The sequence below is a fragment of the Musca autumnalis genome, unplaced genomic scaffold (genome assembly GCF_047663935.1).
Source record: "Musca autumnalis isolate F117 unplaced genomic scaffold, ASM4766393v1 scaffold_4, whole genome shotgun sequence".
Lineage (NCBI taxonomy): Eukaryota > Metazoa > Arthropoda > Insecta > Diptera > Muscidae > Musca > Musca autumnalis.
In genome coordinates, this window is record NW_027411977.1 from 217,768,031 (window position 1) to 217,840,119 (window position 72,089).

The window sequence follows — 72,089 nt, forward strand, 5'->3', positions numbered from 1 at the left end:
TGCGTAAAGGAATTCTTAAAACTATTTCCAAGGGAATGTGTGTTTGTATTGCAATATTGTTTTGGACAACTAGAGTTATTTTATTACAAACTGCTGCAATGTATCAACTCTGTTCCCTCTCCTCCCTTAAAAATGAGGCAGGCACACCTTGCCGGCAAACAATTCCGATACCACAGTTATCCACAACGCCAACACAAACAAAATATACGATATCCCAATTTTATATGTATTGGGCAGTTGATATGCCTGACCACCAATCTCTTCAATGTGGAAACCCAACGGAAATACCACCGCCGCCAAGCAGAACAATACCATTGCAGTAAATCCCACCCATCGTGCATAGGGTATAACATTACGATCCCATGTACTGGAGGCCAGCAAAATAACTGTTGTGGTAATACAAATGCAGCCAATAAAAATGCAAACCAAAGCAATAAGCCATTCTGGTTGTAGTTCTGGGGTGTAGCAAACCTGAGGACGATTATAGAGAGTCATACAAGTCCACATGAGGCCAAGACGTATGTCACCTGGAAAAGGAAGGAAAATGTAAATGTTTAAAATGTTTTGGCTTATATTTCCTTTACCGACCCACCTCAGAAAATTATGCACAGATAGTGCTTTTTATCCCGATTCCAATCAAGTATTGCTTTTGTTGCGGAAATGTATACTTCCCGAGATAAAGGCCTCCAAAGTTCCACAACGGCCCTAGTCTAAAATGTTGGCAAACCACGGCAGAAAATTATTAAAAAATTACCACAGATAGTACTTTTTATACCGAATCCAACGAAAATATTTAATTTAAAAGAAAATGTTCCAGTTCCCGAGATTTGCACCTGTCCATAGGAGAAAGTCTTAAATCCCGGCCGAAGGCCGGCTATTTAGAGAAAAATATCTAATTTAAAAGAACATTTTGTTCCCATTCCCGAGATTTGCACCTGTCCATAGGAGAAAGTCTTAAATCCCGGCCGAAGGCCGGCTATTTAGAGTAAAATATTTAATTTAAAAGAAAATTTTGTTCCCATTCCCGAGATTTGCACCTGTCCATAGGAGAAAGTCTTAAATCCCGGCCGAAGGCGGGCTATTTAGAGAAAAATATCTAATTTAAAAGAAAATTTTGTTCCCATTCCCGAGATTTGCACCTGTTCATAGGAGAAAGTCTTAAATCCCGTCCGAAGGCCGGCTATTTAGAGAAAAATAGGTTAGGGCCATCATTTGATGCCCATATCTCGGGAAGTATACATTTCAACAAAAGGAATACATCGTTGGATTCGGTGTAAAAAGCACTTGCTCTGTTCCAGAACCTGCAAGAAGCTACTATTTTTTACTACGATAACATTTTTTCCTTTATGTTATCGGAGAAAATAGTAAAAATTAGTAGATTCTTGCAGTACTGGAACAAACCAAATATCTCTGGTAATTTTTTCATAGTTTTCTGTGGTGGTATGCCAACATTTTATACTAGGGCCTTTGTGGAACTTTGGAGGCCCATATCTCGGGAAGTATACATTTCCGCAACAAAAGCAATATATGGTTGGAATCGGGATAAAAAGCACTATCTGTGGTCATTTTTTCTGCGGTGGGACGGTAAAGGAAAGGAGTTCTAATGTTTTTATAGGTGTTCTGGCATGTTGATGGGGGTCTTTTAGACGATGCCCGTCCAAATTTTTCACTTACCAGCCTCCTCAGTCACAATCCAATCAGGCATTGCTAAGCTAACTATGGCAAAAACATCGGCTGCCATGAATAACGTGGCACTAATTGTTGTTAATTTATCCATATCTCTTTTATTCTGCGAATGTAAAGATATTTTTCCAGGATTTTCTGATTTTCTCCGAAAATAAACAGGTATAAACAATCAGTCTCGAGTCATCATTTCCGGGTGATTAGCACAACTCTCGTGTCATCACTTGATAGTGATTATTTCACACTCGTGTCATCATTTCCAAGTGACTAGCTCACTTTGACAAAGACATAGACCGTGTTTAGACATTCAAACTGGAAAGAAAATTTTTCTTCTCAGTTTCTTTTAAAATTTCCTTGTTGTTTAGACACGGAAATCATGTTTGTGTCAATTTTATAATTTTTCTTATGTCCGTGTTTACACACACGGGAAAGTAAATTTAGTTTTTAGGCAATAGGGGGTAGGAAAGAGTATTGAGGAGCTCTTTCCTCTCCGCTCTCTCCCAAAAACTCAATTTACTTTCCCGAGAAATTTGTGTGTCTAAACACAGACATAGTCTTCGCACTCATTTTCACATTGCGTCGTTCAAAAACAAAAGCACTGTTCCAGAACTAAAAAGTTTTTACTATTTTTACCACTTTTACACATTTTGCGTTCCTGTACACAAAATTTATATGAAAATCGTTTACGACTTTTACAACTTTTACGACTTTTACCACTTTATAAAGTACGGGAACAGGCAAAAATCCAAAGAAAAATTGTAATGAAAAGTAAAAACGGACGTGTGTGATAAACAATTAATTATTAAAGGAACCCTTGAATTGCATTTTAATTTTGATATTTCCACATATTTCGAATTGTTTTTGCTTAAAAAAATAGTTTTCCTCCAAATGTTTTTTTTTTTTCAACTGTCTCCGCTGTTGTTTGTTTCTCGACAGAGAAAATAAAATGAAAGAAAATGCAAATACAAATCTGCTGCCAACTTCAGGTTGTATACGAAGAAAAACGAAACAAAACAGAATTTGCCAGTACAGTGGTGTGTGTACCCCCTCTTATTCCTCTCTACTCCCTCGCCCACAAACTCAATTTTCTTTCCCATCAACTTTCCCTGTATAAACAGGGACATAAATACAACTAAGGGGTAGTTTACACTATATGTAAATGTCATATGACATGAAATTTTCCATCGTTATATATTCGCATATTCCTTACGCCTTTTATTCTGTGCGTCCACACCAGCCAGAATGTAAAAAACGACGTCTCTACATTGCCTCCGTGGGTAAATATGGAATGTTTTTATTTCGTGTCATATGACATTGATAGATAGTGTAAACTACCTCTAAAAGACTAGACAAAATGCATGCAACAAAAAAATGTTTACGAAACTTTGTATAGAAACATTACCCTTAACAGGTTGCAGTTAATTCAAAATCGCAACCAAGGAGAAACATTTCATGTAATGGTATCAGAAACGAAATTTATGAATTCAAGTATCTATTCAAGAATAATTCTATGTCTATTGGATCAGTAAATTCGGTTAAATACGTAAAACAACAACCTCTAGCTTTGGTTCGAGAGTTCTCCTTTATTAATTCCACACGCAACATACAAATTGATGTTCCATTAGTTCGAACTTCTGCTTTTGAACACTCTTATGTTTGGTTTACATTCGGCGTCTTTTCGTGATTTCAAAGGCGTTTCGTGATTTCGCGCGGAATCATGCAAAATTTATCATGATTTCGCATACAAAAATGAAATCATCTCATTTCGTGATTTCAGCGAAATCAACATCGAAATCACAGTACACATGCTTTTGCCTAAAAAAGTACCAAAAGTTGCAACACTTTTCACGTATCACAATAAACAAGGTAGATGTGCGGATTGCTGAAACAACAAATTTTAGTATCAAAATTTGTAAACAACGTGAAAAAATATTAAATAACTTTGTTACAATGCAATTTTTTATTGTGTTCCCGTACTTTTTTAATGGTAATTTTAGAAAATAGATCTAATTGTAAAAAATTTCTCCCCCATACAAATTTCATAAAAAATACGGAAACGGAAAAATTACGGAAATTGCAAAAACTCCAGCAGAAATGTCAAAATCAACGTATCAGCCATGATACAATGATACAAGGTAAACCCAACCTTTACACATGCCAGTGACAGTTCGAAAAATTCAATACATACACAATATTTTACTACCACAATTACATTTTTTGAATTGTCGACTCCACTGGCACTAGATTTTTCATGCCAGCAAAATTTTGAGCTGGCTGCCAATGACATGTCGAAAATGAAAAAAGAGTTGCCGAGACTATTTTTTAATCCATGTACATTTTGTTTCTTTTAAGAATGCAAAGATTTAATGCACATTTTCAAAAAGGTTCTGAAACACAAATAATACATCTCGGTAACTGCAATATATTAGTGGTTTGTAAAGACATAATTTTGATGGTTTTCATGCAAATATAGGTTGATAAATAATTTCCCCTCTGGGATTATACAATATTGAAAAGGCGGCAATACCAGATTCAATATATTTATGACTGAAAACAATCTTTTTAAAACGAAATAAAATAAAAATAGTAAAATATGTTGTGAATTGTGTTTTAAATCTGAAATATAATGCAATTTTGTGTGTTATATGCGGCTTAAAATAATTTTGGAATTGAACTTGCACTGGCATGTGTAAACACACAAGAAAACTGCATGACAGTCGAACACTTTTTCGGCATTTTCGAGTATAATACATGTACTCAATTGGCACCAATTCACTGGCATGTGTAACGGAAGTGAAACTCACGCTCACAGCTCACAGAGTTGTATTCGTTTTGCCGTCCCTTCATTGACAAAATGACTTTGACAAGCTTTGTATGTATATGTGAAAACATACATATGTCAGGTTTATTTACGTTTCAAATCTGAAAACAATTTAATTTCAAATTTTTAAATTTAAAATTTTCAGACAATTTGGAGTCAATTTTGTCTTGTTTATCCACCCGTCTGAAGGATAAATCTCGAACGGATCTGCTGATGTAGTCCAAATATCGGTCTTCGTCATATTTGTTCAAATTTTAATCAATTTCGAGAGTGGGGGAGATTGTTAACTTCTTCCCCCATAAAAGTTCAAAGATTTTCGCTAAAGTGGTGCGTACGATAACTTACGACCGGATCAACAGATTTTGTCAAAAATTATTCCTAGCAGTATTTTTTCCAGACATCGATTAAGGATGAATTATATCAAGGCAGTCCTTCGAGTACCTCCAGACAAAGTTTCCTCTTAAGGGCTGTTCGAGAATAGTTTATAAATTCCTTGTGGTCCTGTTTGCAGTGATATGATGTGTTTCGTGATCAAGTCCATGCATATTTGTTCAAAGCTTAAAAAATGCTATAGCGAACAATATAAATGACTGGTGGTCACAAAAATTGAAAGAGTGGCTGACTTGACACTGATGCGCTTTTGAAACGCAGAATACACACAAAATGATCAACAGGTAGAAAACTTGGGTTGTTTTTCCAACGGTGTGCATTTAAAAGTACTTTTACAAAGCATGTGCAACAACTGAAACAATGCAGTTTTATGACGTTCCGGAAGTCATACGTTGGTCCAACACTAGCACATCGGAATAGTTCTCTCAAACATGGGCATGGTTCCTAACGACCCAAATCTCAAAAAACCCTATGGTGACAAACTAAAATGGCTGTATGGCACGATAACTGTTGAAATTGCTACCCAAATTAGATGCAGCGTTTATAATCATGACTATAATATCGTATTTTTCCCCCTGGGAAGTTTTTATTTTTTTAAAGACCAAACATTCATAGATGTCGGTTTCCTAGGAAATATATGCTGTAAACAGATAAGGCTGCATTTTTATATACATATTCTTAAATATTATAAAAAGTCATACATTTTGCAGCATTAAAATATATAAAATTCTAACAATGTTTATAATATTTCAAAAGTGTACATCTTCTTGGGGGGGCGGGGGGTGTTGGTCGGATTTCTTCTAGTTTCAAAGACCTCATGAACATTTTAGCGCGGTTGGCAGCAGCTTTACTGGCAACAACAGCAAAGTAGTTCTTAGCCAATTCAATTGACATTGGATGGAGACGACGACCACGGCCGAAGTACCAGGGGATTTCCTCAGATTTAAAAATGCTATACAAATCGGTGCTAGCAATCTTGGGATGAGGAAGGTTCTTCAAGGTGGGTGGAACCATATTTGGAAAAAAAACCTTCATCTTTGTGGTATATGATGAGGGGACCACGACGGCCGCGTATGGTACTTTGGTATTTTTTCACCTTTTGGATTTCAGTCCAGATCTTCAGTTGAGGCCACCATCAAGGTATGTGTTTCCAAAGCCAACTGATCAGACCACGACGAGTTTGCCAAGATTCCGTAGAGGTTTGGCAACCTATAACAAGGAACACACATTCCACATATGAATTTAAATCAATTCATCATCACTCCAACCCATTTACTTACCGGCTTGTTTGCTGCCAGCATATGCGCATTATGCTTGTTGTTGGTTGCCGAAACGCTGTTGGTATCAGCACAATCAATTGGTGGGATCGTTGACGACATCACGGCTGGCCAAATGTTGTTTTCCTCCATATGTTAATTGTTTTCCGAGTGTGTCCTGAGGACCGTGATACAGAAAAAAATTGTTTTTAGGGATTTTTCACAGAAATTCTTTTTGCACGCTTCTTACCATCTTTCTTGAGAATATTCCAACAAGAGAAGCACCAAAAACTTAATACGCATATGTATTCCCGAAATTGTGCCAAAGATTGTCGCATCATCCTTAATTTAAATTTATTTGCTCCAAGAAAAATTATATAAAATAATAAAATGTAAACAAACAGTAGTATGTTGTTATTGTTGTCATTGACATACAATAACAAAAACAACTTTCATTTCGTTTCGAATGCATGGTTGTATTTGGCAGCTCAAGGACGGGTTTTTCAAATGAGATTACCTTCTTATTCTGCCATGCGTATCAGCTATAATATAAGATACCAATGAACATATGAACATGCTTGCTGCTAGTTTCTAATAGGTTAAAATTGTATGGCAGAAAACAGGAGAAGAGGGTGTTATTCGGCGCTATTTTTGTTTAAAGAGAAGTGCAAATCTTGCTGGATTTCGGAGTACGGGAACGCATTTTTAGCACTAAACGGGAAAACTACTGCATGTACTAATATTTTGTAGGTTCTGAGCACAACTTTTATCTATCAAAAATTATTATTATGATGTCTCAACTATAAAATTATTATTTATTTATTTTTTTTTTTTTTTGTACTATACACAATTGATATGATATATAGATAATTTTACGATAATTTCTTAAATAAAGTTGTAAAGTTCTGTATTGTCGAATATTTTTGATGTTTAATTTAATTTACAACAACTTGTTTTGAAAATTCATGTTCAATCAGCTGCGCATATGCATCTACCTTGATCATTGTGATATGTTTGAAATCAACAAAAAATAAGTATAAACACCGGGGTGTATTTCAGGATTTCGTGAAATCCAATGGATTTTGGAGCGCAAGTGTAAACTTGGCATTATGCTTAGCTTACATTTGGCGTCGTTTCGTGATTTCGAAGGCGTTTCGTGATTTCGCGCGGAATCAATCAAAATTTTTCATGATTTCGCATACAAAAATGAAATCATCTCATTTCGTGATTTCAGCGAAATCAACATTGAAATCACAGTACACATGATATACAACCCTGTATTTGCATAACAAAGTAACAAAAGTTACAACACTTTTCACGTATCACAATAAATAAGGTAGATGGCCAATTGCTGCAACAAAAAATTTTACTGCCTGTTTCACTATGTCGAACGAAAATGAAAACGAAAGAAAAACAACTAAACTCGTGTATAATTTTTAAATTTTGTAGTTGTTTTAAAGCAAACACAAAGTCAATATTGCCATGAAAACCAAAGTTTAAGTGTTTTTCGTTCGTAATCATTTTCTTTCGACATAGTGAAACAGGCCCTTAGTATCAAAATTTGTAAACAATCTGACAAAATATTAAATTACTTTGTTACAATGCTATTTTTCATTGTGCTTCCGTACTTTTTTATTGGTAATGTTAGAAAAAAGAACGAATTGTCAAAAATTGCTTCCCCATAAAAATTTCTTAAAAAATGACGGAAATTGCAAAAACTACAGCATAAATGTCAAAATCAACGTATCAACTATCATATTAGATACCAATGAACATGCCTGCTTCTAGTTTCTACTAGGCCAAAATGTGTGACAGAAAACAGGAGAAGGGGGTGTTATTCGGCTCGATTTTTGTTTGAAGAGAAGTGGAAGTATTACTAGATTTCGGATTACGGGAACGCATTTTTAGCACTAAACGGGAAAACTACTGCAAGTACTAATATTGTGCAGGATCTGAGCACAACTTTTATCTATCAAAATTTATTATAACGATGTCTCAACGATAAAATCATTTTTTTTTATTTTATCATTGGTTAGTACTATACACAAATAATACGATATATAGATAATTTTACTATAATTTTCCAAAGAAAGTTGTAAAACTCTATATTGTCGTATATTTTTGATGATTAATTCAATTTGCAAAAACTTGATTTGAAAATTCATGTTTGATCAGCTGCGCATATGCGTCTACCTTGATCATTGTGATATGTTTGAAATCAACAAAAAATAAGTGTAAACACCGGGGTGTATTTCAGGATTTCGTGAAATCCAGTGGATTTTGGAGCACAAGTGTAAACTTGGCATTACCTAGTACGTGTTTATCGTGTATGGAACTGTTTTCCAAGATCACCAAGAAAGTTTTGCTATTCTTACTCCACCTATAAGAAGTTATTGAAATCAAATTTTAATGGTGAATTTTGAATACATAAGATTTACTCATTGCTATGGGATCATTTATTTATTTTTTATTTATAATTTTACAATATTCATATGGCTGGGGGGCCATCCTAATTATTGTTAGTTTTTTTTTTTTAAATCTGCCTATTCTATCATAGTTTAGCACTATATTAAGTTAATCTTCCAATACACGTATAATTGGCCTTAAATGGCTTCCTTTGTATTGAATGAAAGGCTCTGTTCCTTTACGTGCCTGAGGTTACCATTTCTTACCATTTTTAACCTGCAAAGCGTTCCTTTAGGCCATGTTTATATTATACACCTTTTGCAGGGTTAACCCTCTTAATGAGGATTTGTTTGACGTATACGCAAAGGAATTGACATTTGAAACCCAGTGGGTTTGTTAAATCCTGTTATATATAAACGTACTATTACTTTATAAAGAATACAATTTATATGATAGCAGTTTACCACATTTACCATTTTTTGCCACTGTTACCATTTTTAAAAGTAAAGGAACAGATCAAAAATAAATTGAAATTGAAAATGTATAAAAGAAAAAAATGTTATATCACCATATCTTAATATAACATTATGTTAAATTCAAATGCCATTCACTGAAGAATGATAGTAAAAAAAATGTCTTATCTTGTTGTATTTATAGCTCTGTTCCAGAACTAAAAAGTTTTTACAATTTTTACCACTTTTACACATTTTGCGTTCCCGTACACAAAATTTGTATGAAAATCGTTTACGACTTTTACAACTTTTACGACTTTTACCACTTTATAAAGTACGGGAACAGGCCATATGTCTTTGACTTTGAATAGTATTTGGTCTGTTCCGGAACTGCAAGAATCTACTAATTTTTACTATTTTTTCCGATAACATAAAGGAAAAAATGTTATCGTAGTAAAAAATAGCAGCTTCTTGCAGTTTCTGGAACAGAGCAATTGTCAACCTAGGTTTTAATTAACATCGTGCTCTGAATAAAAGACGATATATACGAATGATAACTTATAAAAGCCCTGTTCCTTTACGTGCAAGAATCTTCAAGTTTTGCCATTTTTTACTCGAAAAGCGTTCCTTTACTTTAGACACCATACAATTCATATGGGAGTAGTTTAAAACTTTCACTACTTTTGCCGGTTTTACTATTTTCAAAAGTAAAGGAACAGACCAAATATTGGTAATTATTTATTGGGGGAAGGGGTTGCAATTTGTCAAATAACTCTCGCAGCATTAATAACACACATTAAGAAAATAAACATTAAAGCTTTGTTCCTTTACGTGCAAGAATCTTCAACTTTTGCCACTTTTTACACGAAAAGCGTTCCTTTACTTCTGACACCATACAATTCATATGCGAGCAGTTTACAATTTTTACTACTTTTGCCGGTTTTACCATTTTCAAAAGTAAAGGAACAGACCATAAATTTGGCGTTGAAGTATGCTTTGGTGTTGCGAGCTAATCACGCTAAAATGATAGCACAAAAGTTTAAGCGGCCTCCAAATTTTACCCAGAGATGCCGCTAAATAAATACAAATAAAAACTACTGACTTCCCATGGCATGTGTAGGGGTGGATCATCGATAGTCTGTGTTTAGACACACAAATTTCTCGGGAAAGTAAATTGAGTTTTTTGGGAGAGAGCGGAGAGGAAAGAGCTCCTCAATACTCTTTCCTACCCCCTATTGCCTAAAAACTGAGTTTAATTTCCCGCAAAATTTGTGTGTCTAAACACGGACATAGCAAATTTTTGTTGGCAGTTGCCAAAATTATTTTGTATGTATGGCAACTTTCAACTGAAGTTGCGAATCTCAGTTGACGAAGCGGTTATTTTTCAGCAACCACCTATTTTCAGTTGCAGTCATGATGAAATAATAAGGTGGCGTAAAATGACCAGATCATGATGAAATAATAAGGTGGCGTAAAATGGCCAGTAGTGGGATTCTGTAACTCATTTTTGCTGTTATCGATAATTGTCGGTAAAATTAAAATGCTTATAATTTCGATAATTAACGAAAAGTTTCGGTAAGTTAAAGTATAGTACACATTGACAAGCAAAACTGACAGTCATCGAGGTCTATTTCGTGAATATCAAAGCCTAACTGAAAAATTTCTTTTGTAATCTCTAAATAATACCGTAAATATTGTATTTCAAACGTTTTTAGCTAAATAAAAGTTGTTATTTGCCGGAAAATTGTCCTAAAAGTACGTTGACTGTCAGTTTTGACTGTTAGTGTGTACTCCCCTTTACGATGAATAAAAAGTAGTCGCTAGCCTCTACCGACACAAACAGTGATGCCAACTTTTCTTTATGTTTTTTGTTATAATTTTGCGATTTAATTTTACCGATTTTTGTCGGTAACAGCAAAAATGAGTTACAGAATCCCACTACAGATGATTGGTTTCAATCTGTCAAATTTTTTGTTATTGTGAATAAATTGTATGAAAACGTAAACAAACGTTCTGACATATTGAAGAATTGTTGGCAAAAACAGAGTTGTATTTGTGCTACTTACGTGACCTGTTAAATAGATCTTGGACCAGATGATTGGTTTCAATCTGTCAAAATTTTTGTTATTGTGAATAAATTGTATGAAAACGTAAACAAACGTTTTGACATATTGAAGAATTTTTGGCAAAAACAGAGTTGTATTTGTGCTACTTACGTGACCTGTTAAATAGATCTTGGTTGCAGTGAATATTTTCGAAGAAACAAGAAGTAAAATAGAAAGGAAAATAAATATTTTCTTAACAATTGTTGATTCTTTGCATCATTAATTAATGATCAAAAATATGGTGAAAAAAAAGGAGAAAACAACAGTTTGAAATATTAATTGATAAATTGAGTGTAACTCCAATGTTTCATTGTTGAATAAAATTGATTTTTATTTTGCCTCCGTTAACTTCCCGTACATTTCTTCAAAAAATAATTCCACTAAACTTATCATTTTAAAATAGCTTTTCTGGCGAATTGTGCGTTTTGGATTGAATATAGTGTTCACAAGTTTGAAAAAACACTGGTCGTTAACACGTTTTTTGACCATCCAGTTGGGTTGGCTTTAATCATACAACATTTCATCTCAGTCGCGCTGGCAATTGACAACGCAACTCAAGTTTATTGGCAATGCGTAATCGACCCCTTACTATTGATGATTTGTTTCCGAAGAATGTCTTCTTCTACTGAAAAATCAGTATCGATGACTTCGTCTATAGAAAAATGTTACCATAGATGACTTCCAAAAAGACTTGTCCATTTGGTCTCCTTATAGCTGACTACTTATGTCAGTCTTCTCTGCGACAAAATTTAAAATATGTATTACGCAAAGCGATAGAAAAATGTTACCATAAATGACTTCCAAGAAGACTTCTCCATTTGGTCTCCTTATAGCTGACTACTTATGTCAGTCTTCTCTGCGACAAAATTTAAAATTTGTATTACGTAAAGCGATAGAAAATAATCGCCGATAAGAAGTTATTGGCGATGTAGCGGAGCGTTTTTCGTTTTGATTTGAATAAATGAGAAAAAATATCAGAACAAATTGTAAACAAAAGGAATATTTTTCTAAAATTATAAGCTCAGTGGAACAATTTTTTGATGACAGAGGAAATATACTTAACGTAGCTTTTATAAGAAGATATTTAAGAGGAAAATCTAATCCTTTAGAACTGCATCAGTGTTGTGAGTAGATGTTTTTTTTTATATAGTAGAGGCATTAAAAACACTTTAAAATAGCCGTAGGTGAACAGTCATGCAGCCACTTCTTAACTGTTTTTTTGCAGAAGCAAGTTTTCAAAGATCCCATGGCAATGACTTTTACCTCGGTATGGCTCAACCCACATTGTCAGTGGTATCAAGTGTTGCAGTCAATAGAGGAAAAATTGTGTAAACGTTGGTGTAGTTGCGGTATTCTTATTATTAGCTATTTTTCTCTTTATTATAGCTTTAAAATAAATCCACACTCCGCAACATCTTTCCTGTTTTGTTGTTATTTTTGCCATTATTTATTAAGAAACAACTTTACATTAATTCAAAGCCATCTGCCCAAAAAAAGATTGAATTAAATCATATTATATATTTATCTTTACACTACTCCAGCACAATAAAAAAGCTTAAAGCTATATGTAACACCAGAAAACGTCTATAATATTAAACAAATTCACTTAAAATAAATGAAAATGTTATTTAATGTTGGCGACATTTCCTGAGTATTTCAGCCATGTAAAACTTCTCTACAAAAGTGGTGTCTTAGACACGCCGTTCGGACTCGGCGATAAACTGTAGGTCCCATATCATTGAGCTAATATGAATCGGGGTGCACTCATTGATATGAGAGAAGTCTCCCTTGTCCCTTATGGGATGTTTGTGGAACAATTATATATATTATATATCCTTCACATCCCTCTGATAACAAATCCCCCTGTAACAAAAAAAGCAAATTCCAATTTCGGTTTTTTAACGTTGTACGTTTTGCACTTGTTGTTTTTTTGTTGTTGTTGTTCTTTATTGATAATGCCTATTTAAAATTATTATAATTTACTTGTTGTTATGTTTTATTTTTCAAATTAAAAAAAAAAAAAAACTTGAAATCAATATATTTTTGAGAAATAAATTACAATAAAGAGAGTTGATAGATGACGATCGATTTTATCGTTGATATCCGTTTTGGGAGTTTCATATACATATTTTCTTTGTAAAATAACTTAAGGCCTTTTCATTGTGTAGTAAAAGTAGATAAATGTTGGGAGCATGGTTTTAATGGAGATGTGTAAGGTGTTCGTTCCATTGAGAATTAGTTTGGGACTGTTATCCTAACGGCAGAAAGTAGGGGTGTGGGTGGAGTAAGAAATCTAGAAGTTAATGGGTTTGCCAAAGGCAGCGGCAACATTAGCTTCACGCAAAGCTTCGGCGCAGGTCTGCAAAGAAGAATGGAACAAAAAAGTTAACATTTAAAGACATTTGATTTATAACAATATTAACTTACAGGATGGGCATGACAGACACGGGCAACATCTTCGGCGGAGGCACCATATTCCATGGCCAAGACAGCTTCATTGATAAGTTCACCGGCAGACTAAAATGAAAATACATTATAATTAGATTGCTATAAAATCAACATTGATTCCATTTCTACTTACGGGACCAATGATGTGTGTGCCCAGCACACGATCTGTAGCCTTATCAGCCAAAACCTTAACAAAACCATCAGTTTCGTTGTTGGTCTTGGCACGAGAATTGGCCAAGAATGGGAATTTGCCTACTTTGTATTCAACGCCTTCTTGTTTCAAGGCTTCTTCGGATTTGCCAACCCACGCAACTTCGGGATGTGTATAGACAACAGATGGTACACAGTTGTAATCAATGTGTACATGGCCGCCCAACATACCCTCAACACAAATGATACCCTCATCTTCAGCTTTGTGGGCCAACATGGGACCATGAATGCAATCACCAATGGCATAAATGTTTGGTACGGTGGTTTGGAAATGATCATTGACAGGAATGCGTCCTCTATCGTCTTTAACAATGCCAACATTCTCCAAGCCCAAACCTTCGGTATATGGACGACGACCAACGGATACCAACAAGGCATCACATCTCAATTCTTCCTTTTCACCAGTCTTGGCATTTTCCACTTGGACTGTAACAATGTCACCATCGCGGGTAGCCGACAACACCTTGGTGCCGGTCTTGAACTTCAAACCTTGTTTGGCCAAAACCTTTTGGAAAGTTTTCGACACCTCACCATCAATACCAACACCACCAATGGTATCCATAAATTCAACGGCAGTAACCTCAGCACCCAAACGACACCACACTGAACCCAATTCCAAACCAATAACACCGGCGCCAATAACAATCATGTGTTCGGGAACTTGTTTCAAGGCCAAAGCACCGGTAGACGAAACAATGACTTCTTCATCAATTTCAATACCAGGGAATGGTGTAACTTCTGAACCGGTGGCAATCATAATGTTTTTAGTTTGTACAGTCTCTACGGAGCCATCATCTTTCTTAACCTGGACCTCGGTGGGAGAGGTAATGGTACCGAAACCAGTCAACTGGGTGACTTTGTTCTTCTTGAACAATTGAGCAATGCCACCGGTTAAAGCTTTTACTGCGTTGCTCTTTTGGGTCATCAATTTCTCCAAATCCAAAGAGACATTGCCGCAAACAATACCACGATTATCCAAATCGCCGGAATGGGCCATGTGATAGTAATGGGAGTTGTTAAGCAAAGCTTTGGAAGGAATGCAACCAACATTAAGGCAGGTACCACCCAAAGTGGGATTCTTTTCAACGCTGACAGTCTGTAAGTGAAAGGTAAGCAGATTAAGATCAGTCTGAATGGAGAGAGAGGAAATGACCGTTTGACTTACCTTCATACCCATTTGGGCAGCTTTAATGGCAGCAACATAACCACCAGGTCCAGAACCAATGACAACCAAATCGGCTTCATGTGTGGTGGAATAAAAACGGCCGTTCAAGGCACCCAAAATGGCGCCATTGGTGCGCAATGGGGTCTGAAAGAAGAAAAATAAATGGGATTGATTAGTAAAATACAGGACAAAATTATTTCCGAAAGTACATCCAAACGTTGCCAAGTGAAACTTTTTGTGTGTGGGAAAATCGAATATTGAACAAAAGTTGTGAAAAGCTTGGTACAATGGGTACCATTGTCAAAACAAAAACAACAAAAAATATATATCGTTGTAATCAGGGTCCCATGGGCTATCGACGGTAGACATGGCGCTCACTTTACGGAACTTAAAGGGTCAAAAAACGTGGATTTTTTAAATTAATTTCATTAGTTGACCTGAGTGAAATGTTAAATTAATTTTTTTAGTTGACTTGATGCCTCAAAACGTGGATTTTTTTAATGAATTTCTTTAGTTGAACTGTGGCCCCAAAACGTGGATTTTTTTAAATCAATTTCTTTAGTTGACCTGTGGCCCCAAAACGTGGATTTTTTTAAATGAATTTCTTTGGTTGACCTGTGGCCCCAAAACGTGGATTTTTTAAATGAATTTCTTTAGCTGACCTGTGGCCCCAAAACGTGGATTTTTTAAATGAATTTCTTTAGTTGACCTGTGGCCCCAAAACGTCAATTTTTTAAATGAATTTCTTTAGTTGACCTGTGGCCCCAAAACGTGGATTTTTAAAATGAATATCTTTAGTTGACCTGTGGCCCCAAAACGTGGATTTTTTAAATGAATTTCTTTAGTTGACCTGTGGCCCCAAAACGTGGATTTTTTAAATCAATTTCTTTAGTTGACCTGTGGCCCCAAAACGTGGATTTTTTAAATGAATTTCTTTAGTTGACCTGTGGCCCCAAAACGTGGATTTTTTAAATCAATTTCTTTAGTTGGCCGGTGGCCCCAAAACGTGGATTTTTTAAATCAATTTCTTTAGTTGAACTGTGGCCCCAAAACGTGGATTTTTAAATGAATTTCTTTAGTTGAACTGTGGCCCCAAAACGTGGATTTTTTAAATGAATTTTAGTTGAACTGTGGCCCCAAAACGTGGATTTTTTAAATGAATTTCTTTAGTTGAACTGTGGCCCCAAAACGTGGATTTTTTAAATGAATTTCTTTAGTTGAACTGTGGCCCCAAAACGTGGATTTTTTAAATGAATTTCTTTAGTTGAACTGTGGCCCCAAAACGTGGATTTTTTAAATGAATTTCTTTAGTTGAACTGTGGCCCCAAAACGTGGATTTTTTAAATGAATTTCTTTAGTTGAACTGTGGCCTCAAAACGTGGATTTTTTAAATGAATTTCTTTAGTTGAACTGTGGCCCCAAAACGTGGATTTTTTAAATGAATTTCTTTAGTTGAATTGTGGCCCCAAAACGTGGATTTTTTAAATGAATTTCTTTAGTTGAACTGTGGCCCCAAAACGTGGATTTTTTAAATGAATTTCTTTAGTTGAACTGTGGCCCCAAAACGTGGATTTTTTAAATGAATTTCTTTAGTTGATATTTAAATTATTCTTAAGTTAAACCGAAGACCCAAAACGTGATTTTTAAATATTTTTTATGTGGCCTGAGCCCACAAATCGTAGAGGCAATAAAAAATAAATTTTTGTAAACAAGTCTTTTGAGGTTTCCTTAGGCCACAAATGTTGATTTTTAAACAAATATTTTGTGGTGTTTTCAGGATTCAGAAAACCTGTACATAATTGTACTCAGCAACTACTGCAACGAGACAATGACATTGTGTTGCTGTCTTCTCCTGTAGATGGTCCCTGTTGCAGTTCTATGTGCTGCATTCTGATAGGTTTGTATTCGAAACATTTCTATAATAATGTTGTGAAAAGAAGACGCTAAGAGGTACTCTGTTGCAGTTCACAACAGCAAACTAAAGTAAACAATTGAAATGAAAATACCGACGGACATAAAATAAGTTTAAGCCCACATATGCATTCGTAAAAATATCTATACTTATCGCCTTCAAGCTCTTTACTTCTAGCGGAATTCCCTACTTCATTCTACTGAGTTTTGAAATCTTAACCATTGTTGAGGGTAGCATTCTGAAGTCCTCAATACTATTTTATGAAGCGTCATATTCTGGTTTTTACTTTTTGCTGTTGATTGGTAATATAAACATATGTTTCCATAAATATCCCCGAAGGGACATACACACCTGCTCAAAATAATAGATACACCTTGCACATTCTTACTGAAAGTTCAAAAGAACGGTTCTATTTTCGTTACTTTTTATTGCATACAATATTATTTCCCTCCAGAATGCGAACATTGTGGTTAATATTTATGGATAAAAACGATGAAAGTAGGCTACGGAATGTCTCTTGGGTTAAGTCGAGAAGTAAGGTCCTGTATTCCAAATTTTGTTAGGAAAGTGGTAGGATTAAGGTTCGAAAATACCAGCTACTAGTCCATTGTATTATTTTCAGCAATATTTTAAATGCAAAATTAATAAAAGTTCATTATTTCCGATTATAACTGAAGTGTATCTATTATTATGAGCAACAAGTATTGGAAATATTTCAATTTACACCTATGTCCTGTAAGAAAAAACCAGGTTAAATTGTGTGAACTTAAAGTAGGGTAAGTGCACCAGTAGTCGGCACTTTAAGGATTCTCGTATCTTCAGCCGTATGTCATTCCGAGTCTAAATATCCAATCAAATTAAATTTAAGTTGTTATGATTCGTTATTTTGTGTAGTTTTAGATTATATAAACAATTTTTTTGATTATTTCTGTTCAACATGCAAAAAATACAATTTTAGTGAAATACTGCTTTTTCACCAGTAGTCGGCACCATTCCCCAATAGTCGGCATGATATGATCCAGTAGTCGGCATGTTATATTTAAATAAAGAAAAAATGCATACTTTACATTTTTTCTTAAATATTTGAAAGAACTATAGCTAAAGCATTAGTTATTTATACATTTCTAGTTTATTTGTATACATTTCTATTGATTTTACTTCAAAAAATAAGGGAATTTAAACATATTGCTTAAATAAATTAGTTCGTACCAGTAGTCGGCATCTATTACCCAGTTGTCGGCACCCCACAACGTACGTACTTCAAATCATGACTAATATTGCTTAAAATCGCTAAAGTTCCTTTCAAATTGAAACTATTTTTTTATTAATTAGCCTTTAAAGTATTTCTTTAGTATTCTTTTTAATATTTAGCTAAAAGTAATCGATAAAAATCAATGTTTATAACCCCATGCCGACTTCAGGCAAATTTTATATTTTTTTGTCCCTAAAGTTGGCATCAGCAAAAATTGCACAATTATAAATATTTTTTAAAAATTTCTTTTTCTGAAGTGTTCTTTTAACTGTTCTCTACCTATATAACAAAAATGTTATGGAAAATTTCTTCATTTTAAAATAATTACAGAGCTTATAAGATTAACATCTCCACAATTTTTTTCTTAAGAAACATGCATTTTCGGTTGTGGTGAAAAACACTCACTGACAAAAACTTAAATTTCGATATAATAATTGGTCCTAGCTCAATGACATTTTATATAAAGTTAGCTGGCAATATTGTTGAAGAATTTTTAAGATTATTTTCCTATTTTGTTTTCTTAATTTTTAGTTATTTGAGTTCAAATTCAAAAGGTGCCGACTACTGGTACATGCCGACATTAGGTGCACTTACCCTAGTTATAATCTAAATCTTTTACCTCCATTAATAACAAATAATCATTTGTATACCAATTTAACCTACATTAACCCTGATATGTTTCTCAGCGATTAAAACCAATCCAAATCCATCAATATTGTAATCTAAAATAATCTAACAATTTGCATAGGTTTTTGCGAAACCAGCTGATCTATGGACAATTATGAAACTCTTGTTAACATTTGTTATTAAGTATATGGGGTGCTTGCTGGCGGCGGCTACTGATAAGTGATAACGTAATCTCTGCAAATATGACGGCTACATACAATCAAACAATTATAGATTAGAAATCGGCAGATTTGTGAAATTGTTAACAATACATACCACGTTTCCAACAGAGTTTTCATTGTGACTTCAACCATAATCAGCAAACAAAATGTAATCTGAATTTTAAAAATCAAAATCCATGACCCCCCAAGAGTTTTATAACACTCATTAAGAAGCAGTTGAAGTAATCATACGATAAGTCGATGGAACAACTACAACAAAAAAAGCACACCTCCTAATGATGAATCAGGGAGGGATTCCCGAATATATCAATTAAATAAGACCACCCCGACTAAAAACGTACACTAACTACATCTCTGCATTGCATACAACTTTTTCTCTCCTCTCTCTCTCTCTCTCTCTCTCTTGGGTATCTAGATAAATTGGGTGAAAAAATCACCTCTTTCATGCATTTTTGTGTCATTAAAAAAGAATTAACACTTTTTCGTTCATAAAATGGCAAATTTTCTTTTAAATATTTGTTAGGGTTTGTATAATATACCCATTGTTCACAATTAAATTACTTGTCATTGCTGTCATAACACTTTTTTGCCAACATTTTACACATTCATTCATTGCATAATCACACTGTCTGATTTTGTTCATCCTGCTTTCATCATACTTTTTCCCGACACTTCACTTGGGTTTTTTACACTGTCTTTTTTCTTTAATTTCCTGATTTAATTCCTCTACAGGATGTCTCACCTTGAGGGCACCAACCAAAACGTTACGAATGGTGCACTGCATATTTAATTTATTCCAATATTAATTGCAAATTGAATTCGGCAAAAATTTTTTCTCTCGATTTTTTTTCGCGGCGCTGCCCGTTCGTCGTCGTCCGTTAGAGAACGAAGTCAATGCTGTTGAAACGGTTTACGGCGTTGTGACTGAATTGTCAGATAAATGTGAGAGATAAACATGAATGCATGAGAAGGTAGCAATTGTCAGAGTTGCTTGAATTTAGTGCGAATTACCAATTACTAAATACTTGGATTTTATGAATTATTAAAATTAATTTAATAATTAAATTAAAAAAACTAATTAACAAATTTAATAATTAAATTAAGGATTTACAAGAATAAGAGGAAACGGAGCAGGATGAATGTTTGTACTGGATTCGGATCGACCTGAAATTTTTACCACAGATAGGGCTAGCTGATAACGCCAATATATGTATATAAAATGGGCAGGGAATCCCGAGATATAGGCTCCGAAATTTCAAAAAATCCCTTGGTTTTGACGATATGTTTAGTTTAAATCGAAAATTTTTCATATATAGCCGGCCCTCGGCCGGAGACTTAATGCCATGTTCAGACTAGCGGTAATTCGCTCTCTATTCGTTGTTCGACCTCAAATTACGATACAATTACTTCATTTCCCATACAAAATTTTGAGAACGAACGACGATTTTTGTACATTGTTCAATTTAAATTACTCCCAGAACGACGATAAAATATGTCCCATCTCTAACAAATGAGAGAATTTATCGAAATAAATTAATTATGACAGGAAAAATTAAAAAATAAAAATGTATTAAAAATCCAACACTTTTTAGAAAAACTGCAAAATATGAATGAAAAGTAAACAGTTTAACGACTAGTATACATTCAAATCATAGCAAATTTTGTCTTCTCTTCCATTGCAGTTGCATTTCTTGTCCATCGTTTCAAATTCGCGTACAAATTTAGAAACAAAAATCAAATGCCTGCCGGAAAGTCTGTATACCAAAAACTTATTTTGGCAGGTCTCTCTCTCGTTAATTTTCAAAATATAAAAATTTGAAAATATACTGAAAACACCAAAATTTTGAGAAAAAATAGAAAACATGAATGAAAATAATAGAATTTAATTATAAATAGATATCTGAAAGAAGGATAAATATTTTTTCAGTTCATATAAAATAATTTTACCCGTATTTTGGTTGAAACTTTCTTTAAAATCAGTAAACAAAAACCATGAAAATATGAATCATGTTGCTATGAGTTGTGTACCATGTCGTATGAACGGGTTAATTCGTGTACGTAATTATGAGAACGAACGACGTGATTCAAATGCTGGTATGAACATGACATAAGACTTTCTCCTATGGACAGAAACTAGAGCTGGCAAAAAATCGATGGCACTATCGATAATATCGATTATTTTTTAAAAATACAATATCGATAGATAGTTTTGTCTATCGATATTATCGGATTAAAAACCTTTAACCTAAAATTCATTGAAATTAATAGAAATTCGCGGCTTTTCGGTTTTGTGGATGTAAGAAAGTAAGTTGGTAGTCACACGTACAAATTTTTCGAAAAAGTAAAATGTATTTTTATTAAATAAAATCAATTGTTTTTTTCTCTTTTTTGATTTCTGTGAACTATTTGTGCAAAATGTCAACAAAAGCGCAGACATTTCCGCCATTTTCATTTCCAAATTAATGGTGGTGACAAATTAACGATAATATCGATAGCAATCGATTTTTTAAACTATTATATCGAAAATATCTAATGTTGGGAATATCGATGGTTTGCCAGCTCTAACAGAAACAGTCTTAAGATGCAATAAAAATGCAAGCCATTGCGAAATATCGCAGAATAAATGAAATGCATTTATTATTTGTGTAAAACAGTAAAACAAAGAACTTTATTATATAAACACAAATTAAGAAAAGTTTCCATTAAATTCAATCACATCTGAGTTTACTTTTGCTTCATCCATCACTAGTTCAGCTTTCGACATGGACTCAAACTGGAGTCCACTCCATTAAAAATTTCCGTCTCGTGAATTACCGCAAAAATGTTCGCAACTTAAGTTTTTATTTATTTATTTTATAACAAATTCTTAGAAATGTAATGTAATGTTTTTTTTTTTTTTTTTTTTTTGTAGGGATCTCTAAAGCATCTGCATATAATATGTATCCTACGGAGTGAATTTTTCAAAACTCCATATGGACTGCATCCAAGGATATTGTGAAATCATACCTCCACATGCACAACTTCCAAAATTTTTTGCTGGGTAAATAGGTCTGTACGATAACCCAAAAGTTTGTACAAATTTGCACAAACTTTTACAAAATTCTGTTCGATAACAAACTTGTAAAGTAAAAGAGAGCGAATTTGGAGACAATTGTGAGAGAATTTTGGAGAGTTTTGTTAACAAGTTTTTTCAAGGAAAATTTTTCGTGTAGGAATTTGCAAGTTTGATCAGCTGATTTAAATTCGAATTCTTTGTGGCGGACTTCTTGGCAAAAACATAAACAAACGTTTGGTTAGTCCGTGTTTACACACACGGGAAAGTAAATTCAGTTTTTAGGCAATAGGGGGTAGGAAAGAGTATTGAGGAGCTCTTTCCTCTCCGCTCTCTCCCAAAAACTCAATTTACTTCCCCGAGAAATTTGTGTGTCTAAACACAGACTTATTAAAATAAATAAAAATAAAAAAGTGAAAAAATATTAAGTAAACTATGAAAAACGATAACGTTAGTAAAACCACTTATTTTGTAGTTTGTGCTGACTATATTTTTATTTTCATATCCGCCAACTTCTTCTTCCTCTTTATCAAATCAGCTGACTTCTTGCAAGTGTTGGCAAATTGCTCTTCGATAACAATCAAGGTAGAATAAGAAAAGGTAGCAGCAATAAACAGCTGACTGATCTGGGTTGTAACGTTAGTGTCAAATTTCATATGACATTTTATACGTTTATTTCTATTTCGATGTACATTAGGGACATATATTTTTTGAGAAAAAAAATATATCATTCGGAAAAAAACCATTTCCCAGAAAGACTTCTTCATATCAATGATATGTAACCTCCTCCAAGTTCGAACGATAAGCCGCGCAGTAAATCCCCGCTTGTAGAGGCGATACAACGTTTGTTAATATGTGAGGTATTTTGTTAAAATTTAAAGAAATAAAGCCCTAATAAACATGTGCTTCTTTGATTTCTAAAACAAAACATTGAAACAGCTTCTCCTTTTTCTTTTTCTATTCCAGCGACCCCAAACTTGTCTGCAAGAATTCTACTTTCTGCGAGAATTTATGCATTTAGTGGAATGATGTGGAACCATAAAAATTGAAAATGTAACGAATTTTCATTCATGTTTTCCAAAATATTCAACCAAATGTGAAAAATTATTAGTTTTTTTTAAATTCCAATAATTTATAGACATTTCCTTGTTTTGTTTACAAATACAACTGGCAGTAACGTTACAAACAAAAACAAATTCCTTTGTGGTTGTTGTTCGAGTTGTATTTGTTGTAGTATTAACTTTACCTTGTATTTGTTCTACCATGGATAACAATCTGCAAATTTTTAGCTTCGAGAGAGTAAAATTTGTGGAGAGAGGTTACTGAGAACTTGCAAATAATTTTCACTTGCGTAGTTATTGTACAGACCTAATAACACATTCATATAAGTTTTGTTCCTTCATTTTTTTATGGTTAAAGTGGTAAAAGATAAAACCAGAAAAGTAAAGCAATGAAAAACGGTATGTCTGGGACCAAATTCTTTTTCTATGAAAATGTGAAATGAAAAACATTTCTTTTATAATTTCTTTCATTTGACAGTTTTCTCCTTTATACAAGTTTTCATTTCACATTTTCATAGAAACAGAATTGAGCCCCTGGTAGCAATGTCAAAAAGAAACATAAAAATTCACTTTTCTTCTTTTATTTCAAAGTTTTTAATTTTGTTTTGTCAGCGATCGCTTTTTTCTATTGTTTTTGTCCATTTTTCTCTTCATTGTCAAATAATCGACAAACAAATGTCGAAAAATCAGTTCTACCCGAATCAGTTTTAGCCGAAAAAATTTGTCTGGTAGCCTGTGGTAGAAGAGAAAGGCATTTTTGCTCTCCCTCCTCACCCTCTCCCATAAAAATTGCTTCCAGTTTTACCACTTTTTGGGGTTAAGGAACGCTTTGCAGGTTAAAAATGGTAACCTCAGGTAAGTACAGGACCACAACTATTAATTCAGAGGTTTGTTAGGAATGCAGTAACACTGTGTTTACATTTGCGAAATCCACTCGATTTCAACTGTCAATTCCATTGCTCAAACGTCAAATGAAATCCACTCGATTTCATATGAGTTTTCATTTGACATGTACGCAATGGAGTTGACAGTTGAAATCGAGTGGAATTCGTAAATGTAAACATATAGTAAGTTTACGTTTACGAAATCCATTCGATTTCAACTGTCAATTCCTTTGCTTAAACGTCAAATGAAATCCAGTCGATTTCAGACGAGTTTTCATTTGACGTTTACGCTAAGGAATTGACAGTTGAAATCGAGTGGATTTCGTAAAATAAACCAAGCAATAGTCTAATAGAATTTTCCCAATCAAACACCAAGGGATTGGCTTGTAGGAATACACCTATATTACCCTTTAAAGTTTTCGGCATTTTTAAAAGAAGACACGATTGCGGGATATCTATACGTTCTAGGGAAAAAAGTTATTTTATTAAAAAATGCTTAAAAAGTCTCACAAATATCATTTTTACATAAAATTTTCTCGCTAACTGGTTAATCTCTCCCAAACTGAGTACTTACCTTAGTACCCATCAAATAACATCACCGTTACTCCACTCCCATACAACTGTGTGTGCCTGTCAAAAATGACATTCAGGGTCGCCAATATAATAATAATAAGGCAGATAATGCCCAGATAATGCAAACTAAAGTAAAAAGTTAGAGATCCACGGCAGGCAGCGCAGAAAATTGTTAACGAAAAAACCTAATCTAAAAACATAAACAAAACAATAGAAAAAAGAAAACAAAACCCAATAAAAAATAGCAACAATTGTTGGCTGTAAAAAATCTTATGAATTTCGTAACAATTCTGGCCAAATTGTGTGGACAAAAAGTTTTTCGTGTCTGCCAGCAACGGAGGAGATACGTATAAAAAAACCTATTAAAAACGCAAGTGAAGGCTACACAAAAAAAAAGAAACGACTTTAAGGCAGTGGTTTGGTTTTTGGGGGAGAGACACACAACAAGCAGCAGAAAGCAAATGAACGACACTATTGATCCGTTTTTGTAAAAACTCTTTTTTTACTTTAGATTTTGTTGAATTTTTTCAATTTTTTTCTTATAATTAATTTCGGAAAAAAGAAAACGTGCATAATAAGACGCTCGCGAAAAGGTGTTTTTCGACAAAGATCCCCTTTTTTCTACAAAAAAGGGGTTCCAGCCATATAAAGAAAATAAGCAACCAACAAATAACAAAAACAACTTTTTGTAAAAATAAATTTACACTTGGACGACGACACATATAAGGGACCATCAATCATGATGAACAATTACAGTAACATGATGATGGGCGAACAGTTTCGCAAAATGGATTCAAACTATTCGCCCAAATCATCGCCACATGGTGGACGATCACCCGTAGTCTCACGTCAAGATTCATCGGGTACATTAAAGGCCACAATATCGCTGGGGAAAACGCCAACGATAATCCAAACGGGACCATTCTATTCGATGAAAGAACCACCGGGGAAGGGTGAGCTGACGGGCGATAAAGATCTCATGACTGAATATGGTTTACATCATACACTAACAAAATTTAAGGATAAGAAAGTCAAAGAATCACTGTCCTCATTTTTGCCCAATCTGCCAGGAATATATGACGGCATGAATAATTTGGTAAGAAGAAACAAAAGAAAAATATTTTCAATAATTTATATTAAGATAATATTTTTTAATAATGTGTATTTTGTTTGTGATGACCTTGAAAAACAAAACAAAAAAATGGATTTCTGGAAATGGGTACATACATCATCTATCTACCTACACACCTGCCATAGAGAGGAAACAAAGGCTAGCTGCAGGAATAAAAAGTGGTTGTATAGATTTTTCGTAGAAGTTGAAAGAGGCGTAAAAAGAAAGGATGCAAAAAAAGTCACTATTTGGTGCTTACTCACATCTTTGAAGTGATGTTAGGCATGATTGTGAAATTAGAATACATTGGAAAATAGTGTCTGGCTTCTTTTAATGCGCCTTTATTATTCAAATGTTGGAAAAATCTATCTTTTTTTCCAACTATAAAGTAATAATGGATTCCACGTGTCAACTATTAAGACATAACTTGGGTACAAGTTACTAATTTCAGATTTACCATATTTCAGATATTTACAATCGTTCCATTCCATTCGGATTGTTATACTTAGGATTTTCTTTACAAGTGTTGAAATTGGGTCATTATTGGTAGATTTCTGCACGATATTTGTTCACGTTGCTAATCATTGCAATAAGATCTATCATTGGCAAATTTTTCACCAAACGTACACAAACAATTATTCCGGCTACAATCTCAATGAACAGTTAAACCTTCCAAATATATGCTGCGATCTCTCATGCATTTTACTGTAAATAGACGACCGATAGTCTTCACTACCTATCCACATGGCTCTGAAACATGGGAAATCCCATTATTAGGTAATCGCAACCATGGTGCAGTGGTAAGAATATCCGCAATGCAATCAGAAGGTCTGTGGTTAAATTTCTGACCAAAACATAAAACAATTTTTGTGGTAGAAAATCCCTTCAGTGCAATGTTGGCCACATTTCCTGAATAGTTCACTCATGAACAACTTCTCTAAAAGTAGTGTCGTAAGATAAAAAGTAGATCAGGTAAAGCACTATTTGAACTCTGGAAAATGTTATGGTTGCTGACGAACTTGTCTCGTAGAGCACACCTGGAGTGTGAGGGTGAAGTTTACAGTTCCTTACAGATATACTCTAAAAACCATTTTGACCTCCAATCTGCCAGAATTTCGCCCAGAGGACTACAACAGGGTGTGCCAACTTCATAGGGAAGCGAAAATTTTTCCTGTGCATCAACACAGCCAGGTGCTGTCGTCATCATCGCTGCCACAATTTGCAAGCTTGTTCCACTTTGGCACATCTGGAGAGCTCTTCATGACCTAGATAAAGAGGTCTAAAGGTGCAAGCGGGAACATTTAGATCAATGTGTCTGTTGTTGTTGTTGTAACAGTGTTTTTATTATGTTTATATGTTCGTTCCTCTGTTCAATCTGGCTCAGGATGTATCTCCAGTTCCAGAAAAATGGCTGCTTCGATGGGATGTAGCCACAGATCCACTGGAGTTAGATGGGTAGGTTTGGCGTGGCAGTATAAAAAGGTGTTGTGTGTCGAGCGGGCCCATGCCGCATACTGGGCATATGTCTTGCACGGCGCGATCGATTTCCGCCCAATACGAATTTAGGCGACTGCAATATCCCGAGCGTAGTTGAGTCAAAACTACTATGGTTTGTCGTGGCAGCTGACGCTCCTCAGCGGCGATAGATGGAGGATGTACTCCGAGTACTTTATTCACACTATAATTGCTTAAGGCCTTGGCAACTGCGTCCGTTCGAATGCAATTCAATCCTGCTTGATATGCTTGTTGATCTAGGGGTTCTCTCCTGTATCGTCGGACCTCACTATAGAGCATGTATATCCTTCCTGATCTCCCTGAATGGGCCGGGCCTACCCACAAGATGGTGATTGGGATGGCTCACACGAGGTACTCCAAGCAGGTACTGCGACGAAAGCATCTCATTGTGTTGCTTTACAGGAAGAATTTTTGCCTCCTCATGTAGATGGTCCACTGAAGATTTGAGGAGTCACCCTGTCGCTGTTCTCAGGGCGGCATTCTGGCAAGTTTGAATCTTTTTCCAGTTCGTATCACACAATCTCGGGGACCAGACTGGAGCCGCATAGCTTATCACATACCGAACTATCGCGTTATACGTGGCCAAAAAGGTTTCTTTATCTGCACGGCCAGGGACTTGAGGACCTAGTTCCTACTTTTCAACTTGTCGCAGATAGCTGTGGCGTGTGCGCACGACGTGAATGTAGTGTCGAATGTGACCCCTAAAATTTTAGGGCAGTTTGTGGTCGGAATTCTGCTACCGTCGACCACGACATTCAACTCACGTCCAAATTGCGCTGTCCATGTGGTGAACAGAGTGGCTGTAGATTTTGTGGCGGAAATCTGCATATTCCTCGAATGGAAAAAGGTGGTAAGATCGGTTAAATAGTTGTTCAGTCTCTCACAGATGTCATCAGGATAGGTACCCGACGCCAAGATCGTGTAATCATCCGCATACGTCACGATCTCAATGCCGTCTGGACGGGGTGGAATACAGGAGAGGTAGAGGTTAAACAGTTCCGGAGATATCACCCACCTTGGGGAACTCCCTGTTCCATTCTACGAGGTTTGGACTTCTTATTCCTGAATTCCACGTACGACTGGCGTCCACACATATAGTTCACTATCCAACGTTTCAAGCTTGGCCGGAGGGTTGTCTGCTCAATGTCCTCAAACAGCGTGGAGTGCCTGACTGTATCAAAGGCTTTTGATAAGTCAAGCGCCACCATCACTGTTCTATCGCACGGCCGTCTCTGGTTGAGTCCTTTACAGATATATGTGGTAATGGCATGCAGCGCTGTTGTCGTGCTGTGCTGCTTAGGGAATCCATGCTGATGATCGGCAACTTGATAGTTATTTCTGATACTGGGGAAGAGCAATGCCTCAAGTGTCTTTGCTACGGGCGACAAAAGCGAAATCGGTCTGTACGATTCACTTTTGCTGGCATCCTTGCCTGGCTTCCATAGTGGGACCACCCTGCCCATTTTCCAGATTTCGGGAACAACGAGGGTGGCTAGCGACAAGTTGAAGACTTTGGTGAGATACTCGACTCCCGGCTCATCCAGCTGCTTCAACATTACCATGGAGATTCCATCAGGGCCCAACGCTTTGGATGATTTAGCGTTCCTGATGGCATTGGCAACATCATCCATTGTAAATTGTGGTGGTTCATTCTCGGCAGGAAGAGATCTGATGCGACGTAATACTCTTCTCTTCGCCCTGTCACTCTCGGGATGCTCGACAAACTGTCGATAGAAATTACTTGCGCACCTCTTCGGGTCAGTCAACGTAACGTCGCCAAACGTGACTGAGGTCCTATCTTCCCTTCTTCCAGGGTTCGAGAGTGACTTAACCGTTGCCCACAATTCACCTATACCGGCTCCATTGTTGCAGCTCTTCAGATGATTTAACCATTTGTTCCGCTTATGCTCGCCGACCAGCCTGTTAACTTCCAGTATCAGCTCCCTGACTCTGGGGTTATTGGGGTTGATACGACGAAGCTCATCACGCTCATTTCCTAATCCCGTCGCTGACAAAATTTGAACTTTTGCATGCGAACAGGTGTCGTGTGATGTACGTTGATTGGCCACATTTTGGGTACGTGTCTGTTATCTCAGAATTCAGGAGGGAGAGCTAACTATTGTGGTATCTAGAGATACCAGACCGAAGTTGAGATAGTATCGATCTGATCTTCCTAAGCAGAACCCACTCATCCTCGCCTATGGGTGGGGGTCTCCCGTCGAGCACAACACTGCTCGTGTGTGATGAGATGTGGTCTTCTACAACCTCCACTCCCGAACATCTATTGCATCTCATCGAAGTTTGAGTGTGGTCGATGCGGATGAGACAAAGTGAGCACCAATAAATTGGTCCTGGGCTTTCCTCCGTCCCGGCATGGACCAAAAGAATCCGGAGCAGGCATACCGGGATATGCTGCTCCCAACACAAAAAAAAAAAAACGATACAAACATGTGTACACACTGAGGTTGCAGCCGCTGGTCGGAACACCGGTGTTGTGTGGTTAAGGGTCAATCCGGTATTGAAGAACCTGCCGCCATGGGATAGCAGGATTACAACCACTAATTTAAAGTCGGACTTCTTGGGGGAAAGTAGAGTTGTGATTCTGCGTTTCCAAATTGATTTGAAAACCCTACATCTTGGTTTCTTGTGTCAAATCTCGTTGACCTTATTCCGAAAGCACTATTCACCATGCACAAGGGTGGCTTAACATCGAATGACACCGCTCTGCTACAGACCACTTTATTTGTCGGTCTGCTATAATTACTCTACCGTCCGAAGTAATTGATCTAGAACGCTATATTTTGCAGTTGGAAGATTATATTGTCCCCTCCATATAACGGTTTTTGGTATTTTTATTTTATTTTGAGGATATTATCTACATTTTCTAATCTAATTAGCTGTAATTTGGCATTTGAGGTTCCTAGCGGTCACAACACCTCTCCACTAATAATTGTCTACATCGATCCAGGGGGGTTACTCTCTATTGCGATGCGTTAGAAAAATGCGATGCGCAAGGAAATTAAATGCGTCTCTAATACGTTTTAGTATCTCCTTTCGCCATTATTTTTGTTCCTTTTTTCCTTTCTGGCACCGCCGCAATCTGTAATACAAAAGCATATGTCAAAATCGTGTTTTAACGCAAATATCTTGCGTTGACAAAATACCAAACGCAAACGCATCGCAATACAGAGCAACCCCCCAGGTTTTGGTTTAGTCCCCATATAACGGTACTTCCCGATTTTCGGTATTTTGGGAATTTTAGCTACATTTTTTTCCGAACTACTACCTCTAGTTTGACTTTTGAGATACCATGTGATCATAAAACATCTCCACCAAAAATTTTTAATATAGGTTAATGTTTTGGTATAATCCCCATTTAACGGTACCTTCGAGAATGACGGTACCTTCGAGAATGGTATAGCCTCCATAGAGCGGTACCTCCCGATTTTCGGTATTTTGAGGATTTTAGCTATAATTTTTAACCAAATTAACACAAAACATTTCCACCAAAAAATTTTAACATAGGTCCACGTTTTGGTGTAGCCCTCATATAACGGTACTTTCCGATTTTCGGTGTTTTGAGGATGTTAGCTACCATGTTTAGCCGAACTACCTCTAATTTTACGTTTAAGGTTCCCAGAGGCCACAAAACATGTCCACCAAAAATTGTTAATATAGGTCCATGTTTTGGTATTGTCCCCATATAACGGTACTTCCCGATTTTTGGTATTTTGAGGTTCATTATACTCTACACCACACTGTGGTAAGGGGTATTATGTCTTTGTGCATTTGTATGTAACATACAAAAGGAAACGAAATAGACCTATAGTTCCTTTTGGGGATATACATATAATCACTTTCTGAGTCGATTTATGCATGTCCGTCCGTCTGTCCATGTATTTTTGTTCGCAACGTACAGGTCGCATTTTTTGTCCGATTCAGCTGAAAAGTGGGGACTACAATTTTTTAGCCATAGGAAGAACGATATTGCTTTTGGTGAAAACCGGTTCAGATTTGGATATAGCTCCCATATATATTTTCGGCCGATTTTACGTATTTTCTGTAGCACACACACTATATATGTCCGATTTCGATGAAATTTGGAACGTGTGACTGAATTTGGTCTACAAATAAGTGTGCCAAATTATATCGAAATCGGTTCAGATTTGGATATAGCTCCCATATATATTTTCGCCCGATTTCACGTATTTTCTGTACCACACACGCTATATATGTCCGATTTCGATGAAATTTGGAACGTGTGACTGAATTCGGTCTAGAAATAAATGTGCCAAATTATATTGAAATCGGTTCAGATTTGGATATAGCTCCCATATATATTTTCGCCCGATTTCACGTATTTGCTGCACCAAACACCCTATATACGTCCGATTTTGATGGAATTTGGAATGTTTGACTGAATTCGGTCTAGAAATAAGTGCCCCAAATTATATCGAAATCGGTTCAGATTTGGATATAGCTCCCATATATATTTTCGGCCGATTTCGCCTATTTGCTGCACCAAACACGCTATATAAGCCCGATTTCAATGATATTTGGAATGTGTGACTGATTTCGGTCTGGAAATAAATGTGCCAAATTATATCGAAATCGGTTCAGATTTGGATATAGCTCCCATATATATTTTCGCCCGATTTCACGTATTTGCTGCACCAAACACCCTATATACGTCCGATTTTGATGGAATTTGGAATGTGTGACTGAATTCGGTCTAGAAATAAGTGCCCGAAATTATATCGAAATCGGTTCAGATTTGGATATAGCTCCCGTATATATTTTCGGCCGATTTCGCGAATTTGCTGCACCAAACATCCTATATACGTCCGATTTTGATGGAATTTGGAATGTTTGACTGAATTCGGTCTAGAAATAAGTGCCCCAAATTATATCGAAATCGGTTCAGATTTGGATATAGCTCCCATATATATTTTCGGCCGATTTCACGTATTTGCTGCACCAAACACCCTGTATACGCCCAAATTAGATGAAATTTCGAATGTGTAACTGAATTTGGTCAACAAATAAGTGTGTCAAATTGTATCGAAATCGGTTCAGATTTGGATATAGCTCCCATATATATTTTCGGCCGATTTTACGTATTTTCTGTACCACACACGCTATATATGTCCGATTTCGATGAAATTTGGAACGTGTGACTGAATTTGGTCTAGAAATAAATGTGCCAAATTATATCGAAATCGGTTCAGATTTGGATATAGCTCCCATATATATTTTCGCCCGATTTCACGTATTTGCTGCACCAAACACCCTATATACGTCCGATTTTGATGGAATTTGGAATGTTTGACCGAATTCAGTCTAGAAATAAGTGTGCCAAATTATATCGAAATCGGTTCAGATTTGGATATAGCTCCCATATATATTTTCGGCCGATTTCGCGTATTTGCTGCACAAAACACGCTATATAAGTCCGATTCCAATGATATTTGGAATGTGTGACTGATTTCGGTCTGGAAATAAATGTGCCAAATATCGAAATCGGTTAAGATGTGGATATAGCTCCGATTTGTATTTTACATGTTCACAGTGGTGTAGGGTATCATATAGTCGGCCCCGCCCGACTTTTATCCTTTCCTTACTGGTTTTTTGATCGAACTACCTCTAATTTGACGTTCACAAAACATATCCACCAAAAATTGTCAACATAGGTCCCACCCTTGATATAGCCCCCATATAAAGGTCCAGTTTGAATACCTTTTCAGATATATTTGCTAACTTTATTTAGTCATTTGGGATAATTATTCAATTTTAGTTCAGAACTTAACGCATTTTTTACTTGTTTTTAATTAAATTTATTTATTCAACTTGCAATTCAAAGCCATTTGGTCCATACATGTGGTTCCTATATGTACACAGGAATTACCTTTTTTTTAAAGTTTTTAAAAATCTTAATTTTTTTGTTAGTTTTTTTGTAAGACAACAAAATCCTTCAATAATTTCTAATCTTTTCTCTACGAATGGTATTTTTTCAGCTTCACGTAAAGACATGAATGTCCTTTGAAATTATGGCTGTCACTTGAAAATCATGGAGATTTCACTAATAAAAAATGTTCAATGTTGTTGTTTTAAATAATTTCCTATCTTTAAAAATTAAGAAACTCCAAGCTGTTTGTTTACTTTTCTTTGTATTTAATGTCGATTATGATAATCCATGGGAACCAATAAAGATTTTCAGAATTTTTTCCAATAAAAATATGAAGTTGTTTTTATTTCCTTGTTTTCTTCCTTTATGATCGTTAGATAAGCAAATTTTAATATTAATAAAAATTCTTTGAAGGCAGTATTAGAGACTCTTGTTAGATACCACTTTTAAAGTATCTATAATTTGATTTCAAAATATTCTAAATATGAAATCAAAAACATTGTCACTTAATGAGTTTAGCTTAGCGCACAACACGTGCTTTAATAATGGCTTAGTAAATTCTCACACAATTAAAAAAAAAAAAAAACATTTTTGTTTTGAGGTCAAGGTCGATCAAATTTATTGTTGGGGTATCTAATTCAGAAACATGATTCTAACGTTGTTTGGTTGATATAATTGCAAGATAAATATATTTAAATTACAAACTAAATTCACAACCAAATGGGGATTTCAAAAAAAAAAAAAAATGTTTATTATTTCAACTTAATGTAGAAAAATCAACTCTAACTCTACTACATTTTGCTAAAGATTGATATTCCTTCCTCAAATCCAATGGCTTTCATAGGTCTTATATTATGTCTAAGAACAATCCCCTTATTGTATAATATCTTCATTAACATGACTAGCAGCGGCCACAATATATTTTACCACATGCATGGAATATCGACTAAATTGTTTTTACTCGCTTCGATCTTTTTTTCCACCAGCTATTAAACTAAAAATACTTTTGATATTTTTTAAGGCAATATGTCACGTTTACATGATAATTTCTAGGTCGCTTCGAGTAGTCGTCAATGTCTCTTGGGAAATTTTGTTTAGAAATAGTTTTTTTTCCAGTCTTTAAGCAATTATGCTCTTCAACAAGAATTCCAAGTTTTGTTTACCTCATTATACTCACATCTAAATGAAACAAAAATTTGTTTTGATTTTTTTTTTCTCCTCTTGTACTTTTACTTTCACTTTTCTCTATTCTCTTTGTTGCACGTGCCTTTTGTTGTTGTAACATCACCACAAAATATTGGCATTTTTTGTTTCTGTCGACGTGTGTTTTAGTTATTTTTGTTGTTTGTTACAAAACATTTAATATTGCCTAAGAGAGGGAAGCTTCTCCTATAGGGTGTGCCATACATTTTTGACTGCTTTCCCCATGAAATAAGCTTCTTGCATCAATGTTAATTAAACCAAATGAAATAGAAAGATTTCTATGAAAAAACCAGTAAGGAAAGGATCAAAGTCGGGCGGGGCCGACTATATGATACCCTACACCACTGTGAATATGTAAAATATAAATCGGAGCTATATCCAGATCTTAACCGATTTTGATATAATTTGGCACATTTATTTCCAGACCGAATTCAGTCACACATTCCAAATTTCATCGAAATCGGACATATATAGCGTGTTTGGGACAGAAAATACACGAAATCGGCCGAAAATATATATGGGAGCTATATCCAAATCTTAACCGATTTTGATATAATTTGGCACATTTATTTCCAGACCGAATTCAGTCACACATTCCAAATATCATTGAAATCGGACTTATATATCGTGTTTGGAGCAGAAAATACACGAAATCGGCCGAAAATATATATGGGAGCTATATCGAAATCCGGACCGATTTCAATATAATTTGGCACATTTATTTCTAGACTGAATTCGGTCACACATTCCAAATTTCATCGAAATCGGAAATATATAGCGTGTTTGGTACAGAAAATACGTGAAATCGGCCGAAAATATATGTATATGGGAGCTATATCCAAATCTGAACCGATTTCTATATAATTTGGCACACTTATTTCTAGACCGAATTCAGTCAAACATTCCAAATTTCATGAAAATCGGACGTATATAGCGTGTTTGGTACAGAAAATACGTGAAATCGGCCGAAAATATATATGGGAGCTATATCCAAATCGGAACCGATTTCGATATAATTTGGCACACTTATTTCTAGACCGAATTCAGTCAAACATTCCAAATTTCATCAAAATCGGAAATATATAGCGTGTTTGGTACAGAAAATACGTGAAATCGGCCGAAAATATATATGGGAGCTATATCCAGATCTTAACCGATTTTGATATAATTTGGCACACTTATTTCTAGACGGAATTCAGTCAAACATTCCAAATATCATTGAAATCGGACATATATAGCGTGTGTGGTACAGGAAATACGTGAAATCGGGCGAACATATATATGGGAGCTATATCCAAATCTGAACCGATTTCGATATAATTTGGATCATTTATTTCTAGACTGAATTCCGTCACACATTCCAAATTTCATCGAAATCGGACATATATAGCGTGTGTGGTACAGGAAATACGTGAAATCGGGCGAAAATATATATGGGAGCTATATCCAAATCTGAACCGATTTCGATATAATTTGACACACTTATTTGTAGACCAAATTCAGTTACACATTCGAAATTTCATCAAATTTGGGCGTAATACAGTGTGTTTGGTGCAGCAAATACGTGAAATCGGCCGAAAATATATATGGGAGCTATATCCAAATCTGAACCGATTTCTATATAATTTGGCACATTTATTTCTAGACTGAATTCGGTCACACATTCCAAATTTCATCGAAATCGGAAATATATAGCGTGTTTGGTACAGAAAATACGTGAAATCGGGCGAAAATATGTATGGGAGCTATATCCAAATCTGAACCGATTTTCACCAAAAGCAATAGCGTTCTTCCTATGGCTAAAAAAGTTGTAGTCCCCAATTTTCAGCTGAATCGGACAAAAAATGCGACCTGTACTTTGTTTACAAAAATACGTGGACAGACGGTCAGACGGACAGACAGACGGACATGCGTAAATCGACTCAGAAAGTGATTCTATGTATATCCCTAAAATGAACTATGGGTCTATCTCGTTTCCTTTGCATGCTACAAACTAATGCACAAAGACATAATACCCCTTACCACAAGGTGGTGTAGGGTATAACAAGTAAGAAAAGTCTATAGTCGGACGGAGCCGACCATGGGATACCCTATACCAGTATCCCTGGACAATCGCTCTCCACGGAACTTCTTTTCAATGATTGTGAAAATTTAATTATCAAATATCAGAGATGTAATGTATAACACTTATGACCAAAACCAAAAAGTTATCTAGCATAACAAAGACATTTTTGTAGCAGGAAAGGAAAATTTAGTTCACACAAACTAAAATGTAATGAAACCCACTTATGTAGTACTACTACTTCCGTTGTTTAACCGCAACGTTATTGAAATTTTTACCAATTTCACATAAAAGTTTCAGTCCATTTAACCCGCTAAGTATTACCTCATCTTCAGGTTGGTTTGTACGCTTCTTCTTCATCATAAACTCAAACTTTGTTTAAAATTTTGCGGGTTACTATTTTGACCTACAGAGCCGCTACAAAATTGGTTAAAATTTTGTTTTTCGTCCATTTCATCCCTTGAACATTTCACGATCATCACCAAAAACTAATCATTTCTATTCTGGCCCGAACCCAACCTCCTTAAAAAATTCGTAACAATCGCTCCATAATTGCGGCCTAAAACTTGTTTACAATTTTTAATGGACGGACACACATCGCTAAACGCTTTATCTCGTCGAGATATGACGAATATTTCGTGGTGTTACATAAACTTTTGGAGGGACCATATGTAGCATGGGATAAAAATGTGGTTCTCTACACAGAACCCATTATATATTAGGCAGTAGGCCAGTTATCAAGCAAACACTTTATTGCAATTTGCATCAGAGGAAAGGTCAGTAGTTTTTTTCATTTTTATGTAGGCTACTTTGCGAAATATAGGGTAAGTGCACCTAATGTCGGCATGTACCAGTAGTCGGCACCTTTTGAATTTGAACTCAAATAACTAAAAATTAAGAAAACAAAATAGGAAAATAACCTTAAAAATGCTTCAACAATATTGTCAGCTAACTTTATATACAATTTCATTGAGCTAGGACCAATTATTTTATCGAAATTTAAGTTTTTGTCAGTGAGGGTTTTTCACCACAACCGAAAATGCATGTTTCTTAAGAAAAAAATTGTGGAGATGTTAACCTTATAAGCTCTTTAATTATTTTAAAATGAAGACATTTTCCACAACATTTTTGCTTTATAGGTAGAGAACAGTTTAAAGAACACTTCAGAAAAAAAAAATTTTAAAAAATATTTATAATTGTGCAATTTTTGCTGATGCCGACTTTAGGGACAAAAAAATATAAAATTTGCCTGTAGTCGGCATGGGGTTATAAACATTGATTTTTATCGATTATTTTTAGCTAAAAATTATAAAAAATACTTAAGAAATACTTTAAATGCTAATTAATAAAAAATAGTTTCAATTTGAAAGAAACTTTAGCGATTTTAAGCAATATTAGCCATGATTTGAAGTACGTACGCAGTACGCAGTATTTCACTTAAATTGTATTTTTTGCATGTTGAATTGAAATAATCAAAAAAATTGTTTATGTAATCTAAAACTACACAAAATAACGAATCATAACAACTTAAATTCAATTTGATTGGACATTTAGACTCTGAATGACATACGGCTGAAGATACGAGAATCCTTAAAGTGCCGACTACTGGTGCACTTACCCTATATGTCCTCAAGGAATTAAAATATCGACCAAAAATAAAATTTTTATATTTTTCATACAAAAGTAATGGTCCATTTCACCCGCTAAAGAATATCAGATCATCATTCAAAATTGTAGGCATCTTTTTCGACCAATACTCTTACCCCGTGCAAAATTTCGTGACTATTGATGTATAATTGCGACTTCTAGCGAGTTTATTATTACACTACAAACAAATAACGGAATATATTAGGCTGTAACTCTGTTATCTGATCATGCACACCAACATAATTGGCATCAATTGAAAGGTCAAGCGTTCCACTTTCAAGTATACGTCACTTGTCCGGAATGTCTCTTCCAGGAATTAAGATATAAGCTGTATATTAAAAATTTTCACAATTTTCACACAAAAGTTTTGGTCCATTTAACCCTCTAAATATTATCCGATCGCCATCTCAAATTGCAAGCTTCTCCTTTGTGATATACTCTTACCTTATTTAAAATTACGCGTTGATCGGACTAATATTGAGACCTACAGAGCCACTAGAAAATTGGATAAATATTATGTTTTTGGTCCATTTCACCCGCTAAATATTTTACGATCATCACCAATAAGAATAGGGATATATTCTGATCTGAACCCAACCTCCACACAAAATTTCGTGACGATCGGTCCATAATTGCGGCCTGGAGCGTGTTTACAATTTATAATGGACAGACGGACGGACGGACGGACAGACACACATCTCAAAATCGCTTTATCTCGTCGAGATATGAAGATTGGTATCCACATTGGGGGTCTCCGACGAATATTTCGCGGTGTTACATGAATTTTTACCAAAACAAACTTATAATACCCTTTTCCACATTGTGGTATAGGGTATAATAAATAGAGGCTCCACTGGAAACTCGATGTATGCATTTGTTGTATAGATTACAGCAATATAACAAGGTGATTTGGGAATAGGGCCACATGGAACTCCTTACACAAGCTTCATTGGAGTTTGTGGGAACTTTTAGCTAATTATTATGACTACATCGTCACCTTATCCAATGGCTTTAACTCGTAGTTTAACAAATTCCTTAAGCATTTCGTTTATCACTAGAAAGGCCACAGTTGTAGTGATAAGACACCGCCAACTTGTGACATGCCCCTTGACAGAGAGCCCCCTTTGACAGACTTTCAAGTGAAACTCCAACCGATGTGTGAATTTATTATACTGCTGCTAAGCATTCTAAGTTTGTGAATCACATCTAAAACATAGGTTATTGGAAGATTTTTGATCACCTCAAAAAAAAAAAAAAAAAATAAATAAATAAAAATAATAATCTATAACCAATTTTGTTGACATTTATTATATCTACAGTAAACTTCTGATCTGTGATCTATTGTGAAATTTTATGGAGAACATATTTCCCATTAGGACTAACCTAGTAGAACATAGGTTGGTAGGAGATTTTGCATCAATTCCAGTATCTTAACCTAAAAATGAGTATTTTCTACAGCTAATTTTTAGATCATGCTTTTCAGTATATCTATTATATCCACATTGTTCCTTTGTTCGTTGACCCATATTAAAATTTAATGTAGATAATTCTTCCCATTGGGACCAACCTTTTAAAATAAAGGTTTGTACGAGATTTTATAACGATTCGGAAACCTTAACCTCAAAAAATGTACTTTCGTAATAAATTTTGTTTGTGAAATTCAATATAAATCATATTTCTCCTTGGGACATACCCTCTAAAATGAAGGTTAGTGGCAGACCTTACAAAAAGTATTTTGTCTATAAACAATTTTGTTGATCACATTTTATTGATATCTATTATATATACAGCAAACTTTTGTTCTGTGACCTATAGTTTAATTTTCTGGAGAACATATTTCCCATTGGGACTAACCCCCTACAACTAAGTTTAGTGGGAGATTTTGTATCAATTCTATTATCTTAAGCTAAAAACGAATTTTTGCTAAAGATAATTTTAAATAATTATACCCTCAGCCTTTAGGCTAAAGAGGGTATTTACACTTTGATACGACCAAAAATGTGCCTCATCGAAATAATGGTTTTAGACCCCAAGTATGTTTGTACGATATCCGTTTCAGACAATTTTGAGTAGATCTAGCAATGTCCGTCCGTCTGTCTGTCTGTCCGTCTGTCTGGCTGGCTGGTGCGCACGATAACTCTCGTACGGATCAATCGATTCGGTTCAAATTTTGAAATTTCTACCAACTTAGATGAGGTTCCAATATGGACTCAATCTGTAAACTCATTCGAGTACCTCCCACACAAAATTTCGAAAAAGTTCAGTTTAGGACCTGCTCTCGAATCGCCTTGGTTTTTGTGGTAACATCTTGTATTCACTGTCCCCTATACGAAGGTACAAGTTTCCTCAGGGGCAAGTCCATACTTCCTGAAAAAATAGCCTAAAAGTTAAAAAACAAACCCTATGACACCATGTTTATGGGTGGAAGCGCAAGATAAATTTCGAACTGATATGCCGATTCCGGCCAAAATTTGGCCTTCGTAATATTGTTTCCAAACTTAGTTTAAGTTCGTAGATAAGCCATATCGGTCCACTCCTTCAGGTACCTACCCCACAAAAGTTCAAAAATATTCGGAAAAATTGTGCGCACGATAACTCTTGATGGTAGTGACCGATTTGGTCCATACTTTACACATTCTCATAATATCTACCAGACATAGATCAGGTTCGAATATGGACTATATATGTCCACTCCATCCCGTACCTCCCACACAAAATTTTGGATAAGTTCACTTTAAGACCTGCTATTGAATCACATTGATTTTTGTTGAAGCAACTTACATTCGCTGCCTCAATTACGATGGTAAAAGATGTTTTAGGGGCAAGTCCATACTTCTTGAGAAAACAGCCCGAAGGGTGTAAAAACCCCCTATGACACCCCCATGGTCTGTCTATGTCGGTCCATTCCTTTAAGTACCTTTTCCGCAAAATTTTTGAACTTTAATCCTAATCAACATTTTTGTCGGTTCATACGACCAAAATTGTGAAACCCCTAAATACATAAGTTTTTTGTGAAAAAAGTGTTTCAATTTGCACAGGCTGAGGGTATATCTCTGTCGGCAAAGCCGACTGATACTTTTGTACTTGTTTTTTCTTGATATATACTATATCTACAATCGTCTTTTGTTCGGTGACCATAGCAAAATTTAATATAGATCATATTTTTCATTGGGACCAACCCTCTATAAAAAGTTTTATGGCAGATTTTGCAATGATTCGAATATCTTAACATAAAAAAGTATTTTTATGACAAATTTTGTTTATCACATTTTCTTGATATCTGTGAATACCTACATATATCTTTTGTTTGGTGATATATAGTGAAATTGAATATAAATCATATTTCTTCTTGGGACATACCCTCTAAAATGAAGGATGGTGGAAGACTCTATACCGATTCCATAACCCTAACCTTACAAAAAGGATTTTATCTGTAAACAATTTTGTTGGTCACATTTTATTGATATCTATTATATCTACAGCAAACTTTTGTTCTGTGACCTATAGTTTAATTTTCTGGAGAACATATTTCCCATTGGGACTAACCTCCTACAACTAAGTTTAGTGGGAGATTTTGCATCAATTCTATTATCTTAACCTAAAAAAGAATTTTTGCTAAATATAATTTTAAATAATTTTTTCTTGATATATACTATATCTACAATCGTCTTTTGTTCGGTGATCATAGCGAAATTTAAAATAGATCATATTTTTCATTGGGACCAACCCTCTACAATAAAGATTTGTGGCACATTTTGCAATGATTCGAATATCTTAACATAAACAAGTATTTTCATGACAAAATTTTGTTTATCACAATTTCTTGATATCTGTGATACCTACAGATCTCTTTTGTTGGGTGGCATGTAGTGAAATTTAGTATAAATCACATTTCCCTTTGGGATCTATCCTCAAAAATTACGATTTCTGGAAGATTTTGTACCGATTCCATAACTGTAACTCGAAAAAGGTATTTTATCTAAAACTATTTTGTTGGTCGCATTTTCTCGATATTTGTTATATCTACAATAAAGTTTTGTGTTCTGTGACCTTTAGTGAAATATTACGGAGAACATAATTTTCATTGATTCCATAAAATGAAGGTTTGTGGGAGATTTTGCACTGATTCGAATACCTTAACCTCAAAAAGTAGAGGTATTTTCGTTGTAAATTATGCTTATCATATCATCTGTCATATATACAGACATATTTTGTTTGGTGACCTCATGTGAAATTTAATATACATCACATTTCCCCTTGGGACTTGCCTTCTAAAATGATAGTTGTAAAAGATTTTGTGCCGATTCTTTAACCGTAACCTCAATAAAGGATTTTATCTATAAGCAATTTTATAGGTCATTTTTTTGATATTTATTATATTTACAGTAAACTTCTGTTCTGTGACCTATAGGGAAATTTTATGGAGAACATAATTCCCATTAGGTCTAACCCTCTATAACTAAGTTTAATGATAGATATTGCATCAATTCTATTATCTTAACCTAAAAAAATATTTTCTACAGCTAATTTTTAAATCATACTTTTCAAGATATATATATTATGTCTACATTGTTCCTTGGTCCGGCGCCTATGGGGAAGTTATTGTAGATAATATTTTTCATTGGGATTAACCGCCTAAAATGAAGGTTTGTGGGAGATTTTGCACTGATTCGAATACCTTAACCTCAAATAGTTGTAGGCTTATCACAATTTCTTGATATCTGCCATATCTGCAGACATCTTTTGTTTGGTGACCTCAAGTGAAATTTAATATGGATCACATTTCCCCTTGGGACCTATCCTCTAAAATGGTGGTTTCTGGAACATTTGGCACCGATTCCATAACTGTAACCTCAAAAAAAAGGAGTTTATCTTTAAGCAATTTTGTTGGTCACATTATCTCGATATTTATTATATCTAGAGTAAACTTTTTTTCTGTGACCTATAGTGAAATATTATGGAGAACATATTTCTAATTGGGACCAACAATCTAAAATGAATTTTTGTGGGAGAATTTATTATTTATTTATTTCGAATATCTTAACCTCAAAACAGTTATTTTCATGAACAATTTTTTGTTTATCATATATAATCTTGATATGTGGCATGTCTGCGGGCGTTTTTATTCAGTGACCTGTAGTGAAATTTAATGTAGATCATATTTCTCATTGTGATCAAGCCTCTTAAATGAAAATTTGTGCATGATTTTGCACTGAAACGAAACCTTAACCTCAAAAAAGTATTTTCGTGAAAAATTTTTTTGATCATATTTTTTTGATATATGTCATATCTACGGGTGCAACCGTGGTGCAATGGTATGCACACCTGCCTTGCACGCTGAAGGTCGTGGTTTCGATTTCCCGGCCAGTCAACATCAAACACTTTTCAACGGTGGCAAAATACCCCTCAGTAATGTTGGCGACATTTTCTGTGTATTTCAGCCTTGTACAACTTCTCTACAAGTGGTGTCTTAGACACGCCGTTCTGACTCGGCGATAAACAGCAGGTCCTATATCATTAAGCTAATATGAATCGGTGTGCACACATTGATGTGAGAGAAGTCTCCCCTGTCCCGCCTGGGATGTTTGGGGACAATTATTATTATTAATTATTATGCCATATCTACATACATCTTTTGTTCGTTTACCTATAGTAAAATTTTATTAAGAACACTATTTCCATTGAGACCAATTATCCAAAATTAGATTTATTGTATATTTTGCAGCAATTCGCAAACCTTAACCTAAAAAAAAAGGAATTTTCACGACAAATTTTGTTTATCATGTTTTCTTGATATCTACCACATCTACAGACTACTTTTGTTCAGTGACCTTTAGTAAAATTTGATGAAGAACAAACTTTCCATTGGAGCCAAACATTTAAAATGAAGATTTGTTGGAGATTTTGTCCTGATTCTAGTCTCAACAAAGTTGTTTTCATTACCAATTTTGATTATTGTAATTTCTGCATATCTATCAGATCTGCAGACATCTTTTGTTCCTTGACCCATTGTGAAATTAGATGAAGAACAAATTTTCCCTAGGGACCAACTCTCTAAAATGAAGGTTTGTGGGAGATTTTGCATTGATTCGAATATCTTAACCTCAAAAAGTGGTTTTTATACCCTCAGCATTTATGCTAACGAGGGTATATACACTTTCATACGGGCAAAATGTGCCTCATCGAAATAATGGTTTTAGACCCCAAGTATGTTTGGACGAAATGTGTTTCAGACAATTTGGAGGAATGTGCGTCCGTCTGTCTGTCTGGCTGGTGCGCACGATAACTCTCGAACGGATGAACCGATATGGTCCAAAATTTGGCTTTCGCAATATTTTTTCCAAACTTAGTTTAAGTTCGAAGATGGGCTATATCGGTCCACTCCTTCCGGTACCTCCCCCACAAAAGTTCGAAAATGTTCGGAAAATTTGTGCGCACGATAACTCTTGAAGGAAGTATTCGATTTGATCCATACTTTGCACATCGTGAATTATCTACTAGACTTAGATGAGGTTCCAATATAGACTCAATAGGTCCACTCCTTCGGGTACCTCCCACACAAAATTTCGGATAAGTTCATATTAGGGCCTGCTCCCGAATCGCTTTGGTTTTTCTTGCAACAACTTTTATTAATAGGCCCCCATACGACGGTACAAGTTTCATCAGGGGCAAGTCTATACTTCCCGAGAAATTAGCCTGAAAGATGCAAAAAGCCCCTACGACACCGTGTGCAGTGGATGGAGCGCAAGATAACTCTCGAACGGATCGTTTAAATTCGAAGATAAGCCATATCGGTCCACTCCTTCGGGTACCTCCTCCACAAAAGTTCAAAAATGTGCGCACGATAACTCTTGAAGGGAGTGACCGATGTAATCCATACTTTTCACATCCGAATATATCTACCAGATATAGATCAGGTTCGAATATGGTATATTTGTCTACTCCTTCTGGTACCTCTCACACAAAATTTCGGATAAGTTCACTTTAAGACCTGCTCTTGAATCACTTTGATTTTTGTTGAAGCGATTTGTATTCGCTACCTCCATTACGACGGTAAACGTTTTTTTAGGGGCATATTTCTTAGGAAAACAGCCCGAAAGGATTAAAAAATCCCGATGTCACTATATGTGGCGGTCGGAGAGCACGATAACTCTCAAACTGTTCAACCGATTCTGTCCAACATTTGGTCTTCGTCATATTATATCCAAACATAGTTTCATGGGGCAATACCGGTCCACATCTTCCAGTACTTCTCCCCAATATTTAAAAAATGTCAATAAAATGCTAGGACGATATCACTTGAATGGGGCAACCAATTTGGTCCAAACTTTGGATCTCCTAATATTTTGTCAAAATTTAGTTTAACTTCTAAAATGGCCCATATCGGTCCTCCCTAAGGGTACCTCCCACACAAAAGTTCAACATTTGTGTTGTAGTGCAGTTAATTCCTGATCCACATTTTTGTCGGCAAGTTCAAATGTCCCAAAAGGGCCACAAAATTCTGAAGAGACCTTAAAAACATTCGATCTGTCCGTAGGCGAAAGTTTCACTTCACATTGGCTGAGGGTATATATCTGTCGGCAAAGCCGACTGACACTTTTTTACTTGTTATGATTAATTTTGTTTACCATATTTTCATGATATATCTAGCACATCTACAGACATCGTTTCTTCAGTGGCCAATAGTAAAATTTGATGAAGAACAAACTTTTCTTTGGGAAAATCATCTAAACTTCAGGTTTCCTTAAACAATTTGCAGCAATTTAAAAATCTTAATAAGTACCATAATCCCATAATCCTTTGGGTATTTGGGTATTTGTGAACCATAGATCTCCTCTAAGGTAAAGAAGTCATAACAGCCTTACCATCTTAATAACTTTTTGCCAGTAATTGCTTATTTAGGATTTTTCATATATAAAAAAGCTGTCCCCTGAACAACATTTTGTGGTGTCAGCAATAAATATTTCTTTGTTTAATATCTTTGTTTGTTAGCACAAATGAAGAATTGAGCTTAGCTCTGTTTTTGTTTTGTTATTCAGCTGCTTTAAGGTTTAAAAGAAGGGTTAAGATTGAAAACGATTTTATGGGGAAAGAAAATAAACACTCGATTTCAACCTTAGTTTTTAATTGGATCTAATCTAAAAGTTTGGTGGCAGAATAATTTCTGGAACAAATTGAATACTCTACCAGCTGGGGAAAAAATCTGAACATTTTTTTTAAATTGTAAGTTTTTCTAAGTAAACGGCCTTCGGCCGGGTATTTGAGACTTTCTCCTATGGACAGGAGCCAATTTAGGGCACGGGAACAATTTTTTTTAATTTAAAATTTTTTTCTTGCTTTAACGAGGGAATTTTCGGAACTTCAAAGGCCCATATCTCGGGAAGTATGGACTTCCCCCCAACAAACTTTATATTTTTGTAATCAGGACGTAAAGATCTACCTGTGGTAAACATCTCAAATTTATCCGCCAGCTGGTAGAGTATTCAATTTATGCCTAATTTCTTAATAAAAGTTCTAAAACTTTACAGAATTTGTTCTCATTATGACAATTTTCATTATCATTTCCTTTTCTTATAATTTTCTCTTGCAGGAAAACAGTACATTACGCAGTGTCATTGATAAACCCCCCATAGGAGGTAAAGAGCTATTGCCTTTAACCTCAGTACAATTAGCTGGTTTCAGATTACATCCCGGACCGGTATGTTTTACTGTCACAATTTATTCGAATTTGTTTATATGCAATTATTAATTTTATTTTCTTTTATTTTTTTTTTTCTAGTTACCGGAACAGTATAGAGCCTTCAATACAATACCCGCACGTAAACATAAAAACAAACATAAAAAACATAAACACAAAGATGGCCAACAGCCGCCCGAAACAAATCTAATGGGTGAGTGGGCTAGCTATTGTCACCGCAGCCGCATAGAAAGCATTAACAATAAATCAATTTTTGAACTATTGTTGTTGTTTTTGCTTTCGTTTTGATATTTGATTCAATAATCACACTGGAAAACTAATCATCCATCCTCCTTACAGATTCTTCCGGTTTAGAGACTTATGAGAAAAAACATAAAAAACAAAAACGCCACGAAGATGAAAAAGAACGGAAAAAGCGTAAAAAGGAAAAGAAACGTAAAAAGAAATCTCACAGTCCAGAGCCACCATCATCGGGCGGTGTATCGCCCATGTTGGGTGGTGGTCATTCACAGATGGGCGGTATGATGATGGGCGGACCAGCGGCCATGTCAACGATGCAGGGCGGTGGTGGTGCCGTTGGTATGGGTGGTAGTAGCAGCCTTCAGGGCCTGGCGACGGGTCCAAATAACCCGCTGGGGCCTGGTTCAGGTGTCACAAATATGTCAGGCCCTGGTGGTATGATGATGCCTCAACATGCTTCTTTATTTTAGTTTAAATTTTTATTATTTTTTAATTATAAACAAATTAAGTCATGTTTTATGATTTTCTTTTAGGTTGAAATTTTGTTTACAAAGAAAAAGAAAAAAAGAACATAAATAGAAAAGCAAGAAGAAGAACTATTATGTTGTATTTCCCCCCACACAAAAAAGAATAACAATTTTTTTAGTTTTTGCCCCTAATTATTATCCTCAAATATCTGCCCCACTATCACAGTTACTGTGTATGTTAATATGGTATTAAGCTAGAGACACAGTAGCCAGTTTGTCATTCCCAAAAAAAAGAGTTTTAGATAAATTCTAAACCAAACACCCTTTCTCCTTTTCCTATCCCTCCCCTCCCAGCTTTCCCTTTGGCTCCGTTATCCGTTGTTATAACAAAAGCAAACCAAGAAAAAGATCTTCCATCGTGTGTTGTTTTATAGAATCTACACTTTCCTTTTCCCCACCCCCCTCTTTAACTTTAATAATTTTTCTCACACTTAACCAACTGCCTAGTAGTTTGTTTTTTAATTTTATTTTTATTATATAGTTTTCTTAGCACCACCCAAAAAACCATTTGGTCTGCCTTCCTTTCTTCCTTGGCTCCTTGTTTTCACAAGTTTTAGTTAACTTTCGTTTTTTTTTTTTATTAAATAAAAAATTGTAATATTTTTTTCTTTTGCTTTCATAAAACTTTAGCAATTAAGGTTTAATAAACACACTTTTTTATGAAAAATTTATTATAAAAACAAAATACAAAAAATATATTATTTAGTTATTTAAGAGTTGTATGCAAAACAAAACAAACAAACAACAAAAAAAAAGAAAATAATGATAATTAGAAATTTAACAGAAGGAAAAGAAAAAACAAAACAAATAAAAAAAAAATCAAATAATAAATTAAATTTATAAAAAAAATGCAAAAAAGTACAATTTTGTTTGGCTTTAATTAATTTGATAGAATTAAAAGATAGATATATTGGGGTATATATTAAAGATTGAAGATTCCTTCTTGAGAACACCCTTAGTGGAATTTGATGCAGAATATTTTGTTCATTAGCAGCTTTTTTCAAAAATTAAGGGCTCGAAAAATGTTATTTTGCTAAGAAATTTGCTATATCTACAGACTTGTTTTATTCGCAGGTCTATAGTGAAATTTAATAAGGATCATTTTCTTCTTTGGAACCAACCCTCTAAAAATAAAGTAAGTGGGAGATCTTCAAATTTTTCTAAGACTTAACCTCAAAAAGTTTTTTTTTTGTATAAATAACTTGTTGGTCATGCTTTTATATGTATCTATTATATCACTGTTGCTTTTTATTCGCCACCCTAATGTTAAAGATAACCTAATTCCCATTGGTATTTGCAGATATTGCATTAATATTCCAAATTTTTAACCCCCAAACGATGATTTATTTTTCTTTGACAATTTGTTTGTCATGATGAACATCGATTATCTGGGTATCTATTATATCCTGAAAATTCTTTTGTTTGACAACATATAGTAGAATTTGATGGAGAAATTATTTCCCCTTGAGATCAACCCCATAAAATAAATGTATGCGGTTGATTTTATACCCCTTTGTTTTAAATTTAACTTCGTTTAGGGGATATTTGTAAAACCAATTTGCCGGGCATGTTATTCGGTATAATTATACTAGTTAGAGAATATTTTCCTTCGATAACTTGTAGTCAAATTTGAAGAAGAATATATCTTCCATTGGTAGCAACCTTCTGAAGTTAAGTTTAATGGAAGATTTTTCATCATTTTGAAAATCTTAACCTCAATAAAGATCTTAATTTGTCAGAAAGAAATATCGGCTTATCTATCATATCTGGAGAATTTTTTTGTTCGGTAACCTATAGTGAAATTTTATGGATAACATATTTCTCTTTGATATCCACCACCTAAAATTAATGTTTCTATTTATGAAATTTTCATAGCCAATTTGTCAGACTTGCTTTTATCCATATCTATTATATCCACAGAATTCTTTCCTTCCATAACTTATAGTCAAATTTGTAGAATAATATATTCTCCATTTGTACCAACCCTCTAAAATGAAGTTTAAAGGGAGATTTTTCATAACTTTAAAGAATTCTAACCTCAATAAAGGAATAATTATATAGTCAAATTGTCATACAGAAATTTCTGCTTAAATATCATATCTAGATAAATTATTTGTTTGGCAACCTATGGTGATATTTCATGGACAACATATCTCCCATTAGGGCTAACCCTTTACATCGTAGTTTAGTGGGAGATTTTGCATCAATTCTCGTTTTTTAACCTAAAAATAATATTTTCTAAAGATAATTTTAAATAAATTTGTTCGTGGTATATACTATATCTACTGGTGTCTTTTGTTCGGTGACCTATAGTCAAATTTAATGTAGATCATATTTCTCATTGAGATCCCAGGGAGATTTTACACATATTGGAAAACCTTAACCCTAAAAATATGTTCTTCATAATTTTCTTGTTTATCATATTCTCTTGATATCCTGTCATGTCTACAGATATCTTTTCTTTGGTGACCCATTGTGAAATAGGACCAACCCTCTAAAATAATGATTAGTAGGAGATATTGCGGTCATTCGATTATCTTAACCTCAAACAAGGGCCGCCATATAATGCCCAATATATAGTACGCGCCACTTTAAGATATTTTGAATGTATTAGTCCCATTTGACCACAGAATCGGTTGTAACTTGGTATTTTGTGTTTCCAGAGGCTAAGAAACATTTCTACCATAAAATGTTTATATAGGCCCACGTTTTGATATATGGTGATTTTGGATGGGAAATTTGTACCATTTAAAAAAATATTAAGCTCAATTAAGGGATATTTTCATAGTGAAAGTTGATGAAGAATATACTTAGCATTGAAGCAAACTTTCTAAGATGATGTATGCGACCAGATTTTGCATCATTTTGAAAATTCCGACATAAAAAACATATTTTATGTAGCTAATTTGTTTGTATTATCTATCTGGATGTTTTCTCTAATCCCAGGAAGGTTTTATTTATTTGACCACTTATTTCACGTCAAGGTGAACCATATAAATTTAAGTTTGTCGGGGTTTAAAAAAAACCTAACCTCAATGAAGGGCATTTTTTAATACCTTAATTTCTCATTGTCTATTGTAAATAAAGATTTATTTAATAAATTTGATATAGAACATTCGTTTATTACAGTAGCAATTATATTATATTATTTTTTATTTTATTATTATTAATTATTTTAAAAAATTAAATCATTCCTTTTATTAAAATGTCAGTTTTATAGTACGTTTATATCAAGGCAAATTGAACAGATAGTGGTACCGTAAAATCTTGAATATGTTATGTCAAAATTGTCTTTATGTTGTTGGAGAAAATACAACCAAAAATACTTTTTTATAAAGGGATTTTGACATTTCATATTCGAACAGCTGGCGTGATACCACTACCTTGGAAATTGTGCCATGGTTTATATATAACCGGATTTGACAAACCCACTGGGTTTCAAATGTCAATTCCTTTGCATATACGTCAGAAAAATCCTCATTAAGAAGGAGGTTAACCCTGCAAAAGGCTATAATATAAACATGGCCTTATTCTTTATATATAAGTCCGCCATCAGACCATCTGCTTTTTCACATGTATGGCATCAGCTGTTCTGTATATTATAGTACATTTATATATAACCGGATTTAACAAACCCACTGGGTTTCAAATGTCAATTCCTTTACGTATACGTCAAGTAAATCCTCACTAAGAAGGTTAACCCTGCAAAATGCTATAATATAAACATGGCCTTAGTATACCTAATGCTTGGTTTACATTCGGCGTCGTTTTGTGATTTCGAAGGCGTTTCGTGATTTCGCGCGGAATCCAGCAAACTTTATCATGATTTCGCATACAAAAATGAAATCATCTCATTTCGTGATTTCAGCGAAATCAACATCGAAATCGCAGTACACATGTTATACAACCCTGTTTTTGCCTAAAAAAGTACCAAAAGTTGCAACACTTTTCACGTATCACAATAAACAAGGTAGATGGTCAATTGCTGCAACAAATAATTTTAGTATCAAAATTTGTAAACAATTTGAAAAAATATTTAATTTCTTTTTACAATGTTATTTTTCATAGTGTTCCCGTACTTTTTTAATGGTAATGTTAGAAAAAGGAGCGAATTGTCAAAAATTGCTTCCCTATACAAATTTCTTAAAAAATACGGGAACTGAAAAATGACGGAAATTGCAAAAATCCAGCATAAATGTCAAAATCAAGGTATCAGCTATCATATTAGATGCCAATGAACATGCTTGCTGCTATTTTCTACTAGGCCAAAATTGTATGGCAGAAAACAGGAGAAAGGGTGTTATTCGGCGCTATTTTTGTTTAAAGAGAAGTGCAAGTCTTGCTAGATTTCGGAGTACGGGAAAGCATTTTTAGCATTAAACGGAAAACTACTGCAAGTACTAATATAGTGCAGGTTCTGAGCACAACTTTTATCTATCAAAATTTATTATTATGATGTCACAACGATAACATCATTCTTTTATTTTTTTCATTTGTTAGTACTATACACAATTAATACGATATATAGATAATTTTACGATAATTTTCCAAATAGTAAGTTGTAAAGTTCTATATTGTCGTATATTTTTGATGATTAATTCAATTTACAACAACTTGTTTTGAAAATTCATGTTCGATCAGCAGCGCATATGCATCTACCTTGATCATTGTGATATGTTTGAAATCGACAAACAATACGTGTAAACACCGGGGTGTATTTCAGGATTTCGTGAAATCCAGTGGATTTTGGAGCGCAAGTGTAAACTTGGCATAAGTCTTGTGCCAGACTATGAAAATTTTCATGAAAATGTTTTGAGCTTATGGGTAAGAAGGGAGAAAGGGAGCTGCTTCACCTCCGCTCTCTCCTAAAAGCTAAAACATTTTCATGTGTTATTTTCAGTGTCTGGCACAAGAGCAAAGTGACAACATACATGTGAAAAAGCAGATGGTCTGATGGCCGCCTTAGTATTATTACAATTATTGTTTATATTATTATTCATTATATTTTCACTAGAAAATATTTAAAAAATTAAAATAAAATCATTCCGTTTATTAAAATAACAGTTTTATTCCTGATTGTAATATGCCACCCTCTCCTCTCTTTCACAGCAAACAGCTGATTTTCATGCTATCAATCAATGTGGTGGAAGCAATAAGAAGAAGCATTCAAAATGATTATTTTATTTACCTTGAGAGAAAGAATTCTCTTATTTACCTTAGAGCTGGCAAACCATCGATATTCCCAACATTAGATGTTTTCGATATTTCATTTCAAAGTATCGATATTAGCCTTGTTCCTTTACTTTTTTAATGGTAAAGTATAGTACACATTGACAAGCAAAACTGACAGTCATCGAGGTCTATTTCGTGAATATCAAAGCCTAACTGAAAAATTTCTTTTGTAATATCTAAATAATACCGTATATATTGTATTTAAAATGTTTTTCGCTATATAAAAGTTCTTATTTGCCGGAAAATTGTCCTAAAAGTACGTTGGCTGTCATTTTTGATCGATAGTGTGTACTCGCCTTAAGGGTGGCAAAAGAGAAAAGTGTCAAAATTGCTGAAAATTGCTCTCTCATGAACATTTTTACCAGAAAACAACTCTTATGTTACACGCTAAAACTTTCATACGAAACTTTCCCATTATTTTGGCGTTCATAGATCGAGTTCCATACAAAAGTAATTTTATGAAATTACTGTAATGGGGAACTCGACCTAAGAACGCCAAAATAATGGGAAAGTTTCGTATGAAAGTTTCAGCGTGTAACATAAGAGAAAGTAAAGGAACGGAAAAATGGTAGATCTGGCAGCAATGCCAAAAAGAAACATAAAAAAGTCAATTTTCGTCTTTTATTTCACAGTTTTTAATTTAGTTTTGTCAGCGTTCGACTTTTTCTTCCCGCAGAAATTTTGCTGGTAGCCTGTGGTAGAAGAGAAAGCAATTTTCGCTCTCTCGCCACTCTCACTCTCTTAAAAATTGCTTCCAGTTTTGCCACTTTTCGGGGTTAAGGAACGCTTTGCAGGTTAACAAATGTTAAAAATGGTAACCTCAGGTATGTAAAGGAACACAGCTTTTAATAGATTTTAGGTTAGGGACTTTTAATCCGATAATATCGATAGACAAAACTATCTATCGATATTGAATTTTTAAAAAAAATAATCGATATTGCCACCGATATTTTACCAGCTCTAATTTACCTCTCTCATACAAGTTTTTTTCTAATTGGAGACATCAGTTAGGTTTTTTATTTCCCGGAAAAATTGTACCAAAGAACCCCTTCTATAAGACCCCTTATTAATATATAATAAAACGATTAGTTATTCATTGTCTTATGACCTTCTAGTGTATTAATGTCAGCATTGTATTAAACAACAAATATCAGGGAAAAATGTTTAAAAAAAGTGCTACAAAACTTTTGGAAATCGAAGAAGACAAGGTGAAAGAATGGCTAGATTCGTTTGATGCAGTTCTAACAGATTGTGATGGTAATTATGAATTAAAATAGTAGTAAATATAGATAATAATATTAATGGTTTTATTTAAAATATTCTTTAGATAATTGCATAAGTTTAATGACAACAATCTTGCAACAAATTCGTTATGAAAAGTGTTTTTTTGTGTACATGTGAATTTGAAAAGAGAAAAAAAAAAGAATGTGTGGGTGTGTGTGTTTGAATGTTGCGTAGCACGAGTATACACTCAGCTGTAAATTTTGTTTCAATGTTGCTTTGATAATGACCTTTAACGTCATTTACGCCATGGGTTACGCTACGGCCGGCAGGGAAGACAAGGTTTCTTAAGAACATTTCAAAAGAAAATTGGGAACAAGTCAAGGGCATATCTTTACCACAGATAGTGCTTTTCATGCCGATTCCAACGATGTATTTCTTTTGTTGGGGAAATGTATACTTACCGAGATATAGGCCTCCGAAGTTCCGAAAATTCCTTTGTTTACTTGGGAAAAATTTTAAGATTTAAAAAAAGTTTGTTCGCGTAGCCGAAATTCGCTCCTGGGCTTAAATCTAGTTTAGTAAAAACTATCCGATTTTTTCGAAATTTTTTCCATAGGTAGATATTTTTACGCTGATTACGGGAATGTAAAATTTTCTTGGGGGACGGACCCGGTTACCCGGTTATTCGACCCGAAAGTCCGGGTACCCGGTACCCGATAGACCCGGTTCTACTGAACCGATTCTTACAAAATGGGTATCGTTGGAAAGCTTATGAAAATACCTATCCAACAAGTGGTCATATGATGGGGTTAACTCCAGGGGTTCAGAAGTTATAACCAAAATACCTCTTTTTGGACCCGGGTTTTTCCATAAAACCCTCAAAAAGTCGAAAAAGGGCCCATTATGGGTGCTCAATTAATTCACGTAATTTTATAGCTCATACTTCAACCTTTCCAAAATGGTGCCATTTGTTATAATACCTTCACTGGGTCCAGAGATATTGACCTTAGAATGAGAGAAAAATTTAAAATTTAGAAGAAAATGTTGTTCCCATTCCCTAGATTTGAACCTGTCCATAGGAGAAAGTCTTAAATCCCCGGCCGAAGGCCGGCTACTTAGAGAAAATTTATACTTTAAAAGAAAATGTTGTTCCCATTCCCTAGATTTGAACCTGTCCATAGGAGAAAGTCTTAAATCCCCGGCCGAAGGCCGGCTACTTAGAGAAAATTTATAATTTAAAAGAAAATGTTGTTCCCATTCCCTAGATTTGAACCTGTCCATAGGAGAAAGTCTTAAAAACCCGGCCGAAGGCCGGCTTTTTAATTTATATACATATCTCTGGACCCAGTGAAGGTATTATAACAAATGGCACCATTTTGGAAAGGTTGAAGTATGAGCTATAAAATTACGTGAATTAATTGAGCACCCATAATGGGCCCTTTTTCGACTTTTTGAGGGTTTTATGGAAAAACCCGGGTCCAAAAAGAGGTATTTTGGTTATATGTACCCCTGGAGATGACCACTTGTTGGATAGGTAGTTTCATAAGCTTTCCAACGATACCCATTTTGTAAGAATCGGTTCAGTAGAACCGGGTCTATCGGGTACCGGGTACCCGGACTTTCGGGTCGAATAAACGGGTAACCGGGTCCGTCCCCCAAGAAAATTTTATATTCCCGTAATCAGCGTAAAAATACCTACCTCTGGAAAAAATTTCAAAAAAAATCGGAGAGTTTTTACTAAACTAGATTTGTTCCCGCTCCTGTCCTTAGGTGAAAGTCTTAAATCCCCGGCCGAAGGCCGGCTACTTAAGAAAGCTTGCGATTTAAAGGAAATGTTTGTATTTGTATTGTATTTTGAAGGGTCGGTAAAGGAAATTTGTTCCTTAGCCGGCCTTTAACAAGGGAATTTTCGCAACTTCAGAGGCCCATATCTCGGAAGTATGGACTTCCGCAACAAATGTTATATATATGTATGTATTTGTGATCAGGATAACGAGATCTACCTGTAAATAAATTTCGTCCTGATCCGAACTTAGTGGGTAAACTCGTCTTATGCCGAAAATTGTTTTGTGGTGGCACTTTTCGGCTTAAATGTTGTGTAGGGCCACCTCTCGGATCGGGTGGAAATTTTTACCATAGCTGGTTCTTGCGACCATGATTACAACGATATAGAAATTCTATATCTCCCCGGGATATGGTTGTTAACATCCCGCTAAACTACACTTGTTGCCAAAAATCCATTCTTTCCTTTTTTATTTATTTGCAGGTGTCCTCTGGGTCTATGGAGATGTTATACCCGGTTCGGTAGAAGTTATGAACCGCTTTAAAGAACTGGGTAAAAAGATTTTCTTCTGCACAAATAACTCAACGAAAACACGCAAAGAATTGTTAACCAAATCCCATAATATGGGATATAATATCACCGAAGATGAAGTGATCTCAACAGCAAATTCTCTGGCTGCCTATCTGAAAGCACGTAATTTCAATAAGAAAGCTTATGTTATAGGCTCAGAGGGGATTACCAAAGAATTGGATGCCGTGGGTATTGAACACAACAAAGTGGGACCTGAAAATATGCCCGGTTCATTATTGAACTATTTATCAAATCACTTTGAACTGGAGGATAACATTGGTGCTGTGCTGGTTGGATTTGATGAGTATTTTTCTTTTCCAAAAATGACAAAGGCGGCATCATATCTCAGCCGGCCAGATTGTTTGTTTATCGCCACAAATACAGATGAACGTTTTCCCATGCCAAATATGGTTGTTCCGGGAACGGGCAGCTTTGTTCGGGCCATAGAAACATGCGCCGAGCGTAAGGCTACTGTTATAGGCAAGCCAAATGTTGCAATGTGTGAACATCTTATCAAAAATGGCACCATAGTGCCGGAAAGAACTCTCATGATTGGTGATATGTAAGTTGTTTTTGTCAAGTATATGACACTTACAAATACAGAGATAATAAAATTATGTTTTATAGATGTAATACTGACATTCTATTGGGTTACAATTGCGGCTTTCAAACACTGCTGGTGGGTAGTGGCATACATCAGTTGAATGATGTTGATTCGTGGAAAGCATCAAATGATCCGGAATTACAAAAACTTATACCAGATGTGTATTTACCCAAACTAGGAGATTTACTAGCCTACATGTGAAAAATATATACAAACTATGTGTATATACCTCATCTTTAGCCAATAGACCCATCTATCTCTTTCATAATAATTTATCTTCTTTTTTTACACAATTATCTTTTAAGCATCATGACAACATATTCTGTAATGCCTAGTTATTGGTTTGGATTAAAAAGTTATCCAAACCATTTGAAGCTTTTATTAATTTGTAGTTTTTGTGTTTGTTACAATGAGATAAAAAATAAAGGTTACTTCAAATTTTGAAAACACAATTTTTACAATAAAATACTGAATGGCAATAATTAGTTTGATTTGAAAGCAATATTTCCTAAAAAGTTGTTTATTAAGGAGCTGCAAGACTTCTTACAAGATTCATTACTAGAGACGTTCCTGAATGGCTATTTCCAAAACATCCATACACAATTCATGATCAGTTTGACGTAGTTTTTTCCAACCCTCCGTTGCTGGGAGGGCTTTAATATTGTCTACTATAAATTGAACTGCCTTGGTTTTGAGACGTTCATTGGTGTGACGATCAGCCAAAAGAAGGATATCAGCAACTGTAGCAATCTCCATTGTTTTAATTAAAATGTCTTCACATAATATTTGCAAATCCAAAAGCGAGTATTTGTTAGCAGCCATAAAGAGCTCTGCTGCCAATTTCTGCGGTATATTTCCACCCGTGTACATATACTTTAACATTTCCTCAATTACGTCGGCATCCATGTCATCAATCCGTATACGATTTGTTTTACTTTCTTCCAAGTCATTGCGAAACATGGCAGCAAGCACTTGACTGCGGGCACATAATATTACCTTGTGGGCTTTAAATTCACATCCATTTTGTGCCACAAGAGTTACATCGCTAAATTCTTTACTATTTAAAATAGCGGCAAAATCATTCGAAAGACTGGAGCATACTAAAATATCGTTTACGGGTTTTATATCAACCCTGATTACGTGTTCCGCAGCACCAAAATCACTCGGAGAGTCCAGATCAAAATCTATAAAAAATACTTTAGAGCCTTCCATGTATGTCGGAATTTTCTTAGAACAAATTTGTTCTTCTCTAGATATCTCAACTTGGAATAGTGTGTCGTCCTTGACGCTGGCTGATATCAATACTACGTAAATCTCGATCTTAGAAATATAATAATTATCCACTGCCACCACTTTCCATTCGGTATGCACACTTGGACCATCAATGACGATTATACCGGAATTAAATTCTCTTGGACTATCGCCAGGTTTATAGTTATAAATAAACGGAATTTCGAATTTATATATATATTGAATATTTGTAATTGTGGCGATAGACATTTGACTTGGAAAGTTGATCAGTTTTGTAATATTTTGCTCTTTTCCAGAAACTCAAAAATCCAATATTCTTGAAAATTGTATCCTTTATAACTTTGGCAGAAATTTCAAACATAAGGTGTGTACGATAACTTTCCCAGCAATAATTACTCAGTCAGTTCCAGCAACCTCTCTCAGTGAATTTTACTCTCTCAAGCAAGAAAAATTGCAGAAAGTTATCGAACAGCATTTTGCAAAAACTTGCAAGAAAGTCAGCTGTTTCCGAAAATGTATGAAATTTGTTTTTGTTTCTTTTGATATTTTAAACCAAACGGAACAAAAACATAAATTTTAAAATTGCACTTTACTTATTTAATGCTTTAATCCTATCCACAACGCTTTAGAATCTAAAAAAATGTGCAATCGTCAAATTTTCTTGGTCAAAGATGTTAACATTTCGATTTGTTTACATTGAACATGTGATTAAAAATCAGCTGATCAGACTTGCAAATTTTTGCGGGACAAATTTTCCCAGCAAAAATTTGCAAGTTCTCAGTCACAAAACTCTCCAAAAATCTCTCCAAACTCGCTCTCTTTTGCTGGATAATTTTGTTATCGAACAGCATTCAGCAAAAATTTGTACCAATTTGTACAAATTATTGGGTTATCGTACACACCTATATGCTCTGTTCCCGAACCTGCAAGAAGCTACTATTTTTTACTACGATAACATTTTTTCCTTTATGTTATCGGAAAAAATAGTAAAAATTAGTAGATTCTAGCAGTACTGGAACAGAACATATGTCATGGTACAATAATACAGGTAGCATTATCATGCCAGCTGATGGTAACATAATGTGTCAATTGCATTGAATTGATGTCAAATTTTGACATCTTATGTTGCCAACAATTGCCGATGCGGCTACCTGTGTATTTGTACCATGGTACAATTATAGGTGTGTACGATAACCCAATAATTTGTACAAATTCGTACAAATTATTGCTGAATGCTGTTCGATAACAAAATTATCCAGCAAAAGAGAGCGAGTTTGGAGAGATTTTTGGAGAGTTTTGTGACTGAGAACTTGCAAATTTTTGCTGGGAAAATTTGTCCCGCAAAAATTTGCAAGTCTGATCAGCTGATTTGAAAACATTTGTTTTGTTTTATAGCTTCGTTCCTGTACTTTTTAATGGTAAAACTCGTAAAAGAGAGAACTGCAAAAAATTTGTTCTCACACACACGTTTTTTGAAATAGTTCGGGAACGGAAAAATGGAAAATACGTCAAAAAAACTAGAACAAATGTCAAAGTCGCTGTATCAGCCAATCAGACGCCGGCAACCATGTTACTATTTTTTTACTCGCCCAAATTTGTCGTGTAAAAAGTTTTTAAAGAGAGCGTCATTCAGCGCCATTTTTGTTTAAAGAGAAGTGAACATTTTACAACTTTTTTGTGTACGGGAACGCTTTTTCGAGTAAAATGTGTAAAAGTCGTAAAAATTGTAAAAACTTTTTAGTTCTGGAACACAGCTTATTTTTTATTCTTGTTTGGCGAAAACAAAATTAAACATTGAAATGTCAAAAAATTAAACATCAAAAGCTGAAAAACATAAAAAAATCATGGAAAACAAGAACATCAAATTGATGCAAAAGCTTTTCTTCTTCTTCTTTTTCAAAACAGTTGATTCCTTGCAAGTTTTTACAAATTGTTGTTCGATAACTTTCTGCAATTTTTCTTGCTTGAGAGAGTAAAATTCACTGAGAGAGGTTGCTGGAATTGACTGAGTAATTTTTGCTGGGAAAGTTATCGTACACACCTATTGTGTTACTCATACTCCATGTATGCAGCGCTTTTTGCTGGGATTTGAAACCTTAAAAAAATGGTCACCACAAATTACAAAATAAGTTATTTTACTTACATTATGGTTTAATTAATAATTTTTCCCTTTTTTATATCAATTTATTTTAATAGCCAAACGTTTGTTTATGTTTTTGCCAAGAAGTTCGCCACAAAACATTCGAATTTAAATCAGCTGATCAAACTTGCAAATTCTTACAAGAAAAATTTTCCTTGCAAAAACTTGTAAACAAAAGTCTCCAAAACTCTCCAATATTCTCTCGCAATTGTCTCCAAACTCTCTCTCTCTCTTTTACTTTGCAAGTTTGTTATCGAACAGCATTTTGTAAAAGTTTGTGCAAATTTGCACAAACTTTTGGGTTATCGTACAGACCTATTGTTGTCTTGTATTTTGTAACCCTGCGTTTACAAATGACAGAACAGTTGACTTCATGTATTGATTGTCAAAATCCCACAACTTGTCTGTGTGAATTCCGGCAACTGCAAAAACAGTTTTAAAATTTTGAATGAAAATCGTCGATTTCTTTTTGTTTTCCGTTCACATATTTTGTTTATGTCCATGTTCTTTTGTTTTCAACACATTTCAATTATTATTTCATCTATTTTTTACAAAAATGCCAAAAATCAGAGTTGTATTTGAAGACAAACTGTCTGGTGTAAACGCCTTGTAAGCTCTATCGATAGCAACAGTGATGTCAGCTTTATTTAATGGGTCGATTCCGTATTGCGACGCGGGTCGTGTCGCGTTACCAGTTGCAATTTTTCCATTACGTATGGCAAAAGTCGCCCGACGACGTCAAATTCTGTCGCCATAAAATTCATTTTCCGGCGACGACAAATTAGCTGTCGCCGTGCATTTTTACAAATGAATAAAAACGAAAAATTGAAACGTAAGTAACATTTTCATTTATTTTAACTGAATTTATTTAATATTATATACGTTTTTTGGTGTTTCAGTACTTTTATTGGTAAAAATTACTGCAAAACAGCAATTTGAAATGCTGCTTGAAAAAATAGAAGCCCACCCAAACGTAGCTCGTGGAGTCAGACATTTTGACGATCTACTAACAATTTTATTATTTTTTTTTACTAAAAGAATTCTTTAAAATTTGATATTTTAGTTTTTAAGCACGATATATTCATAATACCAATCAGTCGTTTCGACACGTCAACTTGCAATTTTTGATACGACTACGCCAACCGTAATAAGGCTGATTATTATTTTTGGGGAAAACAAATACCTATAGAATAAAATAAAACTTGAAATATATAAAGGGAGATGTTGTATACTAAATATAGACGATCTGACGGGAATCTTTAGAAGATCAGTAGTACGATTCCGTAATTAATTAACGCCAGAATACGTAGACATTTTTAAATATCAATAAATTGTTTCCTGTAAGTTAGCGACAATAATTAGATAATCGCTAAACTCTACCGATAGCAAAAGTGATGTCAGCTTTTATTTATACGGGTATGTTCTGTGACGCACTTCACCTCACGCCTCAAGCATTTTGTTCAAACACTTTACGATTACTTTTTGAGTATTTTTTGGACGGCCTAGGGTGTACTCTTCTTTTTAAATACCCTAATGAATCTTAGCCCTAAGAAGTTCGCAAAAAATAAGAGTAAATTGGGTGAACAAAATGCTTGAGTCGTGAAGTGAGAGGTGAAGTGTGCCTCAGAACATACCCGATAATTTTCGTTCATAATATTGCGTTTTAATTTTGTTGGTAACTGAAAAATTAGTTAGGGAATCCCACTACACCATATCTAAATTATACACTGCAAAAAATAGTTAACAATGTCCCAAATGCTACTTCTCATATTTGGAATCGGTTGATTTTTATGAATCATTTGATATTTATTTATACAAAACAGAGTTTTCAATGGAAAATTAATATAATTTTTTTTATAGTCCATTAATTAGTATAAACATATACATATTTTGTCTAAAATAGGTAGTTCACGAAAAAAAACATAAAAAAGTATTCAGAGTGTGATATTCAGTGTGTTCGTTTACTCAAAATTTGTACAAATTGTTACTGGATGTTGTTCGTTTACTCCTCAGTACAATGCAAAAGACCTTAGCCGATTGCAAGAAGTTACTGAACTTGTACAAATTTGTACGAATTGTTGAGTAAACGAACACACCTATTGTTAGTTTAAATAAAGAGAAAATTTTCACCGTGATGTGGGTAGAACATATGCGTCCTCAGCATTGACATATATTAAAATGCTACTTCTTAGTCCCAATTTACATTGGGCGAGTTTACTTGCGGCAATTGTCATTTTGTAGGAGAGAGAGGTGAGGCATATGGTAACCCTTTGCCTCTCAGCACCCTCTCTCACCTACAAACTGACAATTGCCGCAAGTAAACTCGCCTAATGTAAATTGGGACTTATATTTGGAATTGGTTTATTTTTATGAATCATTTGATATTTACTTACACAAAACACGAGTTTTCAATGGAAAATTAATATATATATTTTATAGTCTATTAGTTTAAACATACATATATGTTGTCTAAAATAGGTAGTTCACGAAACAGATTGTTAATAAAAAAAAACATAAAAAAGTATTCAGAGTATGATATTTTTGTAGGTTTAAATAAATAAAGAGAAAAATTTTAGCTTGATGTGGGGTAGAACACATGCGTCCTGAACATTGATATATATTAAAATGCTACTTCATTGAAATGCTACTTCTCATATTTGGAATTGGTTAATTTTTAAGAATCATGTGATATTTATTTATACAATGAAGAGTTTTCAATGGAAAATTAATATATATATATATATATATATATATATATTTTATAGTACATTAGTTTAAACATAAAATAGGTAGTTCACGAAACAGATCATTAATAAAAAAAAACATAAAAAAGTATTCGGAGTATATTTTTGTTGGCTTAAATAAAGAGAAAAATTTCAGCTTGATCTGGGGTAGAACACACACATTTATATATGTACTATAGATTCGGCAATCCGTTGTTTTCTTCGCTGCTAATGCTGCTACTACTATCACTACTATACCGCCGTCTTTTCGCGGTTCTTTCTGTTTTGTCCAAAACTAACCTAGACAAGTCATGATCAGTTTGACATAACTTCTTCCAGCCTTCCGTTCCTGTGACGGTTTTAATATGGTTTACTATAAACTGAACTGCCTTGGTTTTCAGACGGTCATTAGTGTGACGATCGGCCAACAAAAGGATATCAGCAACTGTAGCAACCATCATTGTATTAATTAAAATATTTTCACACATTGTTTGCAAATCCAATATCGAGTATTTGTTAGCAGCAACAAAGAGCTCTTCTGCAAATTTTCCCGATATATCACCACCAGTGTACAAAAATTTTAACATTTCCTCAATTACTTCAGCATCCATATCATCAATCCGTATACGATTCGTTTTACTTTCTTCGAAGTTACTGCGAAACATAGCAGCAAATACTTCACTGCGGGCACATAATATTAATTTGTGGGCTTTCAATTCACTTCCATCTTGTGCAACAAGAGTTACATCGCTAAATTCCTTACTGGCAAAAATGTTGGTAAAATACTTTTTAAGGCTGAGGCATGTTACAGTATTGTATAAGGGTTTTATATCAACCTTAATATCGTGGTCTATATCGTCACCTTCTTTATATCCATTATCATCATCTTCATAATTATATACAATATCATAAGACATTAAACGCATTTTACTATTTATGTCTGTTGTTATCTTTTTAGTGAAAATTTTGTTTTCTCTGGATATCGTAACTTGAAATAAATCGTCCTTGTCGGTGGTTGAGAGCAATTTTAGGTAAATCTCGAATTTTTCAGTTCCTTCATATCTATCAAGATAATCTTGTACTACCACCAATTTCCATTCGGTTCTGCCATTTGTACTATTAATTGTTATTGAATCAGAATAATATTGTTTTGGTGGTTCATTATGTCCATATTTATCAAAGTAATATGGCTTTGTTCGGAATTGGAACTTATATTGATTATCTGATATTTTAGTTAAAGATATTCTTGACATTTTCGTTGAATTTAAATAAAGCAATGGTCGCGCTCTCCGATAGTTGATCAACAAAGCCACGAAATCGAAACTGAAGCAGACGAGAAACAAATCGGTCGGTCGATTTGATTTCACAACGCCGATCGATTTCATTAGAGAAAGCATGGTACAATAATACAGGTAGCATTATCATGCCAGCTGATGGTAACATAATGTGTCAACTGCATTGAATTGATGTCAAATTTTGACACCTTATGTTACCAACAATTGCCGATGCGGCTACCTGTGTATTTGTACCATGAGAGAAAGTTATCAGCCGTTAGAATTGTGACTGCGACACGGTGCACAGAGGGGAAATTTGTGTTAAAATTTGATCAAAAGCCATATGGTCTGTTCCTTTACTTCTGAAAATTGTAAAACCGGCAAAAGTAGTAAAAGTTTAAAACTGCTCCCATATCAATTGTATTGTGTCTGAAGTAAAGGAACGCTTTTCGAGTAAAAAGTTGTAAAACTTGAAGATTCTTGAACGTAAAGGAACAATGCTATAGAAAGCTTATTTATAGTCGGATTGATATAAAATTTTGCACAAAGCATATCTTCTGTACAAGGATTAATCCTATAGAAAATAATGAAAATCGGTCCAGATTTGGATGAAAATCACTGAAATTTGACACATGCAACCTGAACTAGCCTAAAAAACATTGAGCCAATTTTCTAACTAATCGGTACAGATGTATATATAGTCCCATATACATATATTTCATTCCAAATTTTAGTTTTTGAAACTTATAGGCCGTTTACATATAACCGGGTTAACCCAGTGGGTCTGGGTTTGAAATGTCATTTCCATTGTGTATACTTCAAATAAACCCTCATAAAGAAGGTTAACCCTGCAAAAAACTATAATATAAACGCCGTATTACTAAAATTAATTTTTTCTCAATTCACATGAGAAAAGCCGTGAATGTTTCTGAATAATGCAGACATATTTGATAGGTGTTGGTTTAGTCTGATAAATAAGAGTCCCGGTTATAAGGCGGAACAAAATTTAGTGTGAGTAAACCTTGCAATTCCATATAAAAATATTTCATATTTTAGTTGAGAAAAATTAGATTTTTTCGGAATGGCTCAAATATGCGCAATTTTTTATGATTGAATCTGACATTTGAGACTCAAGAAATAGACTTTTTCACTATTGAAATTGTAGCAATCTTAAAAATTATCATAAAAAAATTTTATAAAGAGGATATGTATCACCATTATTAAAGAGCAAAGATGTAAAATCAATCTGAAAATTTTAAATGCTAATCTTGTTCGGAGACTGTACAAAAACAATAAACCTTGAAAAATATAAATTTTCGCGAAAATAATGTCATTTTAATGTTCACCTAATTTCTTAGTTTTCGAAAATTTACTTTTTGTTTTCAGTATGACTGAGTTCAATCGACTGCTGCATTGGATTGGTTTATCTTACAAAGTCGAGGATGGTTATAGCAAATGTAGAAAAGAGTCTGGTTGCCGTTTATCAAAATTTTTTTCATAAAAAACGATTTTCATATTTTGAGTATTGAGCAACTTTAGGCCTATGTTTCCCCACTGTGCGTCAAAATCCCAAAACATGCCTGTGTGACGTAGGCGTCCAGACAACTGCAAAGCCAGTTGTAAAATTATAAACGAAAATCATCGATTTCCTTTTGTTTTACGTTCACATATTTTGTTTTTGTTCTTTTGTTTTCAACACATTTCAATAATTATCTCCCTTATTTTACAAAAATGTCAAAAAATTGTTAACCCGACTGTCTTTGAAAAAATAATGGACAGCTGGAAGACAGCCGACAAATATATGTATGGGCATGGTACAAATACACAGTAGCCGCATCGGCGAATTGGTAACATAAGATGTCAAAATTTGTAAACGAGGCGAATACAAATTAATTCGCCTTGACATGTTAAATTTGAAGCGAATGCCTTCCGTCGAATTTTATTTAACCAATAAACAAAGTCAAGTTGGAATTTTTTTTTTTATCTATATATATAAATGAGCTTGGTGATAAGTGATTGACTGACTGACTGACTCATCATCAACGCCCAGGCAAAACGGCTAAAGCTAGAAGCTTGAAATTTTACCAGTGGGTCACTGTTGATGCAAATGTGCGAGATAAGGCCGGGTTTTAGAAAATTCGTCCTGGAACCACAAAAAATAACAACAACAAAAATCCTTATTTTTCATTATTATTACGTACTTATCACTTAGTTGGCCCTCTGCAAGATATGTGTCAAATTAACAGTGCTATAACTTCTTGATACCGTAAACGATCAAACATAATTTCAAATTTTGTAGTTTACTTCAAGGCGCACTTATTTTATAGTAAACCACTAAATAATAGAAAGACAAGACATATGTTATCTTCCATTGCAACAGATGTCGCAGTTGGTGATTATGGTATAAACATCAATTACGCGAAAAATACAAACCGATCCTGATTTAGTTTTCACATAACAGGTTTTCATTCGTTAAAATACAGTTAGAAAAGATGATTACAAACGATGCATTTGTAAAAATTTAGATTTTCAATTTAAAATTAAAACAAAAATTCTTTCAATACATTAAGGGAATAAATTCAGAAATCGGCCAGAAATAACAACAACTAGAAACTGTATGGACCTCACTTTTTGGTAATAACTAAATGTTTGCAAATCAATGAAAGTGCAATAAAATTGTGCATATTACCACGATTTATTTGCAATTAAGAATTTTATCGTATATGGAGATGTACAGTCATAACTATTCAATTTCAAAATCTGTAATTTGAAGAAATCGCTAAATAATTAATGAAATCAATAATAGGCCCCGGGAATATAGGAATTTGGTATGGAAATCAAGGTTGGGAAGTGGTGCTTCTAAAAGGAAATGGTTTGGAAATTCCCAATCATGTGTACGTAAAGTACTAAATGGTACTAAATTTAGTACAATTTGGATTTGGGTGAACGTATGTATGTAGCTGGAAACCTGAAATTTGGAATTAAGATTACTGTGAAGTGTAGGACTGAGATATGAGGGTGGTTTTGGAAATTCGTACTTATGTGTTCGAAAAGTACTAAATTTGGTACAATAGGGATTCGAGTGAACGGACAGAGCTGGAATCCTGAAATTTGAAATTGAGATTATTGTTGGAGCATAGGTTTGGGGAAATTTTGGAAATTCGTATTTATGTGTACGAAAAGTACTAAATGGTACTAAATTTATTACAATTTGGATTTGGGTGAACGGATAGAACTGGAATCCTGAATTTTAAGTATTTTAATTTTATTTATTTTAATTTAAAGTATTAATTTTAGTAAACGGAAAGAGTTAGTATTTACAACCCGTTCGCGGTAGGCTATAGAGGTAGAATTTGGATTTGGGTGACGGATAGTGTTTGAGTCCTGAAATTTGAAATTAGGATAACTATTGGAGTGCAGGACTGAGGTAATAAGGGTACGAAAATTACTAAGTGGTACTACCTGTGGTACAATTTGGATTTGGGGGAACGGATAGAGCTGGAATTCGGTCAGACTGCTGTTGGAGTATAAGATTGAGATGGAAGTAGTTTTTGAAATTCGTACTTATGGGTACGAAATGTACCAAATGGTACAACTTGGATTTGAGTGCACGGATAGCGCTGGAATCCTGTTATTTGGAATTATGGTTAATGTTCAAGTGAAGGATTAAGGTTGTTTTGGAAAATCGAATTGTACAGAATTTGGTACAATTTGTTTTTGTGTAAAGGGATTTTTGGAAATTCATCGTACGAAAAGTGCTAAAGTGTACTAAATATGGAATCTATTGTATTAGGCAAACGCGAAGAACGAGTGGTCATTGATGGAGAGTTAGGAAGATGTACCAAAGGGTATTTAGAAACTCGACCTATAAGTGTACGAAAAGTACTAAAAGTTTCTAAATTTGGTACCAATTGCATATTTTTAATGGATAAAGCTAGAATCTTCAAATTTGGTATGGGAATCAAGGTTGGGAAATGGCGTTGAAATAAGGATATGGTTTCGGAAGTTCGTATTTATGATTACGAGCAGTAATAAATTTGGATTTGGGTGAACGGATAGAGGTGGAATCCTAATTTGGATTTGGGTGACGGATAGTGTTTGAGTCCTGAAATTTGAAATTAGGATAACTATTGGAGTGTAGGACTGAGGTAGTAAGGGTACGAAAATTACTAAGTGGTACTACCTGTGATACAATTTGGAATCCTGGAATTCGGTCAGACTGCTGTTGGAGTATAAGATTGAGATGGAAGTAGTTTTTGAAATTCGTACTTATGGGTACGAAATGTACCAAATGGTACAACTTGGATTTGAGTGCACGGATAGCGCTGGAATCCTGTTATTTGGAATTATGGTTACTGTTTAAGTGAAGGATTAAGGTTGTTTTGGAAAATCGAATTGTACAGAATTTGGTACAATTTGTTTTTGTGTAAAGGGGTTTTTGGAAATTCGTCGTAGAAAGGTACGAAAAGTGATAAAGTGTACTAAATATGGAATCCATTGTATTAGGCAAACGCGAAGAGCTAGAATTCTGAAATTTTGAACGAGTGGTCATTGGTGGAGAGTTAGGAAGATGTACCAAAGGGTATTTAGAAACTCGACCTATAAGTGTACGAAAAGTACTAAAAGTTTCTAAATTTGGTACCAATTGCATATTTTTAATGGATAAAGCTAGAATCTTCAAATTTGGTATGGGAATCAAGGTTGGGAAATGGCGTTGAAATAAGGATATGGTTTTGGAAGTTCGTTTTTATGATTACGAGCAGTAATAAATTTGGATTTGGGTGAACGGATAGAGATGGAATCCTAATGTTTTGAATTAAGATTACTGTAGGGGTGTAGGATTGAGATAGTTTTGGAAATTCGTACCTTTGGGTACGAAAAGTACTAAATGGTACTAAATTTGGTACAATTTGGATTTGGATGAACGGAACTAAGATTACTGCCGGACAGTAGAATTGAGGTAGTTTGGAAATTCGTACTTATGGGTACGAAAACCACTAAATTTGGTACAATTTGAATTTTAGTAAACGGATAGTGTTGGATTTAAGATTACTGTAGGAGTGTAGTATTGAGGAAATTTTGAAAAGTCGTACGTATGGGTACGAGAAGTACTAAATATGGTACAATATAGATTTGGGTGAACGTGTAGACCTGGAATCCTGAAAATTTCGTTTGGGAAAGAAATGGTACTAAATTTGATACAATTTGGATTCTGGTGAATTAATAGAGCTGGAATCCTGAAATTCGGAATTACGATTACAGTCGAAGAGTAGGATTCAGGTTGTTTTGAAAAAGCAAACTTATGGTACTAAATTTAATACAATTTGTATGTAGGTGAACGGATAGCGGTGGAATCCTGCAATTTGAAAGTATGATTATTGTAGCCCTGTTGCGTTGAGGAAGTTTTGAAAATTGGTACGAAAATTCTAAATTGTTCTAAATTTTGTACAACTTTAATTTGGTTTAACGGATAGAGTTTGAATCCTGAAGTTTGGAAGTAAGATTACTACTAAAGTGAAGGATTGAGGTAGTTTTGGAAAATCTTACTTATGGATACGAAGAGTTTGACTTGATACTAAGTTTGGTACAATTTGGAATTGGACGAACGGATACAGCTGGAATCTTGAGATTTGGAAATACTGTAATTATTATGGAATTTACTGTAATTATTTTGTATTAATGTCTGTGTATGGATGAGATATATCGTCGAAATACGTACCATAAGTATACGAAAATTATTTAATGGTACTCAATTTGTTTTTGGGTGTAGGGACAGTGCTGGAATTTTTATTTTTTGGAGTTAGGGTGTGTATTGGTGTGCAACGTTGATCTCGCTGTTAATGTGTAAGGGTGAGATACGGCTGATCTTTTTGAAAATCGAACTTAAAGGGTACGTACAGTACTAAGATAAAAATAAATATTGATTAAAATTGGTATTAGTGCGACCAAATTTTCAGTGTTTGTCATTTCCATATTATATATTGTTTATTTGTTTTTTATATGCTTTCCGCATACGAAGTAGCGGGCATTTTGCTAGTTTTATTAATATATTTTCTTGGAAATTTGCAAATACTAGCCGTAAATGATCAAATGGATAAATAGCAATAGCGAGGGGCGTATGTGTTGGCGATGAAAAGAAATTGCAGATTACTTTTTGTAATGGATACATGAAGCATGAAGTGACGTATTGTGACTGTATTCGCTTATAGAGGTGTAAATGAAAGAATCCCACGAAAATACGCATCTTATTAATGGTTTCCTCCACAATCAAGATGAGTGGAATCATCAAATGTCCGAGAAGTTTATTTCCAATTTGTCTTGTACTTCAATTTTTCCCGAGCAAATTTGCCTAGATCGTTGTCTGAGAAGAGGTTCAGACGACAATGAAGAAACGAATTCCAGCTTACAACAATGATTCCCGACGATTCCCTGCATTTCGAATAATTTGGAAATGCGAAACAAGTCGATTCCAGTCTCTCTTCTGATGATGTGTTCTCTGAGGTACAGGAAGTGTTTGTGCAAAGTGGCTTTTAATGGAATAAAAGTGTGTGTGTGTTTACTTGCTTGATGTTGTATCCCTTAAATTATTGCCGGTTTTTCATAGATATTTTATTTGTCCCTGTAATAATATTAAATGTTATATTTCAATCGTAATGGAGAACAAACAAAACCAAAATATATATGTATTTATTGAATGAAATATATTTATTGCATTATTCGTTTCCTCTATAAAATGCATGTATACGTAATATAAATGCCTGTTATTGCTAATATGGAAAAAAAGACGGCGGTTAATTTATCAAAGAATTATTTGTAGGCACAGCCCTTAGCGGAGTAAGACTCATGAGTATGTGGATGTTCTAAGGATGCCAATAAATATGTGTATTTGTTTTAGGTTTCAAAATCGGAAAGCAAATGATTCTTTAGAATCTAAAGTTTAGATGTACACCAAAACGCGTAATTGTATTTTACATCCGTCCGTAGTGCTGTTGGTATTGAGAAAGGGCTATAGATCCATTGTAATATGGATGCATATTGCGGTATAGTCTTCGCATCCGATTTAAGACAGTATTTACAGTAAATTTGCATTTTGTGTTCCGTGAGAGAAGTAAACATTCGTTAAGATTTGTGGAATGTTTAGATATAGCCTCCATGGACCGTTAATAGTTGTGTTACGTTCCAAACATACCTACAGGACTACATTCTGGTATACACAGTTTCGACATGTACTTTATTACAAGTTCCAAGAGAATTTAGGTTCTCAGAGCGTATGGAATTCATGGCATAACTTAGATCTGTGTGTTTAAAAGTTTTCCGAAAACATTGTTTGTAAGAAACATCTTCACGCGTCAGTCGACAAATTATGAGTGGTAATAAAGTGGTCCAACCCTATCGTCCCACATACCGTATTTCCGTATTGTACAGAACGAACAAAAGAATGTGCATAAGTTTTCACGAATCAACATTTCGTTTAGGATTTCAATAGCTTTTAATAACATTAAATGAAATGTTTCAAAGCTATGTCAAATAGAAAACTGGAAACTATGATTAAATAATGTAAAGTTGCACGAAATTTTAAGTCTTCTTTTCTTCGACTTCATCAGATGACCACAGTCGACACCTACTTGGTACAGATTTAATGTTCTGCTGGTCTTCTTGATTAGCAGGTTACATGTTCAAATACACCAAATAGAAACATAGATGATTGTCATGAAAATTCAATTTTATTAAAATTGGGGTACTTTAGCGCCTTTTCAAAAAACTTGATGTTGCAGCCAATCATCACCAACACATTTGGTATTGATTAAAACCCGACTGAGCTTTACTTTCATATTTAGACCTTTCCCTTTCGTCCCGCAGAA

At 34.5% G+C, this 72,089-nt stretch overlaps 6 protein-coding genes across 6 annotated transcripts in view; 2 read left to right on the forward strand and 4 right to left on the reverse strand.

Moving 5' to 3' along the window:
* Positions 1–1,910, reverse strand: part of LOC141401870 (uncharacterized protein C16orf52 homolog A-like) — a 2,281-nt gene extending 371 nt beyond the window's left edge. The window contains exons 1-2 of the mRNA XM_073982428.1: positions 1,675–1,910; positions 1–527 (exon numbers count right to left, since the gene is read on the reverse strand). The exon at positions 1–527 is cut by the window's left edge and continues 371 nt beyond it. Coding sequence (XP_073838529.1) covers positions 127–527; positions 1,675–1,777 — 504 coding nt within the window. The 5' untranslated portion in view covers positions 1,778–1,910 and the 3' untranslated portion in view covers positions 1–126. The remainder of the gene's footprint in view (positions 528–1,674) is intronic.
* Positions 1,911–13,001: 11,091 nt separating this feature from the next.
* On the reverse strand, positions 13,002–19,911 carry LOC141402644 (dihydrolipoyl dehydrogenase, mitochondrial-like). Its single transcript, XM_073984341.1, has 5 exons — positions 19,691–19,911; positions 14,937–15,080; positions 13,695–14,867; positions 13,541–13,630; positions 13,002–13,472 (listed from the first exon to the last, which is right to left on the reverse strand). Exons 1-5 carry the CDS (start codon positions 19,730–19,732, stop codon positions 13,407–13,409), a joined length of 1,515 nt encoding a protein of 504 aa, XP_073840442.1. The 5' UTR covers positions 19,733–19,911; the 3' UTR covers positions 13,002–13,406.
* A 4,721-nt stretch (positions 19,912–24,632) lies between these two features.
* LOC141402645 (mediator of RNA polymerase II transcription subunit 19-like) lies at positions 24,633–48,284 on the forward strand. Its single transcript, XM_073984342.1, has 5 exons — positions 24,633–24,888; positions 25,030–25,614; positions 46,552–46,659; positions 46,741–46,852; positions 46,999–48,284. Exons 2-5 carry the CDS (start codon positions 25,258–25,260, stop codon positions 47,367–47,369), a joined length of 948 nt encoding a protein of 315 aa, XP_073840443.1. The 5' UTR covers positions 24,633–24,888; positions 25,030–25,257; the 3' UTR covers positions 47,370–48,284.
* A 5,349-nt stretch (positions 48,285–53,633) lies between these two features.
* On the forward strand, positions 53,634–57,318 carry LOC141404283 (glycerol-3-phosphate phosphatase-like). The gene is made up of 3 exons (XM_073987719.1): positions 53,634–53,915; positions 56,149–56,797; positions 56,863–57,318. Exons 1-3 carry the CDS (start codon positions 53,819–53,821, stop codon positions 57,038–57,040), a joined length of 924 nt encoding a protein of 307 aa, XP_073843820.1. The 5' UTR covers positions 53,634–53,818; the 3' UTR covers positions 57,041–57,318.
* A 79-nt stretch (positions 57,319–57,397) lies between these two features.
* LOC141403246 (speckle-type POZ protein-like) lies at positions 57,398–58,051 on the reverse strand. Its single transcript, XM_073985431.1, has one exon. It carries the CDS (start codon positions 58,049–58,051, stop codon positions 57,398–57,400), a length of 654 nt encoding a protein of 217 aa, XP_073841532.1.
* A 5,096-nt stretch (positions 58,052–63,147) lies between these two features.
* Positions 63,148–63,879, reverse strand: LOC141403247 (speckle-type POZ protein-like). The gene has a single exon (XM_073985432.1). The coding sequence runs from the start codon at positions 63,877–63,879 to the stop codon at positions 63,148–63,150; it is 732 nt and encodes a 243-aa protein (XP_073841533.1).
* Between the last annotated feature and the right edge of the window lie 8,210 nt (positions 63,880–72,089).

Coding starts and splice junctions, on each gene's coding strand:
- LOC141404283 (XM_073987719.1), top strand. CDS start 53,819: ATGTTTAAAAAAAGTGCTACAAAACTTTTGGAAATCGAAGAAGACAAG. Junction 53,916..56,148: donor AGTTCTAACAGATTGTGATG/GTAATTATGAAT, acceptor ATTTATTTGCAG/GTGTCCTCTGGGTCTATGGA. Junction 56,798..56,862: donor ACTCTCATGATTGGTGATAT/GTAAGTTGTTTT, acceptor TATGTTTTATAG/ATGTAATACTGACATTCTAT.
- LOC141403246 (XM_073985431.1), bottom strand. CDS start 58,051: ATGGAAGGCTCTAAAGTATTTTTTATAGATTTTGATCTGGACTCTCCG.
- LOC141402645 (XM_073984342.1), top strand. CDS start 25,258: ATGATGAACAATTACAGTAACATGATGATGGGCGAACAGTTTCGCAAA. Junction 25,615..46,551: donor ATGACGGCATGAATAATTTG/GTAAGAAGAAAC, acceptor TTTCTCTTGCAG/GAAAACAGTACATTACGCAG. Junction 46,660..46,740: donor TCAGATTACATCCCGGACCG/GTATGTTTTACT, acceptor TTTTTTTTCTAG/TTACCGGAACAGTATAGAGC.
- LOC141403247 (XM_073985432.1), bottom strand. CDS start 63,879: ATGCGTTTAATGTCTTATGATATTGTATATAATTATGAAGATGATGAT.
- LOC141402644 (XM_073984341.1), bottom strand. CDS start 19,732: ATGCAGTGCACCATTCGTAACGTTTTGGTTGGTGCCCTCAAG. Junction 15,081..19,690: donor TTTTGGTTGGTGCCCTCAAG/GTGAGACATCCT, acceptor TTCTTCTTTCAG/ACCCCATTGCGCACCAATGG. Junction 13,473..13,540: donor GTGTCTGTCATGCCCATCCT/GTAAGTTAATAT, acceptor TCTTCTTTGCAG/ACCTGCGCCGAAGCTTTGCG.